General features: G+C 45.6%; 13 non-coding genes across 13 annotated transcripts; 6 read left to right on the forward strand and 7 right to left on the reverse strand.

Annotated features, from left to right (window-relative positions):
• Nucleotides 1-13,581: 13,581 nt before the first annotated feature.
• Nucleotides 13,582-13,655, reverse strand: trnan-guu. Its single transcript has one exon. It is a non-coding gene; the product is annotated as a tRNA-Asn (tRNA).
• Nucleotides 13,656-14,744: 1,089 nt separating this feature from the next.
• On the forward strand, nucleotides 14,745-14,834 carry trnap-ugg. The gene is given in 2 exon segments: nucleotides 14,745-14,780; nucleotides 14,799-14,834. It is a non-coding gene; the product is annotated as a tRNA-Pro (tRNA).
• A 1,048-nt stretch (nucleotides 14,835-15,882) lies between these two features.
• On the reverse strand, nucleotides 15,883-15,955 carry trnav-cac. Its single transcript has one exon. It is a non-coding gene; the product is annotated as a tRNA-Val (tRNA).
• Nucleotides 15,956-18,316: 2,361 nt separating this feature from the next.
• trnav-uac lies at nucleotides 18,317-18,390 on the reverse strand. Its single transcript has one exon. It is a non-coding gene; the product is annotated as a tRNA-Val (tRNA).
• An 8,355-nt stretch (nucleotides 18,391-26,745) lies between these two features.
• Nucleotides 26,746-26,835, reverse strand: trnap-cgg. Its single transcript is given in 2 exon segments — nucleotides 26,746-26,781; nucleotides 26,800-26,835. It is a non-coding gene; the product is annotated as a tRNA-Pro (tRNA).
• Nucleotides 26,836-35,419: 8,584 nt separating this feature from the next.
• Nucleotides 35,420-35,492, forward strand: trnav-aac. Its single transcript has one exon. It is a non-coding gene; the product is annotated as a tRNA-Val (tRNA).
• A 2,251-nt stretch (nucleotides 35,493-37,743) lies between these two features.
• On the forward strand, nucleotides 37,744-37,816 carry trnav-aac. The gene has a single exon. It is a non-coding gene; the product is annotated as a tRNA-Val (tRNA).
• Nucleotides 37,817-39,347: 1,531 nt separating this feature from the next.
• On the forward strand, nucleotides 39,348-39,421 carry trnan-auu. Its single transcript has one exon. It is a non-coding gene; the product is annotated as a tRNA-Asn (tRNA).
• Nucleotides 39,422-41,581: 2,160 nt separating this feature from the next.
• trnav-aac lies at nucleotides 41,582-41,654 on the reverse strand. The gene has a single exon. It is a non-coding gene; the product is annotated as a tRNA-Val (tRNA).
• A 495-nt stretch (nucleotides 41,655-42,149) lies between these two features.
• trnav-uac lies at nucleotides 42,150-42,222 on the reverse strand. The gene has a single exon. It is a non-coding gene; the product is annotated as a tRNA-Val (tRNA).
• Nucleotides 42,223-44,533: 2,311 nt separating this feature from the next.
• On the forward strand, nucleotides 44,534-44,606 carry trnaa-cgc. The gene has a single exon. It is a non-coding gene; the product is annotated as a tRNA-Ala (tRNA).
• Nucleotides 44,607-48,194: 3,588 nt separating this feature from the next.
• trnan-guu lies at nucleotides 48,195-48,268 on the forward strand. Its single transcript has one exon. It is a non-coding gene; the product is annotated as a tRNA-Asn (tRNA).
• A 10,401-nt stretch (nucleotides 48,269-58,669) lies between these two features.
• trnap-ugg lies at nucleotides 58,670-58,759 on the reverse strand. The gene is given in 2 exon segments: nucleotides 58,670-58,705; nucleotides 58,724-58,759. It is a non-coding gene; the product is annotated as a tRNA-Pro (tRNA).
• Nucleotides 58,760-72,089: the final 13,330 nt, after the last annotated feature.

The following is a 72,089-nucleotide window of genomic DNA, read 5'->3' on the forward strand; positions in this document are numbered from 1 at the left end:
AACCTAACCCCGGAGGGGGGGATTAACAGCTAGGATAGAGAAAGTAAAAGACCAATTTGAACAAACTGGTCTGAGACAGCAGCGTGGAGGACAGAAATAAGAAGGAGAGTCGGAACACAGGTAGGGTAATAACTAACAACGTGGAAAGGTCACACTGACAAAACCGCCTAGCGGAAAGAGGGGTATAATCGATTGGGAAGGAAGATTAGTTAGGGGATTAAGACGGGATAATAATAAAAACGGAAGCAACACTGGATTGGGGAAAAATTACACATATAACTAACTTAAAAGAGGTAGAGAACGAGTGGCCGTATGTAAAGTGGGAAAGAATAGCTGATAGGAATTGGATAGACGAAATAAACTTGGAAACTCTAGGGAAATTAATAAAGGAATCTGATCGATATAGGGTTTCTATAGACATAGACGAGCACGTAAAAACCTACTACCCTCTAGCCCGGGAAAGGAAGATAGAGCCGGGACAGGGGACTACGGGGAAGTGGATATCGAGACCCCGGTTAGAATTACAGATATTGTCAAGGGACACCCAAGAGAAAGGTAAACAGGGGACTGAACACGGAAAAACGACACAGCAAGTAATAATCACTGTGACACCTAACTCTGACGGATTAAGAGATAAAAATTGTGACAGTAATCCGAAAAGACAAGTAATGGCACACCAAATTAAAACACCAGTGGAAACATTAGGGGATAAATTCCCAGCCCTCAGGGGAGACATAGAACACGTTTCTAAAAAATGGGCCAAAAGAACAAGTAAAACTAATACACCGTGGCCGGAGGAAGGCACATGGTGCGTAGAGAGATGTGAGGACCAGAAGGGAATGATAAAGAACTACAAAATAAAAGATAAATCTAAGAAAAGAAAGGAGAAGCGAGAAAAGGAACTAGAGATACTGGCATTGTTTGAAAAGGAAGGGAAAGAAAGGAGAAGGGCATGGAGGGAAATATGGATGCAAATGCCAGTGCAACTTCAGGAAAAAGCAAAATTAGAAGATCCAAATGTAGCCCCGTCCCCATACTCAGAGGAACAGGGTTCCACGGGACTGTACCCAGTTATATCAGGCACGATGAATTTTGAGGGAGCATTTGAGACAAAACAGATGACGACGGAGGATTGGGAACAAAGGGAGCTAGAAAAGAAACAAGGTGTAGAGGAAGAGACGAGGAAAACAGAAGAGGAGTTCGATGAGTTAAGCCGAAGGAGAAAGCAGTTGCAGGACGAAGTAAATGTAATAGACCTTTTGGAATGGGCAAAAAAGGGAATGGAAAAGGAAAAGGAACGAGAAGAGGAGGGAAAGAATGATAGAAGAAAAGATGAGGGAAAAACAAGTCCTGATCCTTGCGAGGGTGAAAGTGAGGCGTCACAGGGAAAAATAGAAGGAAAGAGGGTCAAAGCCAGCAGAAAGGAAAGAGAAAGAAGAAGAAGCATAGAGGAAACATGTGGGAAAAGGCGCAAAGAGGCAGAAAGACGAGAAAAGGGGGATGTATGGACGTGGAAGCACCCAGTAAGAGTCGAGGAAGAGACGGAAGGAGAGACAGGAGAAAGTAGTGACAGCGAAGGGGGACAATCAGTGTTAGGAGAACAAAGAAAATCGACGCGGGTAAGACACCAAACTGTAAAGTTTCCAGAGGTGGAAAAAAGAAAGAAAAAGGTGTTCCCGGTGATTCTGAAAGGTGGCAGAGCACAGTATATCCCTTGGTCAGGTCAGGATTTGCCTAATCTAATTAATGAATTACCCAATATTTTGGATGGGGCTGGAAGGTGGATTGGACAGTTGGAAGCAGGAATGGTGGGAAAAAGGATGGCACTGGGTGACATCAAAGCTCTCCTGACAAAAGTGCTAGGAATGGACCAAATGGCAGAAGTAATGAGACGTGCCGGAATCCAGACCGCAGCTCATGACCCAAACGTAGACGGGACACTAATGGACCCGTACCGACAAGACATATGGCAGGCACTAAGGAATATGTACCCCAATCGAATGGATGTAAAAACCCTAAGGGGAGAGCCACTGGGAGAGGAGGAGAATGCAGCTGTGTATGTGGAAAATCAATTAAAAAGGTGGAAAAGGGACACGGAGAGGGACATTCTAACAGACCCGCTGACCAACTCCATGTTCCGGGCTGCAATTCTAGAGGGCCTGCCAGTCTCAGCTAAAACAAAACTGGAGGATGTAGTGGGCTTGGACTCAAAAAGTTACCGGGAGTTTGTGGATTATGTTGCCCATGCAGTAGAAAGACATCGCAAAGATGAAAAGAATGCAGACAAACAGCTGAAGGAGATACAACGTAAACTCCTTCAGGCACAATTGGAGGAGATCAAAAACAAAGATAAGCTAAAGGCAAAAGAAGATCTCACACCCAGAAAAATAGCACCGATGATGGTGGAACAGAAGCCAGGGGAAATACCTGCACTAACAATAGGGGGAAGCGGAGATGGAGGCCAGCCCATCGTAACCTATAACATTTCTGCCTTCCCACTGCCCATAAACCCAGAAGCCCACAGCCTAAATTATCAAAACCGATACGCCCTACAAAATCAGACTGACTGGAATAAAAATGGGAAAGGACAGGGAGGTGGTAGGCCACCCTTTCAGAATCAGAGAGGACAGGGACAGGTTAATTATCAGACTCCGAGACAGGGACCACTGCCTGGCCCTCCAGGTGTGTGCTGGGGGTGCGGGGAGACAGGTCACATAAAAAGGAATTGCCCGCGGAATTCCACCAGACAGGGAGAAAACCAGCAACAGGCAGGCCAACAGCTGATCCAAGGGTCGCCGAACAGCGTCCCGATGTTTCAAGGGCCGGGGAACCATCAGAGTTTCGCATAGAGAGGCCCAGAGAACCCCGAAATGGTAGGACAGTACGTACAAATAACAGAAACCGCAGAGCAGGAACCTATAGTTAATGCTAGAGTAGGCGGGATCGAGGTCCCCATGATGATAGACACCGGTGCCACCTGTACGTGCATACAAACGAAATATGCGGATCACCTACCATTGTCAAACCGGTTTGTAAAAACTGTGGGGTTCTCGGGGAAAATAACACTAGCTCAAATGACGATGCCGGTGCCTATTACCATTGGAAATAAAACTACCCATGTACCTATTTTAGTATATGATAAAACTCCTTTAAATCTATTGGGAAGGGACGCAATCCTAGGTCTGGGACTGAAATTAGAATGTACCGAACAAGGAATTGATTTGATGGGAATGTATTCACTTGAGGTACCAGGAAAGGAAGGGGTTAATGTATATTGGCTGGGCGATATAGAGGAACAAATTAAAAAACAGATCTGGACAGTCTGGGGAAAACTTATAGACACTTGGGTTCCACAAGCCAAGTGGCCGAGAACAGAATTACATAGTACAATGATATTTGATGAAGGACAGGCACCTGAAATACAAGAGAAATGGGAAAAGGAGGCAGGACGAGAACAGGAAATAAAGTCAGGAAGTATTTTAATTGGACTAGAGGGAGTGGCCCTCGCAATCGTTAGGAATGAATGGATTGACAAATGGTTCTCTGTACCTGGGGCGGAGCCACATGTCACATTGAAAGTTAATCCGGGATATAGATCAAAGGACCTAGGACCCATGGTGTTAAGAGCGCAAGACTTAGAATTTGTACAGACAGACAGTGCGGATATTTGGACGTCCAGCGATGGACAAATGACGAAAATAATTTTGGATGTTAGGATGCTTGGGACATCAAAGCAGATAACAATAGGAGTGCGAAGTGAGAAACAGGAGCGGGAATGGAGAGAGAGCTTAGAGCAGGATTTGAATTCCCTCCCACAGGAGTTGTGGTCCAGACAGGACACGGATGTAGGGAGGGTTAAAAACGCTAATCCAGTTGAAGTCAGATTAAAGACAGGACGCCAGGGGCCCTATAGACCACAATACCCAATCAAGACAGAAGCAATTGAAGGAATTAGAGAAACGATTAAGGGATTGATAGAAGCAGGGGTATTAAAGGAAACCCGGAGTAGGTGTAATACCCCGCTCCTACCAGTAAAGAAGGCGGACGGAGAAAAATGGAGATTGGTGCATGACCTAAGGGCAATTAATGAGGTAGTGGAAGATATGCCCGTAGAAGTTCCAAACCCTTACACCTTGCTGACAAATATACCACCTGAAAGTAGATGGTTTACTGTAATCGACCTATGTTCAGCATTTTTTAGTGTGCCACTAGCTCCAGAAAGTCAGTATCTCTTTGCATTTACGTACGAGGGGAAACAATACACATACAATAGAATGCCCCAAGGATTTAAACATTCCCCACATGTATTCAATCAGGTGTTGAAAGCAGATTTAGAAGGAATACAGTTGGAAGGAACACTGCTACAATATGTGGATGATTTATTATTATGCACAGAGACACAAGAACAATGCAGGAAGGATAGTTTAAAACTTTTGAAAAGACTAGCAGAGGGGGGTCATAAAGTATCCTGGAAGAAGCTGCAGCTGTGCCAGAGACAGGTAGAATACTTGGGGAGAGAAATATCAGCAGGACAGAAGGGGATAGCTCCACAGCAAATAGAAGCAGTACTGAAAATTCCGAAGCCACAGACGGTGGGACAAATGATGACATTTTTGGGAATGACAGGCTTCAGTTCAGAATGGGTGGAAAACTATGCAGAAAAAACGCAGGCCCTACGAAAGATAATGAAGGAAGCAGGGTGTGACGAATTAAAAGCCAAACTAAAATGGGACAAAGATGCGCTAGAAGCATTTGAGAATATAAAGAGTGAAATGGCACAGGCACCAGCATTGGCTTTACCGACCTATGACAAGCCCTTTGATTTATTTGTGAGTAACAGAGAAGCAGGATTTGCTACAGCAGTGTTAACACAGGAAAGTTGCAAGGGAAGGCGAAGGCAGACTGTAGCATATTATAGTACCAAGCTAGATGACGTAGCAATGGGATACCCGCCGTGTTATCAAGGCCTGGCAGCAGCTTGGTGGGCGTACGAAAAGGCAGCTACGGTCACAATGGGATATCCGATAAAAATACATGTATACCATAAAATAGCTGAATTGATTGAAAAAGGGAAGTTTGTTCTGACGCCGGCTAGAATTCACCATTTTCAAATGCTGACCACATTCCCGGACATTACGATAGTAAAGTGCAATAGGGCCAACCCAGCTGACTATAGGCCATTGCCACATGAGGGAGAGGAGCATGAGTGTGTGAGAGAGACAAGAGCGTTTGTGAAACTGAGGAAAGATCTGAAGGCAGATAAGTTAAACACAGAAGAAAAGAGAACGTTGTATGTTGATGGCTCGTGCCATAGGGATCATAGGGGAAATCATGCTGGCTATGCAGTAGTTGAACAGAAAGGGAAAACATTTGAGGTAGTGGAGGCAAACGAATGTGAGCAGCCATGCTCAGCCCAGTTAGCGGAGCTTGAAGCACTGACAAGAGCATGTGAATTAGCAAACGGGGAAGCAGTGGAAATTTATACTGATTCAGCCTATGCCCACGGGGTTTGTCACCTTTTTGGGGCAATATGGAAGCAAAGGGGATTTATGAAAAGCGGAGGAGGACCAATTCAACACGAAGTTCAAATCAGGGCTTTAATAAGGGCTATGATGGGCCCAAGGGAATTAGCCATAATTAAGTGTCAGGCGCATAAAAAGGGAACAGATAACATCACACAGGGAAATACCAAAGCTGACAAGGCGGCTAAAGAAGCATCAGGATACATTGAGGCTACGATAGCCCCAGTAGAAATAGCAAGGCCGCACCCAGGGCCAGGTGTGGGGAATATCGAACCTCAAATCACATTAGAAGATGTGGCACAATTACAGGAAGAAGCCCCTGTAGCAGAAAAAACAATGTGGAGAGAGAGAGGAGCATTACAGGGACAACATGACAAAATATGGAGAAATGGGGAAGGGTTGATCATAGCACCCACATCATTACTAACCGTACTAATTAGTGAAGCACACGGGGTGGATCACTGTGCGAGAGGAGAAGTGGCTAGGAAGATTAAGAAAGAAGGATTCTGGTCACCATACCTGCAGAACTCAATTAACTACATACTGGGTCTGTGTGAGGTGTGTGCTCAGAATAATATCAGGAAAGGCATTACTGCCCCAATAGGGCACATACCCATTCCAGAAGGGCCGTTTAAACATCTATGCATGGACTATGTGGATATGGGAAAGGTGGTAAGAGGAAAAAGATACATGTTAGTGATTATTGATAGATTCCGCAGATGGATAGAAGCAACGCCATCCAAAGATCAAGGATCTGGAACGGTAATTAACTTCCTGTCAAAAGAAATTATCCCAAGATTTGGCATACCCATGCAATTAAGTTCAGACAATGGATCTGCTTTTATAGGGAGGGCACTGAGAGAGACACTCTCAGCACTCCGTATAAAGCAGAGGTTTGGATGTGTGTATCATCCTCAATCCCAAGGAATGGTGGAGAGAGCAAACGGAACCCTCAAGGCTAAAATAAGCAAAATTTGTAGTGAGACAGGAAAAAACTGGATAGATGCTCTGCCATTGGCTTTAATGCAGTACAGGAGTCAGGAAAACAGAATCACACATTTAAGCCCGCATGAGATGATGACAGGAAGAGTAATGCCGGTGCCAAAGATCGGGGGAACAGGGGGCCCCACATTGGAGTGTTTAGATCAGGATGCAAGAGAGTATGTACGACAATTAACTTTTATACATAGAACTATTTTTGAACAGGAAAAGGCCAAGGAGGAGGAGAGCCCTGCCACGGAACACCAGATCACACCGGGAGATCAAGTATACATCAGAAAGTTCCGGAGACGTTGGCATGAACCCAGACGAGAAGGGCCGTTTGAAGTCACCAGAGTATCTCCCACGGCGTTGCAAGTAGAAGGCAGTACACTGTGGTATCACTTGAACCATTGTACCAGAACGGTACCTGGGGTAGGGGAGAGAAGGGAGACTGAAGTTAGAGGTAGGGTGGATAGAAGTAGCAGCGAGGAAGAGATAGCACTACACGAGGATAATCGTGAGGGGGAGGAGCAGAGCCAAAGTACAGCAGAAATAATAAATGATGATGAGAGTGGTTCTGTGCATGAGCTGGCTGATGATACAAATGCCCAGCTTCAGCCTGTTAGTCACGGTGCCGAGGGAGGTGAGGACGGGGAAAGGGCCTCGTTCCCCACATGGGACTTGGAAACTGTTTCCCTGGGGGACTTCCTTGACCCGTAACAAGGGAAAGCGGGATGCAGATGATATAGGGGTGCGGAATCAGGAAGGTAGAGTATTAAGACAAACAAGACGTAGGCGATCAGTGAGTACGGATACTATTTGGGAGAAAGGAGGGGTCTGTGTTATGTTTGGAGATCAGTGTTGCACATTTATCCCTAACAACACTGATCCAGAGGGGTCGTTTACACGGGCCATGAATAAGTTGAAGAATCTTAGGGCAGAAGTGAAAGAAAATGCTGGGTTTGGGCATGAAGCCTGGAATTGGTTGGATAGGATGTTTGGAAGATGGGGGGCATGGTTTGCCAAAGCTGGAGCTGTAGCAATCATAATCATAACCGTTCTAGGACTCATATTTTGTTGTTTTTTACCCGCCCTGAGATCCTTCCTTACCAGAGTTGCAACACGGCAGATGATGGTTACAAGCAGCTCACGCTCGCGAGGAAAAACAGAGGAACGGGAAAACCTTGAGCTGCCTCCGATGAGCGGATTCACCATGACCCTGGTCGAGATGGAAACTCGTCACTCTGTGAAAGGACTATAATAATGGACGATTGCTTTGTACCAACAACAGCACCTGACTGAAATTCGCAAAAGACTTGGAGAACTTAGTCTGTACACAGGAATCAGTCTTTTTTCCTTCCCTTGACAAGGGTGGGAAGGTTTTTGGCTGATGGCTGTTAGGAGCAAGCAATCTGGGGGAGCGACCCGAGAATTCGAATCTGGATAGATGAATTATGATAAAGAAGAATTAGGGGCGTTGTTCCCTGACCAAAGTATTCGGCTCCTCCACATTGCCTGCAAAAAGTGTTTAAAATAAATTGTACATGGGATCCAGTAAGGGGATTATTTGAGCTTGGTAATTTGTGTGAGGCTAGGGAATAGCCTCAAAGGGGGGACATGTAAGGGAATTTGTACTGGATATTGTATGAGTTAGGTACCAAGTTTAGAATCATAGGTTTTAGTGAAATGATAAAGTAGATTTAGGTGAGTATTGAGATGAGTGTGTAACCCAGGGTAACTTTGTGTGACCTAATGTAATCAAGTATAGCTAATGTAATCAAGTATAGCTAATGTAATCAAGTATAGCTAAGGTAATCAAGTATAGCTAATGTAATCAAGTATAGTTAATATGATTAAAGCAGAAGACCCAGAAAAAGAGTATAGCTTTACTTAACATTTAAAATACAACAGTCACTTGGGAAAACAATGAACACGGCTCAGGGCTTAACTAAAATGGTTGGCCATAAATAAGGGCCATAAAAAGACAGGAATGAAGGAAGCCTGTTTTTGTATACATTCGGCCTTGGTCCGCAGAACTGTCTGTTTCACAAGAAGAAAGTTTAGACAAAGATGAGATAAGAACTGACTTATGGCTGCTAGGCTGAGAGGCTTAATGTAAACAATAGTGGCCAAAGTAAGGAAAGCAGATAAGACGGCTGTAAATTAAGATAAGAGCTTGCATCATGGGGTTAAAATGAACATAAAAGGCGGTAAGCCCTGAAGCTTTTTAGATTGCTCCGGACAATCTCAGCTCTGTTTTTCTTATGCTAAGAAAAATAAAGTTCACTGCTTGGAAGATCGCTCCTCAGACTCTCTGTGTTTTAATATTTGAATAGGTACAAACAAATTGTCGTCCTGGGGAACCACGACAATAGTCACCATCCTCTGGCTAAATAAGATTTTCCTCAAATTGATTTTCCTCAAATTCCTTCACCTTGAACTTGTGTCCCCCCGTAACTGACCCTTCAACTAAGGGGAACAACTGCTCCCTATCCACCCTGCCATGCCCCTCATAATCCTGTACACCCAAAACTATGCAACGTCTCTTCACAACATAAATGGGCGAAGTCTGTCCCTGATCTGCGTGGGAATCGAACAGAAGACATGTCGTGTCAACAGAAATTTCAGGTATTTTCGATCGAAAAATTAATTTCTATTAAAGTCTAAACCTGGCACCATGTGCTTCCCATGTCCCAACTGATAGTAATTCTCATGTTGCTCGGCGGTTATTATACATTAAGCGTACATTGTCGTAATAATAATATTCACTAGTGTCATAAGTAGGCTTACATTAACACTGCAATGAAGTTACTGTGAAAATTCCCGAGTCACCACACTCTGGCCCCTGTTCAGGTACACAGAGGGAGAATTCAGAATGTCCAATTCACCTAACAGCACGTCTTTTCGGGACTAGAGTGAGGAAACCGGAGCACCCGGAGGAAACCCACGTAGACACGGGGAGGACGTGCAGACTCCGCACAGATAGGGAACCAAGCCGGGAATCGAACACGGGTCCTATGAGCATGAGGCAGCAGAGCAACCCACTGAGCCACAGTGCCGCCCATTAAGTACCTTGTACATTTTGTACCGCAGCACGTATTGATCCATTCTGCTTTGCGTTAAATGAACAGGTAACGAGGAGTCTTCGTCCTTGCACTTTCTGCAAGAGCAGGCCATGATTTTCGTCCATCTCCTCAGTTGAGTGCCACCCTCTGCCGGTAGGTAGATATTCTGGTTTTAAAGTTACAATACAATTTGCGGTATGATGGACCATAATAAGACCATAAGACTATTAGACATAGGAGCAGAATTAGGTCACTTGGCCCATCGAGTCCGCTCTGCCATTCAATCATGGCTGATATTTTCAACCATAGCTCTCAAGATTTCCCAAAACAATTCCTCTCTTGATCTACACAAGGACAGAGACATGTCCGGTAAATAGACATGATTGCTTGCCTGAGCCTGGGGTCAATTCCTTCTCGGAAAGGAACCTCAGTGATGCTGTAAACACTCACTCAGCGTTGTGTACGGGGCTTTAGGTTTTCTCGAACGCTGTTTCTCAGTGCGCAGTAATAGACCTCCCCATCCTCCACATCGAATGCGCTTATACTGAGATAACCGTTCTGTTTAGATTTGTCAGCAAACGCCATATATCGTCCTGAACCCACATCTTTCTTCATTGCTGAGTTGTTGGTGATAATCCATCTCGGTGGCTGTGCCGGTTTCTCCTAATATCATTGCATTTTGTACATGTTGGGGCCTTTACATTGGCAATTTAACTTAACTTCCCTTCTGAGACTGTTATTGTCACTGGTGACTGAGCTACTGGATTGAACATTGCCGGCCTGCGAAAGTGAAGGACTGAAATGAACAGATTGTTGTTCCTTTATAAAGTTTAAGTTTGTTCAATTAAGAGGTGCTTTTTAGCGTGGCTAGTCCACTGAGCCTGTACATCTAGGTTGTGGGAGTGAGAATGTTCAAACACCACACGGACAGTGATCTGGGACCGGGATCGAACCCGTGTCCTCAGTGCAATGAGGCAGCAGTGCCAACCATTGCGCCACCGTGCCGCCCTGAGTTTAAACAGAGTTGATATAAATCTACTTCTAACTGCGGCATTTTTTGGAACCTCTGATGCAGGCACTTCATAGACATTCCCGATCGTTAATTACACATAGCCTGTGTGTATTAATATGCTAATCTGGTTTAATTAACACTATAACTACTTACTGTGCCAAAGCACCGCCAGTATTATCACAACCATGTCTGACTGAATCTCTCCCAGTGAACTGGACTGGACTGAGTCAGGGATTGTGTTGGAGAGAGGGAACTTAGTGCAGTGCAGGGAGAGGGTCTATTGTGACATCACTCCCTTCCCATCCTATCGGCTTGGCCGACACCATCAGGTGAGTTTCTGACGCCCGTGCTTGAATTTGGCGCCCTCTGCTGCCGGATTCGGTTTACTCCGTGTTAGAATTCGCCTGTTGAGTGGATTCAGTGTTGACTGCAATGCATATCAGGGCGAGAAACCTAGACAGAAATCTAAATTTCAGCTGTTAATACACTATCTTTGTCACTATAGGTGTTTCTAATCAAAAAATGATGCTTAATCTGTAGTTCTCGGTTCACACCATGGATGCGATGAAGTCGAAAGAATGCCAAGATTTTGGTGGACATGCGGAGGTTAGAACTCAGAATAATAGCAGTTTATTGTGGTTCTGACGAAGAAGGTACAAAAGGGGAACTGCTCTGAACATCGCTTTTTTCAGAGACCAGATTATCTGGAATTATTTTCATTAGCTGAAGGTTAAATGTCCTATAAAGAAGATAGGTGAATGATATTTCATGCTGCAAGTGTTTGCGAGACAATGAAACATCTTTGAATGGATCAGCACCGAGGCACGGGCGGGATCTTTTGGTTTACGAAACCAACGCCTTTCCTCTTGGCCACCGCATCTTATGCAAGCAAGTGAGGTTGATTGCACTGTGAGTTGTTATCATTTGGAGTCTGGCGCAAAAATTGATGAGAGAAGAAGAATCAATAGAACATTTCAAAAAGCATTATCAGAACTTGAGAACGGAAAACCCCGCGGGATTTAAATGCAGGGTGAAAAGGGCAATAGAAAAAGTTATTTCAAATAGGCGCAGGTAGCGTCAGTTCAATCTGCCCCCACCCCTCCGACACTATATTGTTCTCAGTGAGTTGAGCAGGTGCAGGATGGTCACGGGCTGCTGGGTGCTCAACTGTCGCTATTTCCGCTCCATCACTTGTGACTGCAGCTGATAGCCGCCGCACAATTTTCAGCTTTGAGTCTGCGGTGCACCGGTCACAGTTTCCGTGTGATGCCCTCGCTCCAACACCATTGGGATATTCTAGACATTGCTGCCGCTGCTCGATTCCTGTCATTGGTTGGATCAGCAATGCAGTACGACCTGAATCTGGATTGCTGCTCTGACAGATAATTGATAATTGATAAGCGATTGATTCAGGAACTATCGCGGGGAACCGCCTCGTCACCCTCCTCGTTATGATCTCGCTACTCAGTATTTCCTTCAATGCAAAACCCCTATTCTCCCCTTACTGAGTGACCAGATATTATTGTTAATTAAATAATAATGAGTATGGTGCAGGTGACCGTTACGTTGGTCAAAATGAGGCTGATTCTGAATTTTGAGATTATTATTGTTTTCTGTTTGTTTCTATCAGACTGGAGCCGCCAAGACCCAGTGGAACATCTGGACGCTGAAATGAGGGTTGAAGAGGATACTGACGCCACACAGCAGTACAATCGATACTGACGATCCTGATACACAATCAGCATCCGGGCAGCCTGCACGGTTCATATTCCGTCTGATTGGAGAGAATCTGCGCAGCAGCAAATGTAGAAGTGATCGCAATATGACACATATATAGAGAAATACCAGCACAACAATATAGAGATCCCTATATGTGTCTGTGCCGTCAATCACATTATAGCAGAAAGGCAGTGGGTCCCAGAAACAAACCGACACCAAGAGGGGTAGGGGTATATGTGTGTGTGTGTGTGGTGGGGGGGGGGGCGGTGATATTCATCTCTCAAGGTGGATGCGAGAGGGCGGTCAGAAAGACCATCGCCATTTATTATTATGTGAAAATGGAGCAAGACGGGTTATTGGATTGGATTTGTTTATTACCGAGGTACAGTGAAAAGTATTTTTCTGCAAGCAGCTCAACAGATCATTCAGTACATGGAAGAAAAGGGAATTAAACAAATTTCAAGAAAATACATGGGACTACATAATAGGGCAACACAAGATATACAATGTAACTACATATGCATTGGCATCGGTTGAAGCACACAGTCAGTCAATAAGAGAGTCATTTCGGAGTCTGGTGACAGTGGGGAAACTGCTAACCATCTCCACCTCGTCCACGTTGATGCTGATAGGGGTGTGTACTTTGCTTCCTGAAGTCGATGACCAGCTCTTTAGTTTTGCTGGCATTGAGGGAGAGATTGTTGTCGGTACACCACTCCACTAGCTTCTCTATCCCCCTCCTGTATTCGGACTCGTCGTTATTCGAGATCCGGCCCACTCTGGTCGTATCGTCAGCCAACTTGTAGATGGAGTTGGATCCAAGTTTTGCCACGCAGTCGTGTGTGTACAGAGAGTAGAGTAGGGGGCTAAGTACCCAGCCTTGCGGGGCAACAGTTTTGAGGAGGTGTTGGTGTTCATTCTTACTGACTGTGGTCTGTTGGTCAGAAAGTCAAGGATCCAGTTGCAGAGTGGGGGTGCCAAGTCCCAGGTTTTGGAGCTTTGATATGAGCTTGGCTGGGATTATGGTGTTGAAGGCGGAGCTGTAGTCAATAAATAGGAGTCCTTGTTTTCGAAATGCTCTCGGGATGAGCGTCAGGCCAGGGAAATGACGTCTGATGTGGACCGGTTGCAACGGTATGCAAATTGAAGTGGGGCAAGGCATTCCGGGAGTATGGAGGTGATGGGCTTAATGATTAGCCTCTCTGACCTGCTTGGTCTGCTTTCAAAGCCAGCGATTTAGCCCTGTCCTAAACAGATATCATCCAGGAGTGGAACAACAATTCGTCTCTGGGTGGGATCGAGCCACCAACCTTTCGGTTAACAGCCGAACGCGCTAACCGATTGCGCCACGGAGACGACAACAGGATCACAACTCTGTGAATTTCAACAGTGACCGCCAATCCTCTGATTGCCAGGGACCGAATGAGAATGCTGGCAATATTGGTCCCCTGAGGCAGTGCGGAAAATATCTGGAAGGAGCGTACACATGGTCCCGCGGGCATGGACATTTGTGAGACGTGGAATCATCACAGGCCCGTGGATTTTACAGAACTCACTTGGACAGCACCACACTTTCGTTGAAACACGTCCCTTATCTGGGAACCTCCATAACAGAAAGCAGGAAATGTCAACATAGATTTGATGTATTTTCGATCAGAAAGTCGATGTTCCGCTGAAGACTACTGGGAGCTCAGACTCATTGGCATAAGGTCGACGTAAGTTAACGGTCCTGGAAGATTTTATTATCCCCACATCTGAGAACTTTCATTACTGCTGCTCGGAAGTGGATATTCCAAGCTTAAATTTACTGTGCATCGCGACATGCTGATTAATCTCACGAATCCGAAACGGCTCCTCTATTGACCAATACAAGGACAGAGACGGCAATGCAATTGTGGAGAAATAGACCTGAGTATTTTTCTGAATCCAGATCAAACCATCCTCCGGTACAAGGGCAGGAACGCAAATTTGCTGGAATTGAAAATACTCTCTGAGGCTTTCGTACGTGGTTGTAGCTGCTTTGTGACACTGTGCTCATTGCACAGTAATAGACCGCTCCATCCTCCACACTGAGCGCGTTTATATTGAGGTAACCATTCTTTTTAGACTTGGTGGCAGCCGCCAGATATCGTCCTGAGATCTCCTCTTTCTTCATCGTTAATATCTTAATGATGACCAATCTCGGCGGCTGTGCCGGATTTTGCTGATTCCATAGCATGTGGTACATCGTCCGGTCTGTATATTCGCAATCTAACTGCACTGAACCCCCTTCTGATTTCTAACCTGTCCCGGTTTTAATAAAAGGTGATGGTGAAAGACGAACTTTGTTGTCCTGTCGACAAATGCCGTCTGACTACCTTAGATGTTGCAGTACTTTTGGCGTTCTCCGCAGATGTTAGATTGATTTTCGATGGCAATGACAGTATGCTTTGACTCTTTTTGCTGGGCTCGTTGGTCTAGGGGTATGATTCTCGCTTTGGGTGTGTCGCTGTCAGAATTTGCGAGAGGTCCCGGGTTCAAATCCCGGACGAGCCTTCGATGAGGTTTTCCCGTTGGTCAAACCGCATGTTTTCTTCATTTCTTTGCAGCGTCGACGGCGGGATTCATTCACATTGGGTTTGATGTGAGAAGCTGAGCTCAAGCTGCGTGGAACCAATACGTTCCCGAGAAGTTTGTCTATGTGGGCATTCACATTTCTATTGACTAATTCTGGTGGACTCAGACAGCTCTTTGTCCCTTTCATTTTATCAGTTCAACAACTTCAGACTGTGAACTCTCACTTTCCCCTTCACCACATGTTTTTTCCATCAACTTATCATCCCTTCCATTGATATGTTTTACCCACAGCATTGCCCACCTCCCCCCAGCCCAGACCATCCTACTTCAGCAATCTGATCCCTGTTTGTAATTGTTCTCTGACGCACTGCTTACCTTTGTTCTGCCATTAACACATTCTGACCGCTTGATGCGCCATCAGCACCTTTCATAGCCTTGATTAGCCTCATTTACATTCCCTTTTTCTTTCTGCCCGAGACATTTTCGTCATCTCCCACCTTTTGCTAGCCCTCTATCGAGGCCCAATTCAGCACTCCACCACTCCACCACTCCACCCCCCACCCACAATCGTCTGAATCTCCAGTTCCAGTTCTCCAGCTTTGACAAAGAGTCCACTTGACTGGAAACGACAGCTGCCATTTCGCTCCCCAGAGGCTGTCAGACCTGCTGCGATTATCCAGTATTTTCTGTTTTTGTTTCCGTTTGAAGCATCCGCAGTAAGTTGCATTTGTCACACATTTAGACATGTTTGAGATGGTGATTAAATATGTTCATTTGTAAATCGCTGAAACTCTGTTGTGGATGAACTAGCTGCTAATATCCGAGGTGTGCCAAGATATGAAAATTCTTCACCTCTCATTGCCTGCCGAAAATTCAGTGCTTGGGCCTTAATGTTCAATTCAGTGTAGTGGCTCGTGTGAGACGAAATTTCATAGTCGTGGAACACACGAGATTCCGGCAACATTCAGGAAATAGAATTATTTTGTGCCCAATAATTGTGCAAACTTTTCTCACACTAAACGCTAGATGTTTCTGCCCGGTTTCAAACCGGGAACCTTTCGCGTGTGAGGCGAATGTGATAACCACTACACTACAGAAACCGCTGGCTATCAATAGACGTGCGGAATGTACAACCTCACTGTGTTGCTGCAGATTCTGATGGTCTGTTTGAGAGGCCAGGTACCTTGTTGCAAGCGACAGCTGTGTCTGAAATTAACAGATGTCTCAACATATAAAGCCGTGAGATGTAGAAATTATATCGAAATTAACATAAATTATATTTTGCTGAATGTCGGTCTTAAATTTGTGCTCTTTGGTCTCGAGGTCTGGTTCTCGTTTAAGGATTTTCAATCAATGCCTATGGGAGTGGTCGTGGGTTTAAATCCAGGACAGGCTCTTTACTCCAGGTCAGAGATTACGAATTGTTTGCGATGCTGACGGCGGGGTTGATTTACATTGGCCCACTCTGAAAAAGAATTCTCAGGACTCGGAATGTTTACGTCGTTTCTCTCCCTACAGAGAGAGAGAGACAATGTCTGAGCTGGAGTGCGTTTGGATAAAATTGATGCTCCAGGTCTGTGTTAACCACAGGGACGTGACCCATCTAATCCACAGAGCCAAAGTGGAGAATTGAACTGACTGGGGAGCTGGATCTTAACGCGGACCTCCCGGACCTCGGCGTCGTGAAATGTTCCAAAGAAGCTCAACAGCCACTCGAGGAACAGCAGCGCATCTTTCCACTGTGCTCAATACAGCTTTCACACTCAGTGTGTGTTCAGTAGTTTCACACTGTAAATGCTGCACCCATTTTGTGTGTCCTTCCATCGCAGATTTGGGATTCAATCTTGTTTCCACTTGTTCTTTGTGTCCGGGCGGTAGTTGTTGATCAATATGCCATCGATAGCTCCTCCAGACATATCATTTGTTTCTTTGTTTCTTCCATTGCGCTAACAGAGAGCTGGCACAGACACGGCGGCCGGAATGGCCTCATACTGTGGTGTCATTATTCTCTGATTCGATGCTAACATAACTCTGTGGCCAGGGTCCCAAGGCCTCTTCTTATTTAATCTCTCCTGACTTGCCCCCCATTAGAGCCCTTTCCTGTTGTTCTGTTTCCTCCCTCCGGTAATTCACTTGGTTAAGACGTACCACATTTCTAACCTGTCCCGGTTTTAATAAAAGGTGATGGTGAAAGACGAACTTTGTTGTCCTGTCGACAAATGCCGTCTGACTACCTTAGATGTTGCAGTACTTTTGGCGTTCTCCGCAGATGTTAGATTGATTTTCGATGGCAATGACAGTATGCTTTGACTCTTTTTGCGGGGCTCGTTGGTCTAGGGGTATGATTCTCGCTTTGGGTGTGTCGCTGTCGGAATTTGCGAGAGGTCCCGTGTTCAAATCCCGGACGAGCTCTTCGATGAGGTTTTCCCGTTGGTCAAACCGCATGTTTTCTTCATTTCTTTGCAGCGTCGACGGCGGGATTCATTCACATTGGGTTTGCTTTGAGAAGCTGAGCTCAAACTGCATGGAACCAATACGTTCCCGAGATGTTTGTCTATGGGTGGGCATTCACATTTCTATTGACTAATTCTGGTGGACTCAGACAGCTCTTTGTCCCTTTCATTTTATCAGTTCAACAACTTCAGACTGTGAACTCTCACTTCCCCCTTCACCACATGTTTTTTCCATCAACTTATCATCCCTTCCATTGATATGTTTTACCCTAAGCATTGCCCCCTATCCCCAGCCCATACCATCCTACTTCAGCAATCTGATCCCTGTTTGTAATTGTTCTCTGACGCACTGCTTACCTTTGCTCTCCCATTAACACATTCTGACCGCTTGATGCGCCATCAGCACCTTTCATAGCCTTGATTAGCCTCATTTACATTCCCTTTTTCCTTCTTCCCGAGACATTTTCGTCATTTCCCACCTATTGCTAGCCCTCTATCGAGGCCCAATACAGCACTCCACGACCCCACCCCCCACCCACAATCGTCTGAATCTCCAATTCCAGTTCTCCAGCTTTGACAAAGAGTCCACTTGACTGGAAACGACAGCTGCCATTTCGCTCCCCAGAGGCTGTCAGACCTGCTGAGATTATCCAGTATTTTCTGTTTTTGTTTCCGTTTGAAGCATCCGCAGTAAGTTGCATTTGTCACACATTTAGACATGTTTGAGATGGTGATTAAATATGTTCATTTGTAAATCGCTGAAACTCTGTTGTGGATGAACTGGCTGCTAATATCCGAGGTGTGCCAAGATATGAAAATTCTTCACCTCTCATTGCCTGCCGAAAATTCAGTGCTTGGGCCTTAATGTTCAATTCTGTGTAGTGGCTCACGTGAGACGAAATTTCATAGTCCTGGAACAAACGTGATTCCGGCAACATTCAGGAAATAGAATTATTTTGTGCCCAATAATTGTGCAAACTTTTCTCACACGAAATGCTAAATGTTCGATGTTTCTGCCCGGTTTCGAACCGGGGACCTTTCGCGTGTAAAGCGAATGTGATAACCACTACACTACGGAAAACGCTGGTGATTAGCAGACTTGCGGAATGTACAACCTCACTGTGTTGCTGCAGATTCTGATGGTCTGTTTGAGAGGCCAGGTACCTTGTTGCAAGCGACAGCTGTGTCTCAAATTAACAGATGTCTCAACATATAAAGCCGTGAGATGTAGAAATTATATCGAAATTAACATAAATTATATTTTGCTGAATGTCGGTCTTAAATTTGTGCTCTTTGGTCTCGAAGTCTGGTTCTCGTTGAGGGATTTTCAATCAAAGCCTATGGAAGTGGTCGTGGGTTTAAAACCAGGACAGGCTCTTTACTTCAGGTCAGAGATTATGAATTGTTTGCGATGCTGACGGCGGGGTTGGTTTACATTGGCCCACTCTGAAAGAGACTTCTCAGGACTCGGAATGTTTACGTCGTTTCTCTCCCCACAGATGATGCTCGAGAGAGAGAGAGAGAGAGACAGTGTCTGAGCTGGAGTGCGTTTGGATAAAATTGATGCTCCAGATCTGTGTTAACCACAGGGACGTGACCCATCTAATCCACAGAGCCAAAGTGGAGAATTGAACTGACTGGGGAGCTGGATCTTAACGCTGACCTCCCGGACCTCGGCGTCGTGAAATGTTCCAAAGAAGCTCAACAGCTACTCGAGGAACAGCAGCGCATCTTTCCACTGTGCTCAATACAGCTTTCACACTCAGTGTGTGTTCAGTAGTTTCACACTGTAAATGCTGCACCCATTTTGTGTGTCCTTCCATCGCAGATTTGGGATTCAATCTTGTTTCCACTTGTTCTTTGTGTCCGGGCGGTAGTTGTTGATCAATATGCCATCGATAGCTCCTTCAGACATATCTTTTGTTTCTTTGTTTCTTCCATTGCGCTAACTGAGAGCTGGCACAGACACGGCGGCCGGAATGGCCTCATACTGTGGTGTCATTATTCTCTGATTCGATGCTAACCTAACTCTGTGGCCAGGGTCCCAAGGCCTCTTCTTATTTAATCTCTCCTGGCTTGCCCCCCATTAGAGCCCTTTCCTGTTGTTCTGTTTCCTCCCTCCGGTAATTCACTTGGTTAAAACGTACCACATTTCCAACCTGTCCCGGTTTTAATAAAAGGTGATGGTGAAAGACGAACTTTGCTGTCCTGTCGACAAATGCCGCCTGATTCCCTGAGATGTTGCAGTAATTTTGGCGTTCTCCGCAGATGTTAGATTGATTTTCGATGGCAATGACAGTATGCTGTGAATCTTTTTGCGGGGCTCGTTGGTCTAGGGGTATGATTCTCGCTTTGGGTGTGTCGCTGTCGGAATTTGCGAAATCCCGCATGAGCCCTTCGATGAGGTTTTACGTTGGTCAAACCGCATGTTCTCTTCATTTCTTTGCGGCGGAGACAGCGGGATTCATTGACATTGGGTTTGCTTTGAGAAGCTGTGCTCAAACTGCATGGAACCAATATGTTCCCGAGAAGTTTGTCTATGTGTGGGCATTCACATTTCTATTGACTAATTCTGGTCGACTCAGACAGCTCTTTGTCCCTTTCATTTTATCAGTTCAACAACTTCAGACTGAACTCTCACTTCCCCCTCCACCACATGTTTTTTCCATCAACTTATCATCCCTTCCATTGATATGTTTTACCCTCAGCATTGCCTCCCTCCCCCCAGCCCATCCCATCCTACTTCAGCAATCTGATCCCTGTTTGTAATTGTTCTCTGACGCACTGCTTACCTTTGTTCTGCCATTAACACATTCTGACGGCTTGATGCGCCATCAGCACCTTTCATAGCCTTGATTAGCCTCATTTACATTCCCTTTTTCTTTCTGCCCGAGACAGTTTCGTCATTTCCCACCTATTGCTGCCCTCTATCGAGGCCCAATACAGCACTCCAACACCCCCACCCCCCACCCACAATCGTCTGAATCTCCAATTCCAGTTCTCCAGCTTTGACAAAGTGTCCACTTGACTGGAAACGACAGCTGCCATTTCGCTCCCCAGAGGCTGTCAGACCTGCTGAGATTTTCCAGTATTTTCTGTTTTTGTTTCCGTTTGAAGCATCCGCAGTCAGTTGCATTTGTCATACATTTAGACATGTTTGAGATGGTGGTTAAATATGTTCATTTGTAAATCGCTGAAATTCTGTTGTGGATGAACTACCTGCTAATATCCGAGCTGTGCCAAGATATGGAAACTCTTCACCTCTCATCGCCTGCCGAAAATTCAGTGCTTGGGCCTTAAAGCTGAATTCAGTTTGGTGGCTCATGTGAGACGAAATCTCATAGTCCTGGAACACACGAGATTCCGGCAGCATTCAGGAAACAGCATTATTTTGTGCCCAATAATTGTGCAAACGTTTCTCACACGTGCCTATTCAGAGGATGGGGGCTGTTCCTCGGCGTTGTGCTGAGCTACATGGGAACATTGCAGCAGGCCAAGATCGGACATGTGGACATGAGAGCGGGACAGTGAGTTCAAATAGCAAGCGACAGGAGAGTCTGCCGCCAGCTTGTCGATGGAGCGAAGGTGTTTTGCAAAGCGGTCACCCAGTCGGCATTTAGTCTCTCCAATGCAGAGTATTGGGATCAGCAAATGCAACATGCCAGATTGAAGGATGTCTTACAGTAATGTGTACTCAAAAGGACAGACACAAACGATACTGTAACTGACTTATAGGAAATGCCAGAGACGTAACTGAACCAGCTTTGAGAAAGAAAAAACGGTCTTCCTGATTGAGAAACAGGAAAAGCCAGTGTGGGAATCCAGGCTCAAAGTTGATTTGCAATTACCCCTCCTTTCCTATACATGAACGGTGTTAAGGCTGCAGCATGTTACACACGAAAACACAAAGAGGTCAAATATTTAAAAAAAACATAATAGTCAATTCTTCAACTCAACTCAAGCATTGAACAACGAAACAAATATTGTGTAAAGTCGGTTGCCTTTTTTTGTAGGATTTAAGAAAGCTGCATTAAAAAGCGAAGAGAGCATTCCGCCGTTTGGGATTTGCTGAACAAATGCTTCAGTTCAATATAGGTTCTTCTTCTGGATTGCAAGTTTAGACGTCTATTTTGAAGAAATAGACGTGTTCTTGTAAGAAGTGACATGGCCTCTCAGCCGAACCATGCGAAGCCGAACCAAATGAAGGCAGTTGAGTTGAAGGTGACACAGGTCCGTTGGCGTCTGCATTGCCCGCTATTTCTGTAGTGTAGTGGTTATCACATTCGCTTTGCACGCAAGCACGAGATATGTTTGCACAATTATTGGGCACAAAATAATTCTGTTCCCTGAATGTTGCCGGAATCTCGTGTGTTCCAGGACTATGAGATTTAGTCTCACAACCACTAAACTGAGTTGAACATTAAATCCCAAGCAGTGAATTTTCGGCAGGCAATGAGAGGTGAAGAATTTTCATATCTTGGCACAGCTCGGATATTAGCAGCTAGTTCATCCACAACAGAGTTTCAGCGATTTACAAATGAACATATTTAATCACCATCTCAAACATGTCTAAATGTATGACAAATGCAACTTACTGCGGATGCTTCAAACGGAAAAAAAAACAGAAAATACTGGAAAATCTCAGCAGGTCTGACAGCCTCTGGGGAGCGAAATGGCAGCTGTCGTTTCCAGTCAAGTGGACTCTTTGTCAAAGCTGGAGAACTGGAACTGGAGATTCAGACGATTGTGGGTGGGGGGTGGGGGTGGTGGAGTGCTGTATTGGGCCTCGATAGAGGGCTAGCAATAGGTGGGACATGACGAAAATATCTCGGGCAGAAAGCAAAAGGCAATGTAAATGAGGCCAATCAAGGCTATGAAAGGTGCTGGTGGCGCATGAGGCGGTCAGAATGTGTTAATGGCAGACCAAAGGTAAGAGTGTAAGAGAACAATTACAAACAGGGGTCAGATTGCTGAAGTAGCATGGTATGGGCTGGGGGGAGGGGGGCAGTGCTGAGGGTAAAACATATCGATGGAAGGAATGATAAGTTGTTCTCAATTTGTTGATCTGATAAAATGAAAAAAACAGAGAGCTGTCTGAGTCCACCAGAATTAGTCAATAGAAATGTGAATGCCCACACATAGACAAACTTCTCGGGAACGTATTGGTTCCATGCAGTTTGAGCTCAGCTTCTCAAAGGAAACCCAATGTGAATGAATCCCGCCGTCAACGCCGGAAAGAAATGAAGAAAACATGCGGCTTGAACAACGACCAAACCTTATCGAAGGGCTCGCCCAGGATTTGAACCCGGGACCTCTCGCAAATTCCGACAGCGACACACCCAAAGCGAGAATCATACCCCTAGACCAACGAGCCCCGCAAGAAAAGTCAAAGCATACTGTCATTGCCATCGAAAATCAATCTAACATCTGCGGAGAACGCCAAAAGTACTGCAACATCTCAGGTAGTCAGGCGGCATTTGTCAACAGGACAGCAAAGTTCGTCTTTCACCATCACCTTTCATTAAAACCGGGACAGGTTAGAAATGTGGTACGTCTTAACCAAGTGAATTACCGGAGGGAGGAAACAGAACAACAGGAAAGGGCTCTAATAGGGGGCAAGTCGGGAGAGATTAAATGAGAAGAGGCCTTGGGATTCAGACGATTGTGGGTGGGGGGTGGGGGTGGTGGAGTGCTGTATTGGGCCTCGATAGAGGGCCATCAATAGGTGGAAAATTACGGAAATGTCTGGGACAGAAAGAAAAAGGGAATGTAAATGAGGCTAATCAAGGCTAAGAAAGGTGCTGATGGCGCATCGAGAGGTCAGAATGTGTTAATGGCAGAACAAAGGTAAGCAGTGCGTTAGAGAACAATTACAAACAGGAATCTGATTGATCAAGTAGGATGGTATGGACTGGGGGGAGGGGGGCAATGCTGAGGGTAAATCATATCAATGGAAGGAATGGAAATAAGTTGTTGGAAATAAAGAGCTTGTGGAGGGCGAAGTGAGAGGTCACAGTCTGAAGTTGTTGACCTGGTAAAATGAAAGGGACAGAGAGCTGCCTGAGTCCACCAGAATTAGTCAATAGAGATGTGAATGTCCACACATAGAACGTATTGATTCCCTGCAGCTTGAGCACAGCGTCTCAAAGCAAACCCAATGTGAATGAATCCCGCCGTCAGCGCCCCAAATAAATGAAGAAAACATGTTGCTTGACCATCGGAAAACTTCATCAAAGGGCTCATACGTGATTTGAACCCGGGACCTCTCACAAATTGCGACAGCGAGACACCCAAAGCAAGAATCATACTCCGAGACCAAGGAGCCCAATGAAAAAAAACAGAAGCATACTGTCATTGCCATCAAAAGTCGATCTAACATCAGCGGAGAACGCCGCAATTAATGCAACAACTCAGTGAATCAGGCGGCAATTGTCGACAGGAAAACAAAGTTCGTCTTTCACCATCACCTTTCATTAATGTGGAGATGCCGGCGTTGGACTGGGGTGAGCACAGTAAGAAGTCTTACAACACCAGGTTAAAGTCCAACAGGTTTGTTTCAAACACGAGCTTTCGGAGCGCGGCTCCTTCCTCAGGTGAATCCTTTCATTAAAACCGGGACCGGTTAGAAATGTCGGACGTCTTAACCAGGTGAAATCCCGGAGGACGCAAACAGAACAACAGGAAAGGGCTCTGATAGGGGGCAAGTCAGGAGAGATTCCTTGGGTCCCTGGCCACAGGGTGACGTTCGCATCGAATCAGAGAATAATTACACCACACTATGAGGCCATTCCGGCCGCCGTGTCTGGAGGAGCTATCGATGGCAGATTGATCAGCAACTGCCGCCCGGACACAAAGAAGAAGTGGGAACAAAATTCAAACCCAAATCTGCGATGTAAGGGCACACAGAATGGGTGCATCATTTACAGTGTGAAACTGCTGAACACACACTGAGTGTGAAAGCTGTATTGAGCCCAGTGGAAAGATGCGCTGCTGTTCCTCGAGTGTCTGTTGAGCTTCTTTGGAACATTTCACGACGCCGAGGTCCGGGAGGTCAGCGTTAAGATCCAGCTCTCCAGTCAGTTCAATTCTCCACTTTGGCTCTGTGGATTAGATGATTCACGTCCCTGTGGTTAACGAAGATCTGGAGCATTAATTCTTTCCAAACGTGCTCCAGCTCAGACACTGTCTTGCTCGAGCATCATCTGTGGGGAGAGAAACGACGTAAACATCCCGAGCGTTAGAAACATAGAACAGTACAGCACAGAACAGGCCCTTCGGCCCTCGATGTTGTGCCGAGCAATGATCACCCTACTCAAATCCACCCTATACCCGCAGGGACCCTGGAGCTGTGAAGTATTTATGCTAACCACCATGGTTAGCATAACCATAGCGTGCCGTCCCTTTTTGTTTTCTTTTTTTTGTGCGAAGATTTGAGAAATCTTTTACAGAGTGGGCCAATATAAATCATCCCCGCCGTCAGCATCGCAAACAATTCATAATCTCTGACCTGGAGTAAAGGGCTTGTACTGGATTTAAACCCAGGACCGCTCCCATGGGCATTGATTGAAAATCCCTAAACGAGAACCAGACCTCGAGACCAAAGAGCACAAATTTAAGACTGAGCTTAAGCAAAATATAACTTATGTTAAGTTCGATATGATTTCAACATCTCATGGTTTTATATGTTGTAACGTCTATTTAGTTTAAAGAAACAGCTGTCATCTTGTAATAAGTGATGTGGCCTCTCAGCCTCACCATTCAAATCTGCAGCAACACAGTGACGTTGTACATTGTGCAGGTTCGTTGCTTGCTAGCGGTTTCTGTAGTGTAGTGGTTATCACATTCGCCTAACACGCAAAATGTCTCCGTTTCGAATCTATCAGAAACATCTCGTACTTCTAGTTTCGTCTGTTGCTGACTCTTACCTCAATCGCGTAACTGGTCTTCATCAGCGCGCGGTAGCGCAATGGATAACGCGTGTGACTGCGAATCAGGAGATGAAACCCAAATCTGCGATGTAAGGACCCACAGAATGGGTGCAGCATTTACAGTGTGAAACTACTGAACACACACTGAGTGTGAAAGCTGTATTGAGCCCAGTGGAAAGATGCGCTGCTGTTCCTCAAGTGTCTGTTGAGCTTCTGTGGAACATTTCAGGAGACCGAGCTGAAGCAAAATATAACTTAAGTAAAGTTCGATATAATTTCTACATCTCATGGTTTTATATGTTGAAAAATTTGTTTTTGAAAGAAACAGCTGTCGTCTTGTAATAAGCCTCACCATTCGAATCTGCATCAACACAGTGATGTTGTACATTGTACACGTCTGTGGAGCGAGATGGCAGCTGATGTTTCCAGTCCAGTGACAAAGTTGACTCTTTGTCAAAGCTGGAGAACGGGAAATAGGGTCAGATTCAGACAATCGTGAATGGGGCGGGGGTGGCGTGCAGTAATGAACCTCGATCGGGTGGTCAGCAATAGGTGGAAAATGACGAAAATGTCTCGGGCAGAAAGAAAAAGGGAATGTAAATGAGGCTAATCAAGGCTAAGAAAGGTGCTGATGGCGCATTAAGCGGTCAAAATGTGTTAATGGCAGAACAAAGGTAAGCAGTGTGTCAGAGAACAATTGGCAACAGGGATCATTTAGCATTTCGTGTGAGAAAAGTTTGCACAATTATTGGGCACAAAATAATTCTCTTCCTGAATGTTGCCGGAATCTCGTGTGTTCCTGGACTATGAGATTTAGTCTCACATGAGCCACTAAACTGAATTGAACATTAAGGCCCAAGCACTGAATTTTCGGCAGGCAATGAGAGGTGAAGAATTTTCATATCTTGGCACAGCGCAGCTAGTTCATCCACAATAGAATTTCAGCGAATTACAAATGAACATATTTAATCACCATCTCAAACATGTCTACATGTATGACAAATGCAACTTACTGCGGATGCTTCAAACGGATACAAAAACAGAAAATACTGGACAATCTCAGCAGGTCTGACAGCCTCTGGGGAGCAAAATGGCAGCTGTCGTTTCCAGTCAAGTGGACTCTTTGTCAAAGCTGGAGAACTGGAACTGGAGATTCAGACGATTGTGGGTGGGAGGTGGGAGGTGGGGGTGGTGGAGTGCTGTATTGGGCCTCGATAGAGGGCTAGCAATAGGTGGGAAATGACGAAAATGTCTCGGGCAGAAAGAAAAAGGGAATATAAATGAGGCTAATCAACGCTAAGAAAGGTGCTGATGGCGCATTAAGCGGTCAAAATGTGTTAATGGCAGAACAAGCCTATCGAAAATGTCTTGGTTTTCTTGGGAACGTATTGGATCCATGCAGTGTGAGCTCAGCTTCTCAAAGCAACCCCAATGTGAATGAATCCCGCCGTCTGCGCTGCAAAGAAATGAAGAAAACATGCTGCTTGACCAATAGAAAACCTCATCAAAGGGCCCATCCGGGATTTGAACCCGGGACCTCTCGCTAATTCCGAGACTCAAAAACCCGAAGCGAGAATCATACCCCTAGACCAACGAGCCACTTGAAAGTGACCGCAGCATACTGTCATTGCCATAGAAAGTCGATCTAACCTCTAGATATTAACCTCAGGGAGTCAGGCGGCATTTGTCGACAGGACACCAAACCTCGTCTTTCACCGTCACCTTTCATTAAAACCGGGACAGGTTAGAAATGTAGGACGTCTTAACCAAATGAAATCCCAGAGGGAGGAAACAGAACAATGGGAGATACCTCTGATAGCGTCCAAGTGAGGAGAGATTAAATGAGAAAAGGCCCTGGGTTCGCTGGCCACAGGGTGAGGATCGCAACGAATCAGAGAATGATTACACCACAGAATGAGACCATTCGTGCCGCCGTGTCTGTGCCAGCCTCTCTGTCAGAGAAATGGAAGAAACAAATAAAGAAACGATATGTCTGGAGGAGCAGTCAATGGCAGATTAATCAACAACTGCGAGAGTGCAGCATGTGTGAGAATGTGAGGAGCTGTGTGGGCCGCACAAATTCACATCTCCGGTGTTTTCTAACTGCTGGAGTCTTCGTAGCCCCTGGGACGCACTCAACCTGCTTCTCCATCTCTTAGCTGGTGAATTCTGCCCCTGACCTGGATGGTGCCTTAACTTTGGGCAGAAATAGTCGACATCGATCGAAAATGTTATATTTTTGTTGAAGGCTAAACCATACACCAAAACCTCACATGGTCCTGCACGATAATAATAATCGTGTTGCTCGGTGGCGCTCTGTTGAAATGGTTATTGTGCTTTGCAGACTTTCTCACATTTTCAGGTTCATTACTGGATGGGATGGCGGAGACTCGGCGGCCTTGGGCCCACCTGAGTTAAGTTTTGGAAAGAATATCCATAATTTTCGGTATTATTAGCGCCACATCAGATAGTTTTCACTACCTCTGCTCGTACTGGGTATTTCAAGTTTAAATTTACTGTGGAAATCGCCGCATGGAGATGAGCCTTATGATTTACCAAACTGCCTCTATGTTGACTTGTACAAGAACAGAGACAGCAATATAACGGCGATAGATAGACCTGACTACTTCGTGAAATTATTCCCGCAAGCAATGACACTGAATAAAACTTGTCTGTCGAGTAAATACGCGCTGAGGATTTTCTACGGGGCGTTATGTTATACCCAACGCTGTGCCTCACTGCACAGTAATGGACCGCTCCGTCCTCCACACTGAGGGCGCTTATATTGAGGTAACCGTTCTGTTCAGGCTTGTCAGCAGCCGCCAGATATCGTCCTGAAACTGCATCTTTCTTCAGAGTTGATACATTGCTAATTATCCAGACTGGTTGCTGTGCCGCTTTCTTATGATATTATTGGCTGTAGCGAGTGTCTGGCTCTGAATATTGACATTGTAATTGCACCAAATCCCCTTCTGACCCGGGTTTTGTCACCGGTGATGAGTTATGGATCTAACTATGTCCGCCGGCGATAGTGGAGGAATTAAATATCAAGAGTTTAAAAATAAGTGACCTGAATTTGTTTGTAAATGTATCAGTTTGTGGAACTTCCACTCTACCCACCAGATTGACATTTCTGATCATTAATTATTACAATCTATTATCAGCTAATCTGGCATGGTGAACATTATCCAGTACTTACCACCCAACAGCGCCGACAGTATTAGCAGAAACATGTCTGGCTGAATCTCTGTGAGTGAATGGGAATGGGATGAGTCAGAGATTGAGAGGAGAGCGGGAACCCGGGCTCTGTTCAGTTGATTGTTCCCACCCACACATTGCAGGGGGCCAGGCCCATTGTGACATCACCCAGGCTACCAAACCCATTATGACATCACCTAGTCTCCTAAACCTATCGGCTTTGACAGTGCCATCGCATGACGTCATCACGCCCTTGCTTGAACATGGCGCCCTCTGCTGCCGGATTTATCTCATTGCTGTTAGAATGCGGCCATTGAAAGAATTCCGCGAGCACTAGTACTAGCACTAGCACTAGAAGGTACGAATGTTTACCAGAAACGCAAATTGGAGCTTTTCAGATTCAGATTTTGGTGCTGTTGATGTTTCTGTGAGATGATACAAAATGTCAAGTGACACTAAATCTGTAGAACTCTTTGTTGGCCGGCTCTGGCCAAATCATGTGCAGGACAAAGAATGAACATTGTTAAGGAGTCGGAGAAAGTGCGGACGTTATATATCAGAATAGCAGGCATAATGGAAACCTTTGCACAAGGCTAGCGAAGCTTGACTTCATTTGCTTTTAACAAAGAAAGTAGAAGCGACCTCAATTGATGTGCTAAAATGATGTATTTTTGGTCGTATAGATCACAAGTTATTGTTTCCAAAACCAGCAGATAAAATCATCCCAATTTCATGGAAAATTGGATCGTGAAAGGTGAATTTTAGCTATTTTGTTGCGTTATGTTAACATCCGTAGTTCGACGCATGAAATGACGAAGGAAGAAGATTCAACGGCAACTTTGAAAAGGGAATTGTGAAGGGAATGCAGCATGGGTAATGTAGGGTGTGAAAGGCGATTGGGACAGCGTTTTCAAATCGGCACAGTTAAACTGGACACTACACTCCGTCCCTAAATCTCTGATTCTGGGCCATTAATGTCACTCCCACACTGTTTGTTCTCAGTCACTTGAGCAGTGAGCAGGTGCAGGATGGTCTCAGATTCTGCAGGTTCAACAGTCGCTATATCCGCTCCAGCACTTGTGACGGCAGCTGGTAACCGCCGCACAGTTTGATCAGTTTAGAGTCTGTGGTGTCCCCGGCCACAGCTTCCGTTTGCTGCCCTCGATCTGAACGGATTGTGCTGGTGGAGACATCGCTGCCTCTCGCCGCTTCCTATCACTGGTTCTATAAACAATGCAGTGGAGCAGGAATCTGTATGTCTGCGTCAGCAGATCGTTTCCTGCATTGAATAACCACGGAGCAAAAACGCTGCTGATCTAAAGTACAACCAAAAATATTGTGTCTGCTTTTTTAAAATCATATAAACAGATAAAGTAGATGGAATGAGGAAGAAGCTAAATATAATTTGAATGATTCAAAGAGAAGAAAGTATTCAGGGTTTAAATGCAGAAATTTGGCAACACGTTGCTGATGACGTTAAAGAGTTAAAGGTTCCGGGTTCTATCAAAAGCGATGCAGATATTAGAACAGATACAGACACGTATAAATATGTACATATCACTGTTGGGAATGCTGTTCAAACACATGGATCGGTTCCGTGCCTCTTATTTCATTTGTTGTTAACTTCACAGACAGAGTATGGGAGGGATTGGGAAAGATGAAGCAGGGATGCAAGAAATCCATCAGTCAGCTTAAGGAAGAAGTGGATAAACATATGACCAGTAAATAGGAACTTTTAAATAATGAAATGTATGGAAACAAAGAGTGGATATTTTTTTCAGCGCGACAGTACGGAAGTAATGTGCCGAATTCCCTCTCTTTGGACTGTGAAGCACTATGATTTTTAGATAATAAATGGTTCTGTTCAGTTGGATACACAACAGAGCACTGACTATATGAATCGTGCCAACCTGCTGTTACACACAGGAAGCAGAGAGGTTAGGGATCAGTGACGGTTCACGCACTCTATGAATTGAGAAACAACCAATCGCTCAATGGCACCGTGTGTAACGTCAAATAAAGACATCCAATAATAGTCAAATCGGTGAGGATCAGTCTCACATTCAGGGGGAGAATGTAAATCTCTCTCCTCTCCTCACCCGCACAACATTGAATCCCGGACTCGGCAGCAAGTCCCAGTCTGGAAATCAGACCCGGATTGATCCGCCTTTTGCCCACTTTCATCATCATGACCAGAAACCCCAGGAAAGAGCTGTTTCCAGCTGGAGCGCCGATGCGGCTAATATTGGGTGAGCTTATTTTCTTATCTGATGCATTTTTTTAAAACAAACTCATAGTACCGTGTGATAACTGGGAGTGAACTCTGTCCATCATTGTAGTCCAAAGTCACTGGGTAGTCTGAGTGGGACGGCACATGTTACTGACCAATATAGATCCTCAATTTATCGTAAAGAGAGAGATAAAGAGCGAGAAACAGGAAAAGGGCGTCCATCGTTCCATTACAAAATGTTCTGGTTGCTATTTGCCACGAGTTCAAATTATCGGGAAAATAAGGGGTTCACTTTGGCAATAAGGAAAGCCCCTTACGCAAGAATCGGAATGACAACTCTTACTGACATAGAATTAAACATTTCCACCGTCCTCTATGTTAAGCATATTTCGAATCACAGCAGTGAATACACTGAAAATGCGCTTCCTGTGGTTGCAGGGTTTTACAGACATCCGGAGTCTATAAAATTTCCTTTTGTCTCTTTTCATTTGATATTTGGTTATTGTGGTTAAATTCATTGTCCACCTGTTTCTGCTGAGATCAGTAAAGTGTATTTTATAATTTCCTTTTCTTTAATTGAATCTATGTTTCCCGGATTGCTTTGATGGTTTGTGGCCTGCTCCTGCGATTTCCCGAATTCGCACAAACTCTGTTTTAAGATTCAGCCCGCTTAACAGGAACCCGGCAGCCTGTCAGCAACAAGAATCCGGGATCTTACTGAGGGGCCCCTGATGGAAACCTGCCTGGTGTTCAGGGAGAGCGAGTGACCGCACGCCCGGTGGGGTTGCTCACCTACCTGTCAGACATTAGTCGGACTCGATAAAAGCTTGTAATCAGCTCGCTGCACATCTCACGCTTCTCATTATAAAGATAAAGGTATCAAAGAATTACCAGCACATGTGCTTAGCTGCAAACTCCATTTGTCAGGCGACGCTCTGTCGTTAGCCCCCTCGTCTCTGAATCAAAAACCGCAGGCCTCTGCTCCCTGTACAGAGACGTGAGCCCATGATCTATGCTGGAGCCTTTGCGCAGTTTTCAGGTAGCGGTGCATCGCTCTCGGATTAGATGTTCAATCGAGGGTGCTGTCTTTCCTCTAAGATATCTTACAACACCAGGTTAAAGACCAACATGTTTGTTTCAAACACTGCTTTCGGAGCACTGCTCCTTCCTCAGGTGAATGAAGATGTATCTCTTCATTCACCTGAGGAAGGAGCAGTGCTCCGAACGCTAGTGTTTGAAACAAACCTGTTGGACTTTAACCTGGTGTTGTAAGATTTCTTCCTGTGCTCACCCCAGTCCAACGCCGGCATCTCCACGTCATGGCTTTCCTCTAAGATGAACGTGGTGGATCACAAGGCAATATTTTCCAAGAGCAAGGACGTTGTCCAGGTCAATCACGTCCCTGAAACAGGCAGCTCATTAAACCCCACTGTTTGAAATAATCTACTCGGCCATAATCGGCTGATGAGTTTTCTGAATTTCTTCGTCACAGTGACGGTATCGCATCTTGGGACGTAAAGAAAAGCGCCATCCAAATATTACATTTCCACTCACTAAACTATCTGCATTAAAATGTTTTAATACTTTATGTGTTAGGAGCAAAGTTACATGTTCGAATTAGAAGCATGGATATCGCTAAGATTTCAGGAACCAATTCAGACTCACCGCTGATCTCAGTGTGTGCCTAACGCTGTTATGCGGAGTGACACTTTGTCAGCTATTGTACAGGTTCAGCCCAGCTCTGTGTCTCTGTGGGGCTCAGCGCGCAGAAATACACCGCGGAGTCTGTCAGCTCTGTTTTAGACACATCCAGCGAGACGGTGTGGATTGATTCATCCAGATTCACTGAAAAACGGTCCCCTGGAAATCTATCTGTCTTATCGGTGTATCTGCTTCTCTTCATCAGAAACTCCAGGGATCCGCCGAGATACTGATGATACCAGTGCAGATAAAGAATATTGTTGCTTGTAGTGGTGTAATTACAGAACAACTGAACATTCTCTCCATCAATTACTGCTATTGCAGCCGGTGTCTGTGACACAGAATCTCCTCGACAATATCCTGCAAGAACCCAGAGCAATATTAAATGGAAGGCTGTCACTTCACTATGTTAATCCCCTAACTCGTAAACATGATTCTGAGAAATATATCGGCCAGTTAAATATGAGTGTTTGGATACGGTGAATAATGATGACATTTCTAATTGTGAATCCATTTATTCCTTATTTGTGTCGAGTGAACTATTCAATTAACCGTAATGCCCGCAGAAGTTTCGTAATTTATGAACCTACCTGTTAAAAGAGCCGCAGCTGTGAGGAATAAAAACAAAGTAGCAGATGACATGTTTGCAGAGAGCTGGCGGTGGATATTAGCAGAGTGGCTGAAGCTGACATTGTTTTGAAGAGGGGTAAAGTAACATCCGGGTCGCTGCTGATTGAGTCATTGTTGGCAGCATCATCAGATGGAATCCAATCAGCTTAAACTGTCTTTGTTTTCAATTCAACCAATCAGCTCACAGTTCGCTTTATTTCTAATCAATGCGGATGGGGAGCAGGACAGTGTTCAAACGCAACGTTTGGGCGGCACAGTGACTACTGGTTAGTGCTGCTACCTGACGGCGTTGAGGTCCCAGGTTCGATACCGGCTTTGTGCAGTTTGCACGTTCTCCCCGTGTCTGCCTGGGTCACGCAAGTCAAAAGATGTGTGAGATCGGCTACACTTAATTGCCCTCTAATTGGAAAAAAATTGAATATCCCACATTTTAAAGAACTACAATGTTGCCAGGTTCATTCTGTCAGGCGGAAAACATGGATGTTGTTTGAGTTTCGGAACCGGGACCCCTAATTAAAAGAGGTAGACTATGAAACTCTCCGCATCCAGGAGCCAGTGGCTCTTGACGAGTTTGAATACAATAAAGATGAAAAGACGAATGCCGCATTTTAACCTGGAGCGGAACTGCCACAGCATCGAGCGTCACATCAAAGCATTAAGGGGCGTTTGTGATCAGTGGCAAGTTTGAGTTTCCCTCTTCCTACTTTTCTGGTATTTCTTTAGCTCGAGAAATGATAATTCCAATACAGGTCTATTCGTGTTGATAAAAGATGGCAATAGCGGTGGGAAAATCAGAGTCCATTTGCCTGCCAATCAGAACGCTCTTATCATGTCCCATTGATTTTTGGATTTCACTTAAATTATATTTTGTAAACATCCTGATCAGCGCACGACGAAAACTTCAATACAACATCTCTTGTTCAGCAATAACCACGATTTACTTCTAATTATGATTCATTTCAGCATAGCAGATTTCGGCTAATTGTTAGATTCAGACTGGCAATTATCCATCTGATTGCGCAGATGTTGAAGGAATACATTCTCTCCCGGGATGGACAGAGGATGGGCAGCTCGACTTCGCAAACTGACAAAATATGAGATTGACCTACAGAGCATATTTCTTTTGATGCAGTATTCCATAGAGTGAGCTCAGAAGAAAAGTTGAAACGAGAATTCTGGAGGCATCGAACCGGAAACAAATCCGACATATTCACTCTCTGGTCAATTGTAGCCCTTATTTGTGATTACACTTTATTTCTTTGCGCCAGGAAGGTTAAAGGCAGCAAAGTATCTCGACGGAAAAATACCAATGCTACATACCCGGTTCCTAATTTCCTACTCCACTGTATGCACTAAATCATCAATTATTCGACGATGATTTTTTCCAGGTCCCTTCTATAATGACCTTAAACATGTTCTTTGCGATTAGACTGCTCCGAAATATGAGGACGTTACATTTCCCGTGAATCACGGAGCATAGGAACCTTCATTAGAATATTTTAGATGTTGCGGCTCCGACAATAACCAGGGCAATTCCTCCTGTTCTCAACTCAAGCATTGAATAAGGAAACAAATATTGTTTAAAGTCGGTTGCTTTTTTCTGTAGGATTTCCAAATACTGCATTAATAGTAGAAGAGAGCATTTCGCCGTTAGAGATTTGCTGAGCAAATGCTTCAGTTCAATATAGGTTCTTCTTCTGGCTTGCAAGTATAGACACCTGGTTTGAAGAAACAGACGTATTTTTATAAGAAGGGACATGGTCTCTCAGCCGAACCATGCGAAGCTGCAACAAGGCAGCTGAGACACAGGTGACACAGGTCCGTTGGCGTCTGCATTGCCAGTTGTTTCTGTGTCAGTTGTGCCAGTTAGTGGCTATAACATTCGCTTTGCACGCGAATGGTCCGCGGTTCGAAACCGGGCAGAAACATCTGGTGCTTCCAGTTTAGTCTGTTGCGAAATGTTACCTCAATCTCGTAACTGGTCTTCATCATCGAGGAATAGCAAAAGCTTGGAACTACTGTGGGCCAGTGGCGCAATGGATAACGCGTCTATTTACGAATCAGGAGATTCCAGGTTCGACTCCTAGCTGGTTCGCAGTTCCGAGTTTTGGCGTCCTCTTTAGTTCAGTGGGTTGGACAGCTAGTTCTTGATGCAGAGGAAATTCAGCAGGACATCATCAGTTCTCGTATCAGCTGTGGTTACTAATAAAATCCCTGCCCTCTCTTTGCAACTTCAAGCAAAACATAACTTATCTTCAGTTCAGCAAAGTTCAATATCTGATGCTTTCATAAGTTGAGACATCAGTTTTAAAGAAACGGCTTCTTGCAATAAGTTACATGGCCATTCCGCGGAGCCATTAGAAGCTGCAGCAACACATTGAGGTTGAACATTACACACGTCCACTAATGGCCAGGCTCCCAGCGGTTTCTGTTGTGTAGTGGTTATCACATTCGCCTAACACGCGAAAGGTCCCTGGTTCGAAACCGCGCAGAAACATCCCGTGCTTCTCATTTCGTGTGACGGATGTTTGCACAAAATACCTTTCTTCCTCAATCTCGCACGTTCGAGGAACATGAGATTTGGTCTCGCATAAGGTATTGCAATTCCTGCAACAAAGTCAGAAATGCTGAACTTTCTAGACGCCAGGGGAAGAAAAGCCTTTCCTATTTTGCCACAATTCGGATATTAGCATTTGGATCATCCACCACAGAATCTATTGGGTTTACAGATGCAGATGAACATATTTAAGCACCATTTCAAACATGTCTAAATGTACGATAAAAGCAACTTACTGCGGATGCGTCAATGGGAAACAAAAACAGAAAACACAGGACAGTCTCATCAGGTCTGACAGCCTCTGTGGAGAGAGATGGCAAGTGTCGATTCGAGTCTGATTCACTCTTTGTCGAAGCTGGACAACTGGATCTTTGGTCAGGTGTAGACTGGAGGAGTGTGTTGGGGGGTTGAGAGGGGGGGGGGGGCGTGAAGCATTGGGCCTCGACAGGCGACCAGCGCTGGGTGGAGAATAACAAAAATGTGTTGGGCCGAAAGAAAAAGGGAATGTAAATGTTTCTAATCAAAGTTAAGAACGGTGCTGCTGGAGGCGATTAGCAGATTAGAATGTGTTAATGGCAGAGGAAAATGAAGAACAAGGGGCGGATTTCCCAAGAGGGATGGGATTGGCTTGGGGAATGGGGAGGGGGAGACAATGGGAGAGGAAGACATATCAATGGAAGCAATGAAAATATGTTGATGGGAAAAAACATGTGGTGAAGTTGGAAGAGTGATTTCACGATACGAAGTTGTTGAGTCCACTGTAAAATCCGCGAGGCTGTACCGTGCCTATTCGGAGGATGGGGGCTGTTCCTCGGCGTTGTGCTGAACTACATGGGAACATTGCAGCAGGCCAAGATCGGACATGTGGACATGAGATCAGGACAGTGAGTTGAAATGGCAAGCGACAGGAGAGCCTGCCACCAGCTTGTGGATGGAGCGAAGGTGTTTTCCAAAGCGGTCACCGAGTCGGTATTTAGTCTTTGCAATGCAGAGTAGATGGCATTGGGATCAGCAAATGCAACAGGCCAGATTGAAGGCTGTCTTATAGTAATGTGTACTCAAAAGGACAGACACAAACGATACTGTAACTGACTTAGAGGAAATGCCAGAGGCTTAACTGAACCACCTTTTGGAAAGTAAAACCGCTCTTCCTGATGGAGAAACAGGAAAAGCCAGTGTGGGAATCCAGGCTCAAAGTTGATTTGCAATTACCCCTCCTTTCTTATACATGAACGGTATTTAGGCTGCAGCATGTTACACACCAAAACACAAAGAGGTCAAATATAAGAAACACATAATTGTCAATTCCAGCCAGTTTGAAGGATGACTTATAGTAATGTGTACTGAAAACACATAATTATCAATTCTTAAACTCAACTCACGCATTGAATAAGGAAACAAATATTGTTTAAAGTCGGTTGCTTTTTTCGGTAGGATTTAAAATGCTGCATTAATAATAGAAGAGAGCATTTCGCCGTTAGAGATTTGCTGAACAAATGCTTCAGTTCAATATAGGTTCTTCTTCTGGCTTGTAAGTTTAGACATCTGGTTTGAAGAAATAGACGTATTCTTATAAGAAGCGACATGGCCTCTCAGCCGAACTATGCGAAGCTGCAACAAGGCAGCTGACTTGAAGGTGACACAGGTCCGTTGCGTCGGCGTTGCCAGCTGTTTCTGTAGTGTAGTGGTTATCCGGGCAGAAACATCTGGTACTTCCAGTTTAGTCTGTTGCTAAATGTTACCTCAATCTCGTAACTGATCTTCATCATCGAGGAATAGCAAAAGCTGGGAACTGCTGTGGGCCAGTGGCGCAATGGATAACGCGTCTGACTACGAATCAGGTTCGACTCCTGGCTGGCTCGCAGTTCCCAGTTTTGGCGCCCCCTTCAGTTCAGTGGGTTGGACAGCTGGTTCTTGATGCAGAGCAAAGTGAGCAGGGCATCATCAATACTCGCATCAGCTGTGGTTACTTCTAAAAGCCCTGCCCTCTCAATTTAACTTCAAGCAAAACATAACTTATCTTCAGTTCAGTAAAGTTCAATATCTGATTCTTCCATAAGTTGAGATATCAGTTTTAAAGAAACGGCTTCCTGCAATAAGTTCCATGGCCACTCAGCTGAACCACGAGAAGCTGCAGCACCACATTGACGTTGAACATTACACACGTCAACAGTTAAGAGCGCTTCCAGCAGTTTCTGTAGTGTAGTGGTTAACACATTCGCCTAACACGCGAATGGTCCCCGGTTCGAAACCGGGAAGAAACATCCCGTGCTTCGCATTTTGTGTGACGAATGTTTGCACAAAATACGTTTGTTTCTCAATCTCGCACGTTCGAGGAACATGAGATTTGGTCTCGCATAAGGTATTAAAATTCCTGCAACAAAGTCTGAAATACTGAATTTTCAAGACGCGTGGGGAAGAAAAGCCTTTCCTATTTTGCCACAATTCGGATATTAGCAGTTTGTTCCACCACCACAGAATCTATTGGGTTTACAGATGCAGATGAACATATTTAATCACCATTTCAAATATATGATAAAACAAACTTACTGCGGATGCGTCAATTGCTAACAATGGCTACGCAAAGAAATCATGTTGCTTGACCAACAGAAAACCTCATCAAAGGGCTCATCTGGGCTTTGAACCCGGGACCTCTCGCAAATTCCGACAGCGAGACACACAAAACGAGAATCATACCCCTAGACCAACGAGCCCCGCAAAAAGAGCCAAAACACACTGTCATTGCCATCGAAAATCAATCTAACATCTGCGGAGAACGCCAAAATTACTGCACCATCTCAGGGAGTCAGGCGGCATTTGTCGACAGGTCAGCAAAGTTAGTCTTTCACCATCACCTTTCATAAAAACCGGGACAGGTTAGAAATCAGAAGGGGGTTCAGTGCAGTTAGATTGCGAATGTACAGACCGGACGATGTACCACATGCTATGGTATCTGCAAAAGCCGGCACAGCCGCCGAGATTGGTCATCATTAACATATTTACGATGAAGAAAGAGCAGATCTCAGGACGATATCTGGCGGCTGCCAACAAGTCTAAAAAGAATGGTTACCTCAATATAAACGCGCTCAGTGTGGAGGATGGAGCGGTCTGTTACTGTGCAATGAGCACAGTGTCACAAAGCAGCTACAACCACGTACGAAAGCCTCAGAGAGTATTTTCAATTCCAGTAAATTTGCGTTCCTGCCCTTGTACCGGAGGATGTTTTGATCTGGATTCAGAAAAATACTCAGGTCTATTTCTCCACAATTGCATTGCCGTCTCTGTCCTTGTATAGGTCAATAGAGGAGCCATTTCGGATTCGTGAGATTAATCAGCATGTCGCGATGCACAGTAAATTTAAGCTTGGAATATCCACTTCCGAGCAGCAGTAATGAAAGTTCTCAGATGTGGGGCTAATAAAATCTTCCAGGACCGTTAACTTATGTCGACCTTATGCCAATGAGTCTGAGCCCCCAGTACTCTTCAGAGGAACATCGACTTTCTGATCGAAAATACATCAAATCTATGTTGACACTTCCTGCTTTCTGTTATGGAGGTTCCCAGATAAGGGACGTGTTTCAAAGAAAGTGGTGCTGTCCAAGTGAGTCCTGTAAAATCCACGGGCCTGTGATAATTCCACGTCTCACAAATGTCCATGCCCGCGGGACCATGTGACGCTCCTTCCAGATATTTTCCGCACTGCCTCAGGGGACCAATATTCCAAGCATTCTCATTCGGTCCCTGGCAGAGGATTGGCCGTCACTGTTGAAATGAACAGAGTTGTATCTTGTTGCCGTCTCCGTGGCGCAATCGGTTAGCGCGTTCGGCTATTAACCGAAAGGTTGGTGGTTCGATCCCACCCAGAGACGAATTGTTGTTCCACTCCTGGATGATATGCTTTTAGGGGCTGTTTAGGACAGGGCTAAATCGCCGGCTTTGAAAGCAGACCAAGCAGGCCAGCAGCACGGTTCGATTCCCGTAACAGCCTCCCCGAACAGGCGCCGGAATATGACGACTAGGGGATTTTCAGAGTAATTTCATTTGAAGCCGACTCGTGACAATAAGCGATTTTCCTGTTCTGATAACACGTACCGTGCACCGGCTGCGGCATGGAGTTGCCTCTATCGCTGTAATATCCTTCATGGCGCCGAGCTGGGGAATAGCTCAACGATGCTGTGTCTCCCTCGATAACTCAGGAGATTGTGACACCTCCTCACGGACCTGCTGACAGACGAATGTTGAGCAGGAGTTGGCTATTCATCCCTTTGAGCCTTCTTCAACATTCAATAAGTTCGTGACAGATGCGAACATGACCTCAGATTCACATTTCACCTACCCCGGATAACCTTTGTTTACTTTTTCAGTTGAGAATCCAACCACATCTGTCTTAAAATCTTCAATGGGCCTATCTCAGCGGTCTCTGGAGAAGAATCCCTGAGAAAAAAAGCCCAAAGATCTACGTAACCGGGCCGGGTCGAGCAGTATCTCTGGCCATGATGTGGAGATGCCGGCGTTGGACTGGGGTGAGCACAGTAAGAAGTCTTACAACACCAAGTTAAATGATTCTGTTTTGTGATTCACCTGAGGAAGGAGCTGCGCTCCGAAAGCTCGTGTTTGAAACAAACCTGTTGGACTTTTACTAGGTGTTGTAAGACTTCTTACTGTATCTCTGGCAGCAGCGCATCCCTTCCCGATGAACTTAATGCATTCTATGCTCGGTTTGAGCAGGTAACCAACAATCTGCTGTCCAGTACCCCAGCAGCCCTTAATTCACCCATACCCACCATCACAGTTTCCGAAGTCAGATCGGCCTTTGTGAAAGTGAACCCACGGAAGGCGACGGGCCCGGACGGGATCCCTGGTCGTGCACTCAGAGCCTGCACATACCAGTTGGCAGAGGTATTCACAGACATCTTTAACCTATCCCTACTCCACTCCGAGGTCCTGACCTGCTTCAAGAAGACCACCATCATACCGGTACCAAAGAAGAACCAGGCAACGTGCCTCAATGACTACACTCCGGCGGCCCTGAGCAATGAAGTGCTTCGAGAGGCTGATCATGAAGCGCATCACCTCCATACTCCTGGAACGCCTTGACCCACTTCAATTCGCATACCGTCGCAACTGGTCCACATCAGACACCATTTCCCTGGCCCTACACTCATCCCCAGAGCATCTCGAAAACAAGCACTCCTACATCAGACTGCTATTTATTGACTACAACTTCGCACCGTGAAATCACTCTTCCCACTTCACCACATGTTTATTTACATCAACTTAATTTCATTGCTTCCATTGATATGTCTTCCTCTCCCATTGTCTCCCCCTCCTCATTCCCCTAGCCAATCGCATCCCTCTTGGGAAATCCGCCCCTTGTTCCTCATTGTCATCTGCCATTAACACATTCTAATCTCCATACGCGTCTATAAGCACAGTTCTTAACACTGATTAGAAACATTTACATTCCCTTTTTCTTTCGACCCAACACATTTTTGTTATTCTCCACCCATCGCTGGCCGTCTGTCGAGGCCCAATGCTTCACTCTCCCCTCCCCCCCCCCACTTCCCCCACACACACCGCCAGTCTCAACCTGACCAAAGATCTCGTTGTCCAGCTTCGACAAAGAGTCACCCAGACTCGAAACGACACTTACCATCTCTCTCCACAGAGTCTGTCAGACCTGCTGAGACTGTCCTGTGTTTTCTGTTTTTCTTTCCCATTGACGCATACGCAGTAAGTTGCTTTTATCGTACATTTAGACATGTTTGAAATAGTGATTAAATATGTTCATCTGCATCTGTAAACCCAACAGATTCTGTGGTGGATGAACAAACTGCTAATATCCGAATCGTGGCAAAATAGGGAAGGCTTTTCTTCCCCTGGCGTCTTGAAAATTCAGTATTTCTGACTTTGTTGCAGGAATTTTAATATCTCATGCGAGACCAAGTCTCATGTTCCTCGAACGTGCGAGATTGAGGAAGAAAGGTATTTTGTGCAAACATTCGTCACACAAAATGAGAAGCACGCGATGTTTCTGCCCGGTTTCGAACCGGGGACTTTTCGCGTGTTAGGCGAATGCGATAACCACTACACTACAGAAACTGCTGGGAACATCGCAATCAGTGGCCCTGTGCAATGTTGAACCTCAATGTACTGTTGCAGCTTCTAATGGTTCCGCTGAGAGGCCATGTAACTTATTGGAAGAAGCCGTTTCTTTCAAACTGATGTCTCAACTTTTCAAAGGATCAGATATTGAACTTTGCTGAACTGGAGATAAGTTATGTTTTGCTTGAAGTTAAATTGAGAGGGCAGGGCTTTCATAAATAACCACAGTTGAAACGAGAATTGATGATGCCCTGCTCACTTTGCTCTGCATCGGGAACCAGCTGTCCAACCCACTGAACTAAAGGGGACGCCAAAACTAAGAACTGCGAGCCATTTGGAGTCGAACCTGGAATCTCCTGATTCGTAGTCAGACGCGTTATCCATTGCGCCACTGGCCCACAGCAGTTCGAATCTTTTACTATTCCTCGATGTTGAAGACCAGTTCCGAGATTGAGGTAATATATAGCGACAGACTAAACTGGAAACACCAGATGTTTCTGCCCGGTTTCGAACCGGGGACCATTCGCGTGTAAAGCGAATGTGATAACCACTACACTACAGAAACAGGTGGCAGCGCAGACTCCAACGGACCTGTGGCACCTTCAACTCAACTGCCTAGTTGCAGCTTCGCATGGTTCGGCTGAGAGGCCATGTCACTTCTTACAAGAACACGTCTGTTTCTTTAAAACAGATGTCTAAACTTACAAGCCAGTAGAAGAACCTATATTGAAATGAAGAATTTGTTCAGCAAATCTCTAACGGCGAAATGCTCCCTTCTACTATCAATGCAGCATTCTGAAACCCTACAGAAAAAAGCAACCGACTTTACACAATATTTGTTTCGTTATTCAATGCTTGAGTTGAGTTTAAGAATTGACAATTATGTGTTTCTTATATTTGACGTCTTTGTGTTTTGGTGTGTAAAATGCTGCAGCCTAAATACCGTTCATGTAGAAGAAAGGAGGGGTAATTGTAAATCAACTTTGAGCCTGGATTCCCACACTGATTTTTCCTGTTTCTCCATCAGGAAGACGGTTTTTTCTTTCCCAAAGCTGGTTCAGTTAAGTCTCTGGCATTTCCTCTAAGTCAGTTACAGTATCGTTTGTGTCTGTCCTTTTGAGTACACATTACTATAAGGCATCATTCAAACTGGCCTGTTGCATTTGCTGATCCCAATGCCATCTACTCTGCATTGGAGAGACTGAATGCCGACTGGGTGACCACTTTGCAAAACACCTTCGCTCCATCGACAAACTGGTGGCAGACTCTCCTGTCGCTTGCTATTTCAACTCACTGTCCTAATCTCATGTCCACATGTCCGATCTTGGCCTGCAGCAATGTACCCATGTAGCTCAGCACAACGCCGAGGAACAGCCCCCATCCTCTGAATAGGCACGTGATAAAATGAAAGGGACTGAAGTCCACCAGAATTAGTCAATAGAAATATGAATGCCCTCACATCGACAAGCTTCTCGGGAACGTATTGGTTCCACGCAGTTTGATCTCAGCTTCTCAAAGCAAACCCAATGTGAATGAATCCCGCCGTCTACGCCGCAAAGAAATGAAGAAAACATGTTGCTTGACCAACGGAAAACCTCATCAAAGGGCTCGTCCGGAATTTGAACCCGGAAGCGAGAATCATACCGCTGGACCAACGAGCACCGCGTAAGAGCTAAGGCATACTGTCATTGCCATCGAAAATCAATCTAACATCTGCGGAGAACGCTAAAAGTACTGCAACATCTCAGAGACTCAGGACAGCAAAGTTCGTCTTTCACCATCACCTTTCATTAAAACCGGGACAGGTTAGAAATGGAGTACGTCTTAACCAAGTGAATTACCGGGGGAGGAAACAGAACAACAGGAAAGGGCTCTGATAGGGGGCAAGTCAGGAGAGATTAAATGAGAAGAGGCCTTGGGTCCCTGACACAGAGTTAGCTTAGCATCAAATCAGAGAATAATGACACCACAGTATGAGGCCATTCCGGCTGCCGTGTCTGTGCCAGCTCTCTGTTAGCGCAATGGAAGAAACAAAGAAACAAAAGATATGTCTGGAGGAGCTATCGATGGCAGATTGATCAACAACTACCGCCCGGACACAAAGAACAAGTGGAAACAAGATTGAAACCCAAATCTGCGATGTAAGGACACGCAAAATGGGTGCAGCATTTACAGTGTGAAACTGCTGAACACACACTGAGTGTGAAAGCTGTATTGAGCCCAGTGGAAAGATGCGCTGCTGTTCCTCGAGTGTCTGTTGAGCTTCTTTGGAACATTTCACGACGCCGAGGTCCGGGAGGTCAGCGTTAAGATCCAGCTCTCCAGTTAGTTCAATTCTCCACTTTGGCTCTGTGGATTAGATGGGTCACGTCCCTGTGGTTAACACGGATCTGGAGCATCAATTTTCTCCAAACGCACTCCAGCTCAGACACTGTCTCTCTCTCTCTCGAGCATCACCTGTGGGGAGAGAAACGACGTAAACATTCCGAGTCCTGAGAAATCTTTTTCAGAGTGGGCCAATGTAAATCAACCCCGCCGTCAGCATCGCAAACAATTCATAATCTCTGACCTGGAGTAAAGGGCTTGTACGGGATTTAAACCCACGACCACTCCCATAGGCATTGATTGAAAATCCCTAAACGAGAACCAGACCTCGAGACCAAAGAGCACAAATTTAAGACCGACATTAAGCAAAATATAACTTATGCTAATTTCGATATAATTTCTACATCTCACGGCTTTATATGTTGAAACATCTGTTAATTTAAGAAATAGCTGTCGTCTGTAACAAGGTGACCTGGCCTCTCAAACAGACCATCAGAATCTGCAGCAACACAGTGAGGTTGTACATTCCGCACGTCCATTCATTGCCATCGGTTTCTGTAGTGTAGTGGTTGTCGCATTCGCCTCGCACGCGAAAGGTCCCCGGTTCAAAACAGGGCAGAAACATCGAACATTTAGCATTTCGTGTGAGAAAAGTTTGCACAATTATTGGGCACAAAATAATTCTGTTTCCTGAATGTTGCCGGAATCTCGTGTGTTCCAGGACTATGAAATTTCGTCTCACATGAGCCACTACACTGAATTGAACATTAAGGCCCAAGCACTCAATTTTCTGCAGGCAATGAGAGGTGAAGAATTTTCATATCTTGGCACACCTCGGAGTTTCAGCGATTTACAAATGAACATATTTAATCACCATCTCAAACATGTCTAAATGAATGACAAATGCAACTTACTGCGGATGCTTCAAACGGAAACAAAAACAGAAAATACTGGATAATCTCAGCAGGTCTGACAGCCTCTGGGGAGCGAAATGGCAGCTGTCGTTTCCAGTCAAGTGGACTCTTTGTCAAAGCTGGAGAACTGGAACTGGAGATTCAGACGATTGTGGGTAGGGGGTGAGGGTGGTGGAGTGCTGTATTGGGCCTCGATAGAGGGCTAGCAAAAGGTGGGAAATGACGAAAATGTCTCGGACAGAAAGAAAAAGGGAATGTAAATGTGGCTAATCAAGGCTATGAAAGGTGCTGATGGCGCATCAAGCGGTCAGAATGTGTTAATGGCAGAACAAAGGTAAGCAGTGCGTCAGAGAACAATTACAAACAGGGAACAGATTGCTGAAGTAGAATGGTATGGGCTGGGGGGAGGGGGGCAACGCTGAGGGTAAAACATTTCAATGGAAGGGATGTGAAGTTGATGGAAAAAACATTTGGTGGAGGGGGAAGTGAGAGTTCACAGTCTCAAGTTGTTGAACTGATAAAATGAAAGGGACAAAGAGCTGTCTGAGTCCACCAGAATTAGTCAATAGAAATGTGAATGTCCACACATAGACAAGCTTCTCGGGAACGTATTGGTTCCATGCAGTTTGAGCTCAGCTTCTCAAAGCAAACACAAGGTGAATGAATCCCGCTGTCTCCGCCGCAAAGAAATGAAGAAAACATGCGGTTTGACCAACGGGAAAACCTCATCGAAGGGCTCGTCTGGGATTTGAACCCGGGACCTCTCGCGAATTCCGACAGCGAGACACCCAAAGCGTGACACCCCTAGACCAACGAGCCCCGCGAAAAGAGCCAAAGCATACTGTCATTGCCATCGAAAATCAATCTAACATCTGCGGAGAACGCCAAAAGTACTGCAACATCTCAGGGAGTCAGGTGGCACTTGTCGACAGGATAACAAAGTTCGTCTTTCACCGTCACCTTTCATAAAAACCGGGACAGGTTAGAAATCAGAAGGGGGTTCAGTGCAGTTAGATGGCGAGTATACAGACCGGACGATGTACCACATGCTATGGTATCAGCAAAAGCCGGCACAGCCGCCGAGATTGGTCATCATTAACATATTTACGATGAAGAAAGAGGAGATCTCAGGACGATATCTGGCGGCTGCCAACAAGTCTTGAAGTTAAAACTCACCACTGTTCTTAGAATTCCCCCTATACCAAAAAAAGGTCGATATTCTAAATGGTGAACAGGGATTCTCACTCCCTGACTCCAATGCAGGCTTCTGTGGGTGCTATTCAGGTCAAACTATCTTTTCAAGTTATCCCCCGGTATAACCCATACCTTCACCGAAGAATTTTACCTACTTACCCCTTAATAGCATTGATGTCCTGGGTCCTGCGTTATTAAGGAAGTGAAGTAAGCTAATAACCACTTTTTCAGGTTAAGTTATTTTTATTATTATATTTTTTCTTTTTAAAAGCTGCAAACACTTTCTTTACAGAAAGGAAAAAAGATCTTGCTTCTGGCTGCTGCTGGTTGGTTGTACAGACCTTCAGTCCCACCTTGACAATCGATCTTCTTAAAGTCTGGTCTTCTTGAGTTGTATTCGCTGGTGAACTCGGTTGCTGTGTCCGGTCCTTCCCATGCACCGAGCTGTGAGAGCTGGCTCTGGCTCTGTTTAAATTATAGTCTTCCTTAGAGGTATAACTGGTTAAACTCGGCTGCTTGCCTTGTCTTTCCCATGACCGAGCTCTCTCTCTCTCTCTCTCTGAGTTCTCCTCCCCTTCTCTCCTGTTGCTGGTTTCCTCTGTTGCTCTGTCCTCTGGGTTTATATTCTCTTTCTGAGAGTTATTAAGTTTTAACGACTTTATTGTAAATGAGCTTGTTTCACTTTGATAGTTTAAAAGTATCTTTGATGTAAACATTTTACTACTACTAATTATTCATTTTGGGCATATCGGCTCCTCTCAGATCTGATTAAAAAATGCTTTGGTTTCAATAGTTAACTTTTATTTATGTGATTTCGAATCGTTTAATTTTCCAATTGTCCCCAGCTCATAACTTTGCCTTTGATTTTGACTTAAATGATGTTTCTCGTAGACAGGTCGTCTCCAATTTCTTTTAATTGACTTGATGTTCATAGAATTTTACACTTTAGAATTGACACCAAATTCGACTGAACATCATCGATCCTATCCAGCTGTTTACTAAGAGAGTTTATTTCAATTAATGTGTGAAACTTTGCTTTTAGCTGTATGCTAAAATTTAACTTGGTTGTGACTTGAAAGACTTGTCTGTTTTAAACATTCGTCACTTAATGTAATTGAAACTCTCATCCATGCTTTTTCAGATGCTTCCTGAGATAGTTACATTCCATGAAGGTGTAAGCCATTGTTTTAGCTTACCACATGAAACCTGTGTGTTTGCTAAGCCTGTTTGTGAGCAAGAATCTGCATTTTACAACTCTGCTCTTTGCAGCTGCTATTAACCTTTTGTGGGATCTTTCCCTGTACCCTCTCAAACCAGATATTGCCAGACTTCCATGTTTCAAATGACACATTTTTCTGTATTTTCAAGAACAGTCTAAACAGAATATAAACGCGCTCAGGGTGGAGGACGGGGCGGTCTATTACTGTGCAATGAGCACAGTGTCACAAAGCAGCTACAACCACGTACGAAAGCCTCAGAGAGTATTTTCAATTCCAGTAAATTTGCATTCCTCCCCTTGTACCGGAGGATGGTTTGATCTGGATTCAGAAAAATACTCAGGTCTATTTCTCCACAATTGCATCTGTCCTTGTATAGGTCAATAGAGGAGCCGTTTCGGATTCGTGAGATTAATCTGTATGTCGCGATGCACAGTAAATTTAAGCTTGGAATATCTACTTCCGAGCAGCAGTAATGAAAGTTCTCAGATGTGGGGATAATAAAATCTTTCAGGGCCGTTAACTTAAGTCGACCTTCTGCCAAGGAGTCTGAGCCACTAGTAGTCTTCAGCGGAACATCGACTTTCTGATCGAAAATACATCAAATCTATGTTGACACTTCCTGCATTCTGGTATGGAGGTTTCCGGATAAGGGACGTGTTTTAACGAAAGTGTGGTGCTGTCCAAGTGAGTTCTGTAAAATCCACGGGCCTGTGATGATTCCACGTCTCACAAATGTCCATGCCCGCGGGACCATGTGTACGGTCCTTCCAGATACTTTCCGCACTGCCTCAGGGGACCAATATTGCCAGCATTCTCATTCGGTCCTTGGCAATCAGAGGATTGGCCGTCACTGTTGAAATTCACAGACTTGTAATGCTGCTGTCGTCTCCGTGGCTCAATCGGTTAGCGCGTTCGGCTGTTAATCGAAAGGTTGGTGGTTCGATCCCACCCAGAGATGAATTGTTGTTCCACTCCTGGATGATATGTTTTTAGGGGCTGTTTAGGACAGGGCTAAATCGCTAGCTTTGAAAGCAGACCAAGCAGGCCAGCAGCCCGGTTCGATTCCCGTAACAGCCTCCCCGAACAGGCGCAGGAATGTGACGACCAGGGGATTTTCAGAGTCACTTCATTTGAAGCCGACTCGTGACAATAAGCGATTTTCCTGTTCTGATAACACGTACCGTGCACCGGCTGCGGCATGGAGTTGCCTCTATCGCTGTAATATCCTTCATGGCGCCGAGCTGGGGAATAGCTCAACGATGCTGTGTCTCCCTCGATAACAAACACCGACTCAGGAGATTGTGACACCTCCTCACGGTCCTGCTGACAGACGAATGTTGAGCAGGAGTTGGCTATTAATCCCCTTGAGCCTTCTCCAACATTCAATAAGTTCGTGACAGATGTGAACATGACCTTAGATTCACATTTCACCTACCCCGGATAACCTTTGATTACCTTTTCAGTTGAGAATCCAACCACATCTGTCTTAAAATCTTCTTTGGGCCTATCTCAGCGGTCTCTGGAGAAGAATCCCTCAGAAAAAAAGCCCAAAGATCTACGTAACCGGGCCGGGTCGAGCAGTATCTCTGGCCATGATGTGGAGAGGCCGGCGTTGGACTGGAGTGAGCACAGTAAGAAGTCTTACAACACCAGGTTAGATGATTCTGTTTTGTGATTCACCTGAGGAAGGAGCTGCACTCCGAAAGCTCGTGTTTGAAACAAACCTGTTGGACTTTAAACTGGTGTTGTAAGACGTCTTGCTGTATCTCTGGCAGCAGCGCACCCCTTCCCGATGAACTTTATGCATTCTATGCTCGGTTTGAGCAGGTAACCAATAATCCGCTGTCGAGTGCCCCAGCAGCCCTTAATTCACCCATACCCACCATCACAGTTTCCGAAGTCAGATCGGCCTTCCTGAAAGTGAACCCACGGAAGGCGACGGGCCCGGGCGGGATCCCTGGTCGTGCACTCAGAGCCTGCACATACCAGTTGGCAGAGGTATTCACAGACATCTTTAACCTATCCCTATTCCACTCCGAGGTCCCCACGTGCTTCAAGAAGACCACCATCATACCGGTACCAAAGAAGAACGAGGCAACATGCCTCAATGACTACCCTCCGGCGGCCCTGACGTCAATTGTAATGAAGTGCTTCGAGAGGCTGTTCATGAAGCGCATCACCTCCATACTCCTGGAACGCCTTGACCCACTTCAATTCGCATACCGTCGCAACCGGTCCACATCAGACGCCATTTCCCTGGCCCGACACTCATCCCTGGAGCATCTCGAAAACAAGGACTCCTATATCGGACTCCTATGTATTGACTACAGCTCCGCCTTCAACACCATAATCCCAGCCAAGCTCATATCAAAGCTCCAAAACCTAGGACTTGGCTCTCCACTCTGCAACTGGATCCTTGACTTTCTGACCAACAGACCACAATCAGTAAGAATGAACACCAACACCTCCTCCACAATAATCCTCAACACCGGTGCCCCGCAAGGCTGGGTACTTAGACCCCTACTCTACTCCCTGTACACATACGACTGCATGGCAAAACTTGGTTCCAACTCCATCTACATGTTTGCTGACGATACGACCAGAGTGGGCCGGATCTTGAATAACGACGAGTACGAATACAGGAGGAAGATAGAGAACCTAGTGGAGTGGTGTAACGACAACAATCTCTCCCTCAATGCCAGCAAAACTAAAGAGCTGGTCATCGACTTCAGGAAGCAAAGTACTGTACACACCCCTGTCAGCATCAACGTGGACAAGGTGGAGATGGTTAGCAGTTTCAAATTCCTAGGGGTGCACATCACCAAAAATCTGTCCTGGTCCACTCACGTCGACTCTATCACCAAGAAAGCACAACAGCGCCTATACTTCCTCAGGAAACTAAGGAAATTCGCCATGTCCACATTAACCCTTACCAACTTTTACAGATGCACTATAGAGAGCATCCTATCAGGCTGCATCACAGACTGGTATGGCAACTGCTCGGCCCAGGACCACAGGGAACTTCAGAGAGTCGTGAATAGCGCCCAGTCCATCACACGAGCCTGCCTCCCATCCATTGATTCCATCTACACCTCCCGCTGCTGGGGGAAAGCGGGCAGCACAATCAAGGATCCCTCCCACCTGGCTTACTCACTTTTCCAACTTCTTCCAACGGGCAGGAGATACAGAAGTCTGAGAACACGCACGAACAGACTCAAAAACAGCTTCTTCCCCACTGTCACCAGACTCCGAAATGACTCTCTTATTGACTGACCTCATTAACACTACACCCTGTATGCTTCAACCGATGCCAATGCACATGTAGTTACATTGTATATATTGTGTTGCCCTATTATGTAGTCCCATGTATTTTCTTGTATTTTCTTGAAATTTGTTTAATTCCCTTTTCTTCCATGTACTGAATGATCTGTTGAGCTGTTTGCAGAAAAATACTTTTCACTGTACCTCGGTAATAAACAAATCCATCTTGCTCCATTTTCACATAATAATAAATGGCGATGGTCTTTCTGACTGCCCCCTCGCGGCCACCTGGAGAGATGAATACCAAACCCCCCCCCAACCACCACCCCCCCCCCCCCCCCCCCCACACACACACACATACCCCTACCCCTCTTGGTGTCGGTTTGTTTCTGGGACCCACTGCCTTTCTGCTAGAATGTGATTGACGGCACAGACACATATAGGGATCTCTATATTTGTGTGCTGGTATTTCTCTATATATGTGTCATATTGCAATCACTTCTACATTTGCTGCCACGCAGATTCTCGCCAATCAGACGGAATATGAACCGTGCGGGCTGCCCGATGCTGACTGTGTATCAGGATCGTCAGTATCGATTGTACTGCTGTGTGACGTCAGTATCCTCTTCCCCTGTACCCTCTTTCCCTGTACCCTCTCAAACCAGATATTGCCAGACTTCCATGTTTCAAATGACACATTTTTCTGTATTTTCAAGAACAGTCTAAACAGAATGATTACCTCAATACAAACGCGCTCAGTGTGGAGGTCTATTACTGTGCAATGAGCACAGTGTCACAAAGCAGCTACAACCACGTACGAAAGCCTCAGAGAGTATTTTCAATTCCAGTAAATTTGCGTTCCTGCCCTTGTACCGGAGGATGGTTTGATCTCGATTCAGAAAAATACTCAGGTCTATTTCTCCACAATTGCATTGCCGTCTCTGTCCTTGTATAGGTCAATAGAGGAGCCGTTTCGGATTCGTGAGATTAATCAGCATGTCGCGATGCACAGTAAATTTAAGCTTGGAATATCCACTTCCGAGCAGCAGTAATGAAAGTTCTCAGATGTGGGGATAATAAAATCTTTCAGGACCGTTAACTTAGGTCGACCTTATGCCAATGAGTCTGAGCCCCCAGTAGTCTTCAGCGGAACATCGACTTTCTGATCGAAAATACATCAAATCTATGTTGACACTTCCTGCTTTCTGTTATGGAGGTTCCCAGATAAGGGACGTGTTTCAAAGAACGTGTGGTGCTGTCCAAGTGAGTTCTGTAAAATCCACGGGCCTGTGATGATTCCACATCTCACAAATGTCCACGCCCGCGGGACCATGTGTACGCTCCTTCCAGATATTTTCCGCACTGCCTCAGGGGACCAATATTACCAGCATTCTCATTCGGTCCCTGGCAATCAGAGGATTGGCCGTCACTGTTGAAATGCACAGAGTTGTAATCTTGTTGTCGTCTCCGTGGTGCAATCGGTTAGCGCGTTCGGCTGTTAACCGTTGGTGGTTCGATCCCACCCAGAGACGAATTGTTGTTCCACTCCTGGATGATAAGTGTTCAGGACAGGGCTAAATCGCCGGCTTTGAAAGCAGACCAAGCAAGCCAGCAGCACGGTTCGATTCCCGTAACAGCCTCCCTGGACAGACGCCGGAATGTGACAACTAGGGGATTTTCACAGTAACTTCATTTCTGATAACATGTACCGTGCACCGGCTGCGGCATGGAGTTGCCTCGATCGCTGTAATATCCATCATGGCGCCGAGCTGGGGAATAGCTCAACGATGCTGTGTCTCCCTCGATAACTCAGGAGATTGTGACGCCTCCTCACGGACCTGCTGACAGACGAATGTTGAGCAGGAGCAGGAGTTCGTTATTCATCCCCTTGAGCCTTTTTCAACATTCAATAAGTTCGTGACAGATGCGAACATGACCTCAGATTCACATTTCACCTACCCCGGATAACCTTTGATTACCTTTTCAGTTGAGAATCCAACCACATCTGTCTTAAAATCTTCAATGGGTTTCAGCGGTCTCTGGAGAAGAATCCCTCAGAAAAAAAGCCCTATGACTATACGACCAGAGTGGGCCGGATCTTGAATAACGACGAGTCCGAATACAGGAGGGAGATATAGTTATCTGTCAGAGCAGCAATCCAGATTCAGGTCCCACTGCATTGCTGATCCAACCAATGACAGGAATCGAGCAGCGGCAGCAATGTTTAGAATATCCCAATGGTGTTGGAGCGAGGGCATCAAACGGAAGCTGTGACCGGGGCACCGCAGACTCAAAGCTGAAAAAATGTGCGGCGGTTATCAGCTGCAGTCACAGGTGATGGAGCGGAAAAAGCCACAGTTGAGCACCCAGCAGCCCGTGACCATCCTGCACCTGCTCAACTCACTGAGAACAATATCGTGTCGGAGGGGTGGGGGCAGATTGAACTGACGCTACCTGCGCCTATTTGAAATAACTTTTTCTATTGCCCTTTTCACCCTGCATATAAATCCCGCGGGGTTTTCCATTCTCAAGTTCTGACAATACCATTTGAAATGTTCTATTGATTCTTCTTCTCTCATCAATTGTTGCGCTAGACTCCAAATGATAACAACTCACAGTGCAATCAACAGTGTTTGCTTGCGTAAGGTGCGGTGGCCAAGAGGAAAGGCGTTGGTCTTGTAAACCAAAAATCGCGTGTTCGAATCCCGCCCGTGCCTCGGTGCTGATCCATTTTAAGTTCTCTGTGACGTTTCATTGTCTCGCAAACACTTGCTGCATGAAATATCATTCACCTATCATCTTCATAGGACATTTCACCTTCAGCTAATGAAAATAATTCCAGACAATTTGGTCTCTGAAAAAAGCGATGTTCAGAGCAGTTCCCCTTTTGTACCTTCTTCGTCAGAACCAAAATAAAGAAAACTAGTCTGTTGAGCCCTGCTATTATTCTGAGTTCTAACCTCCGCATGTCCACCAAAGTCTTGGCATTCTTTCGACTTCGTCCTAAGGTGTGAACCGAGAACTCCAGGGATGATTTGCACAGATTAAGCATAGTTTTTTGATTAGAAACACCTATAGTGACAAAGATAGTGTATAAACAGCTGAAATTTAGATTTCTGTCTAGGTTTCCCGCCCTGATGTGCATTGCAGTCAACACTGAATCCACTCAACAGCCGAATTCTGACACGGAGTAAACCGAATCCGGCAGCAGAGGGCGCCAAATTCAAGCGCGGGCGTCAGAAACTCACCTGATGGTGTAGGCCAAGCCGATAGGATGGGAGGCGAGTGATGTCACAATAGACCATCTCCCTGCACTGCAGTCAGTTCCCTCTCTCCTACACAATCCCTGACTTAGTCCAGTCCAGTTCACTGGGAGAGATTCAGTCAGACATGGTTGTGATAATACTGGCGGCGCTTTGGCACAGTAAGTAGTTATAGTGCTAATTAAACCAGATTAGCATATTAATACACATAGGCTAGAGTATAATTCACGATCGGGAATGTCTATGAAGTGCCTGCATCAGAGGTCCCAGAAAATGCCGCAGATACAAGCAAATTTGTATCAACTCTGTTTAAACTCAGGGCGGCACGGTGGCGCAATGGTTGGCACTGCTGCCTCATTGCACTGAGGACACGGGTTCGATCCCGGTCCCAGATCACTGTCCGTGTGGTGTTTGAACATTCTCACTCCCACAACCTAGATGTACAGGCTCAGTGGAGTGGCCACGCTAAAAAGCACCTCTTAATTGAACAAACTCTAACTTTATAAAGGAACAACAATCTGTTCATTTCAGTCCTTCACTTTCGCAGGCCGGCAATGTTCAATCCAGTAGCCCAGTCAGCAGTGACAATAACAGTCTCAGAAAGGGCTTCGGTGAAGTTAAATTGCCAATATAAAGGCCCCAACATGTACAAAATGCAATGATATCAGGAGAAACCGGCACAGCCACCGAGATGGATTATCACCAACAACTCAGCAATGAAGAAAGATGTGGGTTCAGGACGATATCTGGCGTTTGCTGACAAATCTAAACAGAACGGTTATCTCAGTATAAGCGCATTCGATGTGGAGGATGGGGAGGTTTATTACTGCGCACTGAGAAACAGCGTTCGAGAAAACCTAAAGCCCCGTACACAACCCTGAGTGAGTGTTTACAGCATCACTGAGGTTCCTTTCCGAGAAGGAATTGATCCCAGGCTCAGGCAAGCAATCTTGTCTATTTACCGGACATGTCTCTGTCCTTGTGTAGATCAAGAGATGAATAGTTTGGGAAATATTGAGAGCTATGGTTGAAAATATCAGCAATGATTGAATGGCAGAGCGGACTCGATGGGCCAAGTGACCTAATTCTGCTCCTATGCCTAATAGTCTTATGGTCTTATTATGGTCTATCATACCGCAAATTGTATTGTAACTTTAAAACCAGAATATCTACCTACCGGCAGAGGGTGGCACTCAACTGAGGAGATGGACGAAAATCATGGCCTGCTCTTGCAGAAAGTCCAAGGACAAAGACTCCTCGTCACCTGTTCTTTTAACGAAAAGCAGAATGGATCAATACGTGCTGCGGTACAAAATGTACAAGGTACTTAATGGGCGGCACTGCGGCTCAGTGGGTTGCACTGCTGCCTCATGCTCATAGGACCCTCGTTCGATTCCCGGCTTGGTTCTCTATCTGTGCGGAGTCTGCACGTCCTCCCCGTGTCTACGTGGGTTTCCTCCGGGTGCTCCGGTTTCCTCCCTCAAGTCCCGAAAAGACGTGCTGTTAGGTGAATTGGACATTCTGAATTCTCCCTCTGTGTACCTGAACAGGGGTCGGAGTGTGGTGACTCGGGAATTTTCACAGTAACATCATTGCAGTGTTAATGTAAGCCTACTTATGACACTAGTGAAGATTATTATTACGACAATGTACGCTTAATGTATAATAACCGCCGAGCAACATGAGAATTACTATCAGTTGGGACATGGGAAGCACATGGTGCCAGGTTTAGACTTTAATAGAAATCAATTTTTCGATCGAAAATACCTGAAATTTCTGTTGACACGACATGTCTTCTGTTCGATTCCCACGCAGATCAGGGACAGACTTCGCCCATTTATGTTATGAAGAGAAGTTGCATAGTTTTGGGTGTACAGGATTATGAGGGGCATGGCAGGGTGGATAGGGAGCAGTTGTTCCCCTTAGTTGAAGGGTCAGTTAAGGGGGACACAAGTTCAAGGTGAGGGGCAGGAGGTTATGGTGAATTTGAGGAAAATCTTATTTAGCCAGAGGATGGTGACTGTCTGGAGTAAAGTACGTGGGAGGGTGGTAGAGGCAGTGTGCTTCACATCCATTAAATAGTACCTGGCTGAACACATGGCACGTCTTCACATTCAAGGCTATGGAACACGTGCTGACAAATGAGTTCCTGTAGTTAGTCCTGTATTTTTCACATGTTGGTGCAGACTCGATTGACCGGAAGGCCTCATCTGAATTGCTTGGTTCTGTGCATCTGTGATTCTGAGTGCTATAACATTCCTGGCACTATAATAATTCCGCGAGTGACAAACTTCCAGGATTTCTACGTACATATTTATGTCCAGGTATTGGCTGCCCAATTTTACTGGCCTTGTCTTTCACTGGCGTGTCGCTGGCAATCAGAGGAATGCATTTCTCTGCTGCAATAAAGCAAGATGTGATAATGTTGTGATAACAAGTACCGTGGGCCGGCTGCGGTATTGGGATCGCCGCACCATTAAAGGATACGGCCTGCTGGACCTCTCGCAAATTCTGACAGCGAGACACCCAAAGCGAGAATCATACCCCTAGACCAACGAGCCCTGCGAAAAGAGCCAAACCATACTGTCGTTGCCATCGAAAATCGATCTAACATCTGCGGAGAACGCCAAAATTACTGCACCATCTCAGGTAGTCAGGCGGCATTTGTCGACAGGACAGCAAAGTTCGTCTTTCACCATCACCTTTCATTAAAACCGGGACAGGTTAGAAATGTGGTACGTCTTAACCAAGTGAATTACCGGAGGGAGGAAACAGAACAACAGGAAAGGGCTCTAATAGGGGGCAAGTCAGGAGAGATTAAATGAGAAGAGGCCTTGGGACCCTGGCCACAGAGTTAGGTTAGCATCTAATCAGAGAATAATGACACCACAGTATGAGGCCATTCCGGCCGCCGTGCCTGTGCCAGCTCTCTGTTAGCGCAATGGAAGAAACAAAGAAACAAAAGATATGTCTGGAGGAGCTATCGATGGCAGATTGATCAAGAACTACCGCCCGGACACAAAGAACAAGTGGAAACAAGATTGAAACCCAAATGTGCGATGTAAGGACACACAAAATGGGTGCAGCATTTACAGTGTGAAACTACTGAACACACACTGAGTGTGAAAGCTGTATTGAGCCCAGTGGAAAGATGCGCTGCTGTTCCTCGAGTGTCTGTTGAGCTTCTTTGGAACATTTCACGACGCCGAGGTCCGGGAGGTCAGAGTTAAGATCCAGCTCTCCAGTCAGTTCAATTTTCCACTTTGGCTCTGTGGATCAGATGGGTCACGTCCCTGTGGTTAACACAGATCTGGAGCATCAATTTTATCCAAACGCACTCCAGCTCAGACTCTGTCTCTCTCTCGAGCATCACCTGTGGGGAGAGAAACGACGTAAACATTCCGAGTCCTGAGAAATCTATTTCAGAGTGGGCCAATGTAAATCAACCCCGCCGTCAGCGTCGCAAACAATTCATAATCTCTGACCTGGAGGAAAGGGCTTGTCGGGGATTTAAACCCACGACCACTCCCATGGGCATTGATTGAAAATCCCTAAACGAGAACCAGACCTCGAGACCAAAGAGCACAAATTTGAGACCGACATTCAGCAAAATATAACTTATGCTAATTTCGATATAATTTCTACATCTCACGGCTTTATATGTTGAAACATCTGTTAATTTAAGAACCAGCTGTCGTCTGTAACAAGGTGACCTGGCCTCTCAAACAGACCATCAGAATCTGCAGCAACACAGTGAGGTTGTACATACCGCACGTCCATTGATTGCCAGCGGTTTCTGTAGTGTAGTGGTTATCACATTCGCTTCAGAATGTCACAAAATAATTCTGTTCCTGAATGTTGTCGGAATCTCGTGTGTTCCAGGACTATGAGATTTCGTCTCACATGAGCCACTAAACTGAATTGAACATTGAGGCCCAAGCACTGAATTTTCGGCAGGCAATGAGAGGTGAAGAATTTTCATATCTTGGCACAGCTCGGATATTAGCAACTGGTTCATCCACAACAGAATTTCACCGATTTACAAATGAACATATTTAATCAGCATCTCAAACATGTCTAAATGTGTGACAAATGCAACTTACTGCGGATGCTTCAAACGGAAACAAAAACAGAAAATACTGGACAGTCTCAGCAGGTCTGACAGCCTCTGGGGAGCGAAATGGCAGCTGTCGTTTCCAGTCAAGTGGACTCAATGTCAAAGCTGGAGAACTGGAACTGGAGATTCAGACGATTGTGGGTGGGGGGTGGGGGTGGTGGAGTGCTGTATTGGGCCTCGATAGAGGGCTAGCAATAGGTGGGAAATGACGAAAATGTCTCGGCCAGAAAGAAAAAGGCAATGTAAATGTGGCTAATCAAGGCTATGAAAGGAGCTGATGGTGCATCGAGCGGTCAGAATGTGTTAATGGCAGAACAAAGGTAAGCAGTGTGTCAGAGAACAATTACAAACAGGGATCTGATTGCTGAAGTAGGATGGTATGGGCTGGGGGGAGGGGGGCAATGCTGTGGGTAAAACATATCAATGGAAGGGATGATAAGTTGATGGAAAAAACATGTGGTGAAGGGGGAAGTGAGAGTTCACAGTCTGAAGTTGTTGAACTGATAAAATGAAAGGGACAAAGAGCTGTCTGAGTCCACCAGAATTAGTCAATAGAAATGTGAATGCCCACACAGAGACAAGCTTCTCGGGAACGTATTGGTTCCATGCAGCTTGAGCTCAGCTTCTCAAAGAAAACCCAATGTGAATAAATCCCGCCGTCGACGCCGCAATGAAATGAAGAAAACACGCAGTTTGACCAACGGAAAACCTCATCGAAGGGCTCGTCCGGGATTTGAACCCGGGACCTCTCGCAAATTCCGACAGCGACACACCCAAAGCGAGAACCATACCCCTAGACCAACGAGCCCCGCGAAAAGAGCTAAAGCATACTGTCATTGCCATCGAAAATCAATCTAACATCTGCGGAGAACGCCAAAAGTACTGCAACATCTCAGGTCGTCAGACGGCATTTGTCGACAGGACAACAAAGTTCGTCTTTCACCGTCACCTTTCATTAAAACCGGGACAGGTTAGAAATGTGGTCCGTCTTAACCAAGTGAATTACCGGAGGGAGGAAACAGAACAACAGGAAAGGGCTCTAATGGGGGGCAAGTCAGGAGAGATTAAATGAGAAGAGGCCTTGGGACCCTGGCCACAGAGTTAGGTTAGCATCGAATCAGAGAATAATGACACCACAGTATGAGGCCATTCCGGCCTTCGTGTCTGTGCCAGCTCTCTGTTAGCGCAATGGAAGAAACAAAGAAACAAAAGATATGTCTTGAGGAGCTATCGATGGCATGTTGATCAACAACTACCGCCCGGACACAAAGAACAAGTGGAAACAAGATTGTAACCCAAATCTGCGATGGAAGGACACACAAAATGGGTGCAGCATTTACAGTGTGAAACTACTGAACACACACTGAGTGTGAAAGCTGTATTGAGCCCAGTGGAAAGATGCGCTGCTGTTCCTCGAGTGGCCGTTGAGCTTCTTTGGAATATTTCACGACGCCGAGGTCCGGGAGGTCAGCGTTAAGATCCAGCTCCCCAGTCAGTTCAATTCTCCACTTTGGCTCTGTGGATTAGCTGTATCACGTCCCTGTGGTTAACACAGATCTGGAGCATCAATTTTATCCAAATGCACTCCAGCTCAGACACTGTCTCTCTCTCTCTCTCTCTCTCTCTCGAGCATCATCTGTTGGGAGAGAAAAGACGTAAACATTCCGAGTCCTGAGAAATCTTTTTCAGAGTGGGCCAATGTAAATCTACCCCGCCGTCAGCATCGCAAACAATTCGTAATCTCTGACCTGGAGTAAAGAGCCTGTCCTGGATTTAAACCCACGACCAATCCCACAGGCATTGCTTGAAAATCCTTAAACGAGAACCAGACCTCGAGAACAAAGAGCACAAATTTATGACCGAGGTGAAGCAAAATGTAACTTATGTTAAGTTCGATACAATTTTTACATCTCATGGTTTCATGTGTTGAAACATCTGTTTTTTAAAGGAACAGCTGCCCCCTTGTAATAAGTGACGTGTCCTCTCAGCCTCACCATCAGAATCTGCAGCAACACAGTGAGGTTGTACATTGTACTGTTCCGTTGATTGCCGGTGGTTTCTGTAGTGTAGTGGTTATCACATTCGACTCACACCAGGAAAGTCCCCGGTGCGAAACCAGGTAGAAACATCTCGCAGTTCTAGTTTATTGCTGAATATTACCTCAATCCCGCAACTGGTTTTCATCGAGGAGGAATATCAAAATTAATGCACCGCTATGGGCCAGTGGCGCAATGGATAACGCGTCTGAATACGAATGAGGAGATTACGGGTTCAACTCCTGGCTGGTTCGGAGTTCAGAATTTTGGCGTCCGCTTTAACTCAGTAGGTAGGACAGCTGCTTCTTGATGCTGAGCAAAGTGAGCAGGGCATCATCAATTCTCGTATCAGCTGTGGTTATTTAATGAAAGCCCTGCCGTCTCAATTTAACTTCCACTTCAAGCTAAACATAACTTATCTTCAGGTCAGTAAAGTTCGATATCTGATGGTTTTATCAGTTGAGACATGGTTTTAAAGAAACGGCTGTCTTCTTGCAATAAATGACATGGCCTGTCAGCCTCACCATTAGAAACTGCAGCAACAGAGGGATGTTGCACATTGCACACTGCCCGTCGTTGCCAGCGCTTTCTGTTGTGTGGTGGTTATCACACGCGAAAGGGCCCCGGTTCGAAACCGGGCAGAAGCATCCAACATTTATTGTTTCGTGCCAGGAAACTTTGAATAAAGCAGGTCTGTTCCTAAATATTACCAGATTCTCCCATGTTAGAGACGAACCTAAATGCGTTCAGCCCAAGGGATGAGAATTGTTGTAATTCCGTCGCCCGGAGGGTTGTTGACTCATGAACATGGGACATGGACGCGTTTTGGTCTCTCGGGGACTTACGATATCGCCACAGATGCAAACGTGCAGTTAAGACTGAGCATATTCCATAATCACATTAAAATTTGGGGGGGGGGGGGGGACTCGGGACGTGTGGTGAATGTCACTTAGTAATTCACACTGCATTTACCAATACTATTGTAAGCGCAGTAGCGTTATCCGGCCACTAGGGGGAGTAGCTCTGGCAATGCTCAGGAGTTTGTGCTGAGCTCCACCCTAGGCTCCGCCCACGACTCCTCCCCCTAGACTGCTGCATAAATAACCGTGTCCAGAGCCAGCCTGAGTTCATCGAGAGTTCAACGGGTATGAGGCTGCCTCTGAAGTAAGTAGATTAAAACCACTGTTCATATCTGAAAGCACGTGTCTCGTGAATGGATGGTTCCATCAATTTAATCTACTTAAGAACAGTCAGGATCGATCATGGAATCAGCTATGAAGCCTGACGCCTAGAACTCGACCCATAGGATGCAGAGGCTAAAGAAATCTTCTCGCACTGGCTGCGGTGCTTTAAGGCCTACCTGGCAGAAGCGAGCTCAGCAGAAACAACAGAGGATCAGATGTTAACTCTACTGCATGCGAGGGGGAGCCACAGAATCTCTACGCATCTAAACTCGGCCGGTTCATATACTGCAGCGATAGCGATACTCGATAAGATGTATGTAAGGCACATTAACAAAGTTTACGCACGCCATGTGTTGACGACTCGCCGCCAGTGGCCTGCAGAATCACTCGCCGAATTTCTAAGAGAGCTCAAAAATTGATCAAATGACTGTAACACTACCTCGCAGGTAGGAGGTTCACCCTCATCACCGACCATCGATCGGTTGCCTTTATGTTTGATAACTCGCAAAGGGGCAAAATAAAAAATGATAAAATTCTTCGGTGGAGGATTGAAATCTCCACCTATAATTACGATATTAAGTATTGACCCGGGAAGCTCAACGAGCCTCCGGATGCTCTATCCCGTGGGACATGCGCCAGCACGCAGATTGACCAACTGAAAGTCATCCACAACGACCTCTGCCACCTGGGGGTCACCCGGCTCGCCCACTACATCAGAGCCCGAAACCTGCCTTTCTCCAACGAGCAGGTAAAAGCAGTCACCAGGGACTGCCCGATCTCTGCGGAGTGCAAACTGCACTTCAATAGACCATACAGGGCCCACCTGGTCAAGGCTTCTAGGCCCTTTGAACGCCTCGCGATTGATTTCAAAGGGAAACTCCCCTCAACTAACAAGAATGTTTACTTTCTAAACGTTGTAGATGAGTTCTCCCGTTTCCCATTTGCTATTCCGTGTCCCGACATGACCTCCCACACAGTCATTAGGGCCCGACATAGTATCTTCACACTGTTTGGTGTCCACTTCTACGTACACAGCGACCGGGGTTCGTCCTTCATGAGCGACGAGCTGCATCAGTACCTGCTTGACAAGGGCATTGCCTCGAGCAGGACTACCAGCTACAACCCCAGGGGGAACGGGCAGATGGTGAGGGAGAACACGATGGTCTGGAAGACCGTCCTACTGACCCTCCGGTCTCGAAAGCTCCAAGTCTCTCAGTGGCAGGATGTCCTCCCAGACGCGCTCCACGCTATCAGGTCCCTCCTATGCACAGTGACCAATCAGACCCCTCATGAGAGGCTCTTCATTTTCTCCAGGGGCACTACCACGGGGGTCTCACTTCCAGCATGGCTGACGACACCGGGCCCGGTACTCCTGAGGAAACACGTCAGGCACACAGAACCGACCCCCTTGTTGAGAAGCTGCGCCTGCTCCACTCCAACCCGCAGTACGCCTTTGTCGAGTTCCCTGACGGTCGCCAGGACACAGTATCCCTCCGGGATCTGGCACCCACCGGATCCAGCGCCCACTCTACCCCCACAGAAGGACCCCTCATCCTACACCCCATGCTGCCACCCCCACGTGCTCCCGAGCCCACGCGCTCGCTCCACCAGTTCCATGCACCCGCGCCGGCCAGCCCCCAGCGCCCCCGGTCCCCGGTCGAACCAGAAGAGTATGAAGCTCCGACACAATCCTCCCTGGAGTCCGCCACTGTACCCCAGCACACAACACCCATCCAGCCACCGCAAGAGGCTGCAACCCCGGCGCTCCGCAGATCACAGCAGACAGTTCGACCACCGCACAGACTTACTTTGTAGACCATCACCTCCGCCGGACTTGATTTTGCAGGGGGTGAATGTGGTGAATGTCACTTAGTAATTCACACTGTATTTACCAATACTATTGTTAGCGCAGTAGCGTTATCCGACCACTAGGGGAAGTAGCTCTGGGAATGCTCAGGAGTTTGTACAGGGCTCCACCCTAGGCTCCGCCAACGACTCCTCCCCCTAGACTGCTGTATAAATAACCGTGTCCAGAGCCAGCCTGAGTTCATCGAGAGTTCAACAGGTAACAGGCTGGCTCTGAAGTAAGTAGATTAAAACCACTGTTACATCTGAAAGCACGTGTCTCGTGAATTGATGGTTCCATCAGGACGCCATGTGGCCTTATCTCCCTATTTGTAACGATCATACAGCTTTGACAAAGAGTCTGGTGCAGGATGCCCCAAAAGAGTCTCAGACAGCTGGATTTTATAACTTTCCTTTCCTTCTCTGCCGCCGGTCTGTCCCTTGATGAAGACTTTAGGGTACGAAGCTTGATGTGGTTTGATGAAGAATTTGCCGTAATGATATCAGCGATCTCCTCCCCGTCATTAAGGTTCATGTGGCTGCATTTCTAGCAGAGTTTGGCAGTCTCGGCTTTGCCCTCCCTCGGAGGGTGGGCCATTGGAGAGTTGGCAGAACAGACCGTAGCGGGGGAGAGGCTTTCCGGCCAGATGGACGGAGTTTCCAGTCCATCAAAGTGATTTCTCAGGAGTCTTGGTTAAATGCACTCGATTGAGATTCAAGAAGGAAACTCATGAGTGTTCTCACATTGCATATGAGGGTATGATTGAGTCACTGTTAATGGGAAGTCCCTCGCGCTTTTATGTTTCACTGATTCGGAATCACAGAATAAGAATCACAGAATACTACAGTGCAGAGGAGGCTGTTAGGCCCATCCAGTCTGCACTGACGCATGAAAGGCCCTGACCTGCCTCGCTAATCCCAATTGATTGCACTTCGCCCACAGGCTTGAATGTTAAGACGTGTCAGTACTCATCCAGGCAGGAAGTGAGGCATCCTACTTCTACCACTCTCCCAGGCAGTGCATTGCAGACAGCCACTACTCCGCGTAAAAAAGATTGTCCTCAAACCGCCCCCCCTCCCCCCGCCCAAAACCGCTTACCATGACTTTGAACATGTGCCCCTCGTAACTGACCACTCAACTAAGGGAAACAGCTGCTCCCTAACCACCCGTCCGTACCCCTCATAATCTGGTGCACCTCAATTGTTCGCCCCTCAGTCTTCTTTGCCCTTCTGCCCAAAGAGATCTCAGGCCAAACACACCAAGGCTCCTTTGTTCTACAGAACTTCCCAGAGTCAGACATTTAATAGTATACATCCTTGTTAAATTGCTCCTTCCAAAGAGTATCCCCTCACACTTTTCAGGGTTGAATTCCATTTGCCACTCATCCACCTATTTGATCATCCAGTCGATATCTTCCTGTACCCCAAAACACTCAACCTCACACATTCCAGATATCAATGGGGTATACGTGTGTTTTAAGAACATAAGAACTAGGAGCAGGAGTAGGCCATCTAGCCCCTCGAGCCAGCTCCGCCATTCAAAGAGATCATGGCTTATCTTTTGTGGACTCAGCTCCACTTTCCGGCCCGAACACCGTAACCCTTAATCCCTTTATTCTTCAAAAAACTATCTATCTTTATCTTATAAACATTTAATGAAGGAGCCTCAACTGCTTCACCGGGCAAGGAATTCCATAGATTCACAACCCTCCAAACTCAGTCCTAAATCTACTTCCCCTTATTTTGAGGCTATGCCCCCTAGTTCTGCTTTCACCCATCAGTGGAAACAACCTGCCCGCATTTGTCCTATCTATTCCCTTCAAGATGTTAAATGTTTCTGTAAGATCTCACCTCTTCCTTCTAAATTCCAACGAGTATAGTCCCAGTCTGCTCAACCTCTCCTCGTAATCCAACCCCTTCAGCTCTGGGATTAACCTAGTGAATCTCCTCTGCAGACCCTCCAGCGCCAGTACGTTCTTTCTCAGGTAAGGAGACCAAAACTGAACACAATACTCCAGGTGTGGCCTCGCTAACAGTTTATACAATTGCAGCATAACCTCCCTAGTCTTCAACTCCATCCCTCTAGCAATGAAAGACAAAATTTCATTTGCCATCTTAATCACCTGTTGCACCTGTAAACGAACGTTTTGCGACTCATGCACCTGCACACCCAAGTCTCTATGCACAGCAGCATGTTTAAATATTTTATCATTTAAATAATAATCCCTTTTGCTGTTATTCCGACCAAAATGGATAACCTCACATTTGTCAACATCGTATTCCATCTGCCAGACCCTAGCCCATTCTCTTCCCCTATCCAAATCCCTCTGAAGACTTCCAGTATCCTCTGCACTTTTTGCTTTACCACTCATCTTACTGTCGTCTGCAAACCTGGACACATTGCCCTTGGTCCCCAACTCCAAATCATCAATGTAAATTGTGAACAATTGTCGGCCCAACACGGATCCCTGAGGGACACCACTAGCTACTGATTGCCAACCAGAGAAACACCCATTAAACCCCACTCTTTGCTTTCTATTAATTTACCAATCCTCTATCCATGCTACTATGTTACCCTCAATGCCATGCATCTTTATCTTATGCAGCAACCTTTTGTGTGGCACCTTGTCAAAGGCTTTCTGGAAATCCAGATATACTACATCCATTGGCTCCCCGTTATCTACCTCACTGGCAATATCCTCAAAACATTCCACCAAATTAGTTTCGCACGACCTGCCCTTTAGGAACCCATGCTGCGTGTCCCCAAACAGGGGCTGTTTAGCTCAGGGCTAAATCGCTGCCTTTGAAAGCAAACCAAGCAGGAGTCAGCACGGTTCAATTCCCGTAACAGCCTCCCTGAACAGGCGCCGGAATGTGGCGCCTAGGGGCATTTCATAGTAACTTCATTGAAGCCTACTCGTGACAATAAGCGATTTTCATTTTTCATTTCAATGGGACAATTTCCCTCCAGATGCCTCGCCATTTCTTCCTTGATGATTGATACCAGAATCTTCCCTACTACCGAAGTTAACCTCACTGGCCTATAATTTCCCGCTCTCTGCCTACCTCCTTTTTTAAACAGTGGTGTCACGTCTGCTAATTTCCAATCCACCGGGACCACCCCAGAGTCTAGTGAATTTTGGTAAATTAGCACCAGTGCATTTGCAAATTCTCTAGCCATCTCTTTTAGCACTCTGGCATGCATTCCATCAGGGCCAGGAGACTTGTCTACCTTTAGCCCCATTAGGTTGCCCATCACTACCTCCTTAGTGATAACAATCTTCTCAAGGTCCTCACCTGTCATAGCCTCATTTATATCAGTCACTGGCATGTTATTTGTGTCTTCCACTGTGAAGACCGACCCAAAAACCCTGTTCAGTTCCTCAGCCATTTCCTCATCTCCCATTATTAAATCTCCCTTCTCATCCTCTAAAGGACTAATATTTACCTTAGCCACTCTTTTTTGTTTTATCTATTTGTAGAAACTTTTACTACCTGTTTTTATATTCTGAGCAGGTTTACACACATAATCTATCTTACTCTTCTTTCTATCTTTTTTCTGTTGCCCCTAAAGATTCCCAGTTCTCTCGTCTTCCACAAATCTTTGCCACTTTGTATGTTTTTTGTATGAATTTTGTCAAATTCTTTCGTATACCAGCACTTTTGATGATTTGGGGAGGCATTTGTATTCAACAATCGCTGTTGTAGTTTGTGGAAGGTTGAACTTGTGAAACCTATCGGGCATTGGGTCTCTTATCTTCGACAATGGTGACAATGGAGGGTTTAAACTAATGTGGCAGGGGGATGGGATCCAATGTAGGAAGTCGGAGGGAAGTAAAACGGGGCCAGAATCAGAAAGCAGTCAGGGGGAAAGTGTAAGGCAGAGAAGCCAGAGTCAAAAATCAAAAAGGGTCACAGTACAGCGTAGAGTGACTGAGGAGAGTTTGAAAAGGGAAGAGGCCAATGCAGGATTGAGGGTGTTGTACATAAATGCATGCAGTACACGGAACAAGGTAAATGAGCTTGTTGCGCACATTGAAATTGGCCGGTACGATGTTGTGGGCATCACAGAGACGTGGCTGCAAGGGGATCAGGGCTGGGATCTAAATATCCAAGGATATATGTCCTATCGAAAGGTCAAGCAGATGGTCAAAGGGGGCGGGGTTGCATTGTTAGTAAGGAATGAAGTTAAATCGACAGCAAGGAGCGATATAGGATCAGAAGGCATCTACTCTCTGTGGGTAGAGTTGAGGAATCGCAAAGGTAAAAAGAATTTGATGGGAGTTATGTACAGGCCCCCAAGCAGTAGTCAGGATGTTGGACAGGAAATAAATCAGAAGACAGAAAAGGCATGTAAAAAGGCAATATTACAATAATCATGATGGACTTCAATATGCAAGTGGACTGGTAAAATCAGGTTGGCAATGGTCCCAAGAAATGGAATTTGTGGAATGTCTACGATTGTTTTTTGGAGCAGTTTGTGACAGAGCCAACCCGGGAACAGGCAATTCTGGATTTGTTGATGTGTAATGAGGCAGACTTGATAAGGGAACTTAAGGTGAAGGAACACTTTGGGAGCAGTGACCACAATATGATGGAATTTACCCTGCAGTTTGACAGGGAGAAGCTGGAATCAGATGTAACAGTATTACAATTAAATAAGGGTAACTACAAATACATGAGGGTGGAGCTGGCCAGAGTTGATTGGATAAGGAGCCTAACAGGGAAGACAGTGGAACAGCAATGGCAGGAGTTTTTTTTTGGAGGGGGGGGGGTCCGGGTAATTAGGGAGGCACAACAGAAATTCATCCCAAGGAGGAGGAAACATGCGAAGGGGAGAACAAGGCATCCATGGCTGACGAGGGATGTCAGGGACAGTTAATAAAGCTAAGGAAAAAGCATACAAAGTGGCGAGGATTAGTGGGAAACCAGAGGATTGGGACACCTTTAAAAGCGAGCAGAGGACAACTAAAAAAGCAATAATGGGGGAGAAGATGAAGTACGAGTGCAAGCTAACTCGTAATATAAAGGAAGATACGAAGAGATTTTTTCAATATATAAAAGGTAAGAGAGTGGCACAAATAGACATTGGAGCACAAGAAAATGTGGCTGGAGAAGTAATAATAGGAAGCAAAGAAATGGCAGACGGACTGAATAGTTACTTTGCATGAGTATTCACGATGGTCGACACCAGTGGAATGTCAGAGCTCCAGGAGAACCAGGGGGCAGAGGTGAGTGCAGTGACCATTACTAAGGAGAAGGTGCTGGGGAAACTGAAAGGTCTGAAAGTGGATTAGTCACCCGGACCGGATGGACTACACCCCCTGGTACCTAAAAGAGATAGCTGAGGAAACTCTTGGAGGATTTAGTGATGATCCTTCACGAATCGCTGTCGGCAGGCACGGTCCCAGAGGACTGGAAGGTGGCTAATTTTACACCACTGTTTAAGAAGGGAGGGAGGCAGAAGACGGGAAATTATAGGCCGGTTAGCCTGAATTCGTCATTGGTAATATTTTATCGTCTGTTATTAAAGATGAGTTCGCAAAGCACTTCGAAGTGCATGGTAAAACAGGACTGAGTCAGCACAGCTTTGTCAAAGGGAGGCCGTGTCTGACAAATCTGTTAGAGTTCTTTGAAGTGGCAACAAGCAAGTTAGACAAAGGACAATCAGTGGACTTAATTTTTTTAATTTCCAGAAGGTGCCGCATCGGAGACTGTTAAATAAGGTAAAAGCCCATGGTGTTTAGGGTAAGTTCCTGACATGGGTAAAGGATTGGCTGACTGGCAGAAGGCAAAGAGTGGGGATAAAGAGGTCTTTTTCAGAATGGCAGCTGGTGACTAATGGTGTGCCTCAGGGGTCTGCTGGGACCACAACATTTACAATATACATTAACGATCTGGAAGAAGGAACTGGATGCACTGTTGCTTATTTGGCAGATGATACAAATATCTGTAGAGAGACAGGTAGTATTGAGGAAGTAACGGGGCTGCAGAAGGACTTGGACAAGCTAGGAGAGGAGGCATTGAAGTGGCATATGAACTACAATGTGGAAAAGTGTGAGGTTACGCACTTTGAAAGGAGGAATCTGGGCATGGACTATTTTCTAAATGGGGAAATGCTTCGGAAAGCAGAATCACAAAGAGACTTGGGAGCCCTTGTTCACGATTCTCTTAAGGTTAATCTGCAGGTTCAGTCGGCAGTTAGGAAGGTAAATGCAATGGTAGCATTCATGTCAAGAGGGCTAGAATACAAGAGCAGCGATGTGCTTCTGAGGCTGTATAAGGCTCTGGTCAGACCCATTTGGAGTATTGTGAGCAGTTTTGGGCCCCATATCTAAGGAAGGATCTGCTGGCCTTGGAGAGTGTCCAAAGGAGGTTCACAAGAATGATCCCTGGAATTAAGAACATGTCGTATGAGGAACGTTTGAGGATTCTGGGTCTGTACTGGTTGGAGTTTAGGTCTAGAAGGGATCTTATTGAAACGTACAAGATACTGCGAGGCCTGGATAGAGTGGACGTGGAGAGGATGTTTCCACTTATAGGAAAAACTAGAACCAGAGGACACCATCTCAGATTAAAGGGACGATCCTTTAAAACAGAAAGGAGGAGGAATTTCTTCAGCCAGAGGGTGGTGAATCTGTGGAACTCTTTGCCGCAGAAGGCTGTGGAGTCCAATTCACTCAGTGTCTTTTAGACAGAGATAGATAAGTTCCTGATTAATAAGGGGATCGGGGTTATGGGGAGAATGCAGGACAATGGGGATGAGAAAAATATCAGCTATGATTGAATGGCGGAGCAGACTCGATGAGCCAAGTAGCCGAATTCTGCTCCTATGCCTTATGGTCTTATGGTCTTCTGGTATGCCAGTTGTTTGGTGGCACGGTGGCACAATGGGTAGCACTGTTGCCTCACAGCGCAAGGGATCCGGGTTCGATGGCGCCCTTCTGAACTACAGGGTTTCTGTGATATTCTTCTATGAGTTATTCCAGAGTTACTTCTTCAACGTATATTGGGAATGAAATATTTGACTGAGCAGCTGTCGATTTATATAAGAGTTTTATTTTGGTAGCATTTAAGAACAAGATGGGTACACAGAATTTAGTAGTTGAGAGTGGTTTGAAATCCCGTCCGGATGGGCAGACGATACTGTCGTCACCCACATATTGTAGATGTATGTGTATTGTGGTTACGTTGGCTTTGGCGACCTTGGTTAAAGCGTTTTCCATCTAGAAAGTAATTAATACAGACTCCACTGGGCTGTTGATCTTTGCTTAGGTGACTATTCACTCTTTTAGTCAGCTCAGTCCAGATTTAGAACAGGCCTCTCTCGGATCTCTCACTAAAGAACGTCGTAGCCATGAGATCATGAAGCAATTACAAGATTGTGATGAAGTATGTTTCATATACAACCCATTGGAACACAATTCACTGAGCCTCGTGATATGTCCATACATCAATAAACACACACAACTAGATCCACAAACTCACAAAGTAAACACAGACGCGCGTACCACTGCTGAAATGTTCTAGAGCTTACCAGTGCGCCTTTGGTTGTAAATTATTTGGATACGCATGAGAAACAAATTCAACACAAACAATCCGAGAAACAGATCCGTTCTATCCTTGAGCAATGCGTGAACAAGTATGTCAATCAGTCGGAATATTCTCAAGGATCACAGGAGAGGCTGAACCCGCTTGCCCCGTGTCACAAGTTCTATTTCTGCCATTCGCACTTCTCATTCTGAACACAATAAATGTTGTCTCGTTTTCTCAGTACCACCTGCTATTGCAATTAAAGTTTGAATGCTAGTCCCTGAATAGGACGGAACGGATCACGTGATGCATGGAACCGAAGAGGCTGAAAGGAGTCCCAAGTTTCTTAAATTATGAGCTTAAACAATCGATAGGATGGCCTGAACTCCGTCGTCGAGTGATGTATAAGGGACCATGGATTTAGGTTTAAAGGTGGCAGGCATAAAGGCAATTCGAGAGAAAACGTATTCAACCAGAAGGTGGTGGGAATCTGTAACTCACTGTTTGTAAAGGTCTGAGCGTCAGAATCTCACACAACATTCTCCAAATGGATATGACCCTCAAGCAGTTTAAAGTATAGGGCTACTGAAGAAGTCCTGGGAAATGCTTTCAGGCTGGATGGCTAATCGCAGGCTTTCGAACATACAATAAACGCATGGTTTGTTGAAAATTTCTGGAATTATTGGAAGTAGATACTGGGATGAACAACTGATCAAAACTATTTCCAATATCACATTTATCATACTTCAAAGAATCACAATAGCACTACAAATTAAGCACTACATTGATTTGGAAATATTTTGGAATCCCGTTATTTCAGTATTTTTATCAAATGGAGTTATTGGAGAGCGAATCCATCTGCAGCTTGTTCCAAACTCAAACGAACACCGCGAACACCGCCATCCGGTGGAGACTCCATGTAATGTCAAGGAGCTTGTTACATTCCCACCTTCTTACCGTCCATATGTCATCAGGAATAGTCGCCCATCCGTCCACCCTTTATTTTCACATAGTTTCACATAATTTTTAGCATTTTCATAAATGATGCCTGCGTATTTACCTCCACTACATTGTTCAAGGTGTGTGTGTGTGTGAAGAATTTCGTGCTACCATTCCGAAAATCAGCTGCCAAAGTTTCAATGCATCTCCCGAACTTGTACCTCGACAGTTCAATTTTAATAAATTGCGAGCAGTGTTTAACTGCATTTACAATCTGATGCTTCAATTACCGTATTTGTAAATGGTCACTTTTAATGCTGCTAATTAAACGATCCAATCTGTCAATCTCCATCACTACAAAACCTCGAGAGGAAGGGATAACCAGAGAATGACTGATGTCTTTTCCTCCTAAGTCTCTCTTAGACAGCGCGTGGAATAATTTGAACATGTGTTTCTTTCGTAATTGTGCATTCTACTAATATACTTCCCTTCAATGTTTCAAATCAACCTTAAACATGAACGATAAGTAAAAGTTTTTAATTAATTATCATCACCCAGAATGGTGTTACAGATCATGACTTTGGGATTCATTTCCGATTAT

This window comes from Scyliorhinus canicula, unplaced genomic scaffold (genome assembly GCF_902713615.1).
Source record: "Scyliorhinus canicula unplaced genomic scaffold, sScyCan1.1, whole genome shotgun sequence".
Classification (NCBI taxonomy): domain Eukaryota; kingdom Metazoa; phylum Chordata; class Chondrichthyes; order Carcharhiniformes; family Scyliorhinidae; genus Scyliorhinus; species Scyliorhinus canicula.